Here is a 70,371-nt window from a genome sequence, read left to right as displayed (position 1 = left end):
GGCGGCGCGGGCGGCACGGGCGCGGGGCACGCGTGCAAACGCGCGTCGGGGCGACCGGGCGCGACAGGCGAGGCTGTCGCGGGCTGTTTGCGGTCGGCGGGCTGTCGGGACCGGCGGTGCAGCAGGCTCTTGCGGTGTCCTCGCCGGGTGCAAGCAGGCGGAGCGGCGCGGCAGGGTCGCGGACGCGTTCCGCGGGCGAGCAGGGGCGCTGGTCGAGCCTTCCGCGGCGGAGCGTCAAGGCGGACGGCGCGCAGGGCGTGGGCAAGCTGGGCGGCGGGCAGCACGGCGGCAGGTGGCAGGCTCGCGGGCGAGGGGCGCGAGCGGGGCGGGCATGCCTGTGGGCGCGCGGAGGCTGTCTGCAGTGATGCTCCGGCCTAGGTCAAAAACCGCCTAAATCCGCCTGGCTTTGCACGAGTGCCCGGATCAGGGAGGCACTCGGCAAAGATTTTGTTTTTTTGTTTTTAATTTCTTTGCCGAGTGCCCCAGATCTGGCACTCGGCAAGATTTAAATTTTTTTTTTACTTCTTTGCCGAGCGTCTCAGATCTGGCGCAAGGCAAAGAATTTTTTTTTTTATTTTTAAAATACTTTGCCGAGTGCCCCCTGGACGGCACTCGGCAAAGATTTAATTTTTTTTATTATTATTTCTTTGCCGAGTGCTCCTGTGGATGCACTCGGCAAAGAGGAAATTTTAAAAAAAATTAAAACATTCTTTGCCGAGTGCCTGATGGCTGGCACTCGGCAAAGACACCCTTTGCCGAGTGTCATGCCCCGGCACTCGGCAAAGTTTTTTTGTTTTTTTTGTTTTTGGCATTCAATTTTTTTGTGCAGCCTTTTTAAAGCACCAGGAACTCCTAGTTACAATTTGGGGATTTTTTGTGGCTTTTTGTTATATTTAGTTACTTTATTTCGTTTACTTGAATTTTTCCGGAAATTAGAAATTTGAACTGCACGTGGTACGAATAATGGAGTTTAATGATTCGAAAATTGGGGAAATTAGAAATCTGATATCACATGTGGAGATGTCCTGGTTCAAATTTCTAATTTCCGTTCGAATCATTAAACTCCATTATTCGTACCACGTGCAGTTGAAATTTCTAATTTTCGGAAAAATTCAAGTAAACGAAATAAAGTAACTAAATATAACAAAAAGCCACAAAAAATCCCCAAATTGTAACTAGGAGTTCCTGGTGCTTTAAAAAGGCTGCACAAAAAAATTGGAGGCCAAAAACAAAAAAAACAAAAAAACTTTGCCGAGTGCCGGGGCATGGCACTCGGCAAAGGGTGTCTTTGCCGAGTGCCAGCCATCAGGCACTCGGCAAAGAATGTTTTAATTTTTTTTTTTAAATTTCCTCTTTGCCGAGTGCATCCACAGGAGCACTCGGTAAAGAAATAATAAAAAAAATTAAATCTTTGCCGAGTGCCGTCCAGGGGCACTCGGTAAAGTATTTTAAAAATAAAAAAAATTTCTTTGCCGAGCGCCAGATCTGAGACGCTCAGCAAAGAATTAAAAAAAATAAATCTTTGCCGAGTGCCAGATCTGGGGCACTCGGCAAAGAAATTAAAAACAAAAAAAAATAAATCTTTGCCGAGTGCCTAACCGCAGGCGCTCGGCAAAGAAGGCCGTGGCAGGGCGCCGTTTCGCGGGCAGCCTATGCCGAGTGGAGAGATTTTGCCGAGAGTCTGGCACTCGGCAAAGAAGTCCTTTGCCGAGTGCCCGTGTTTGCCGAGTGCCCGACACTCGGCAAAGAAATCGTTGCCGAGTGCAATTCTTTGCCAAGTGTAGCACTCGGCAAAGAAGATCTTTGCCGAGTGTCCGATTTTTGACACTCGGCAAAAAAATTTACACTCGGCAAAGTCTCTGTTTCCGGTAGTGAGCATAGCCAATAGTCCCTCTAAATCCCATCGTCCTCGCCGACTGTTGGACAACTGAGCCTCCGTCAACAATAATCTTGGCGAGTCCAAAGTCGCCAACATGGGCAACCATATCAGCATCCAAGAGCACATTACTGGACTTAAGATCACAATGTATAACAGGTGTGGGCCCATCACAATGAAGGTAATTCAATGCGTAAGCCACATCTAGCAGTATGGTCACTCTTTCAGAGAGACCCAAACTCCTTTCCCTTGTTTGCTCATTTGTGTCAGCATGAATCCAACCATCTAAACTCCCAGTAGGCATAAAGTCATACACGATTGCTTTGAAGTCATCTCCTCTGGCATCGATGCTTGCACAGGCTGTAATTATCTTGACAAGATTCCGATGCCGCATGTTTCGCAGTGCTTCACATTCGGCAATAAAACTCTTAAGCGCCCGAGGATTTTGAAGCTTTAGTACCTTCACAGCAACAAGATCCTTACTTTCAGCATCTTGACCGTCCAACTCTCCTTTGTATACAGACCCAAATGATCCAGAGCCCAGCAAATTGGTAGGAGAGAAACCATCTGTTGCTTTCACCAACTGAAAGTACGAGATCAATGGGTGGCCTTGCGCAAGTGTTGTTGAAGGGGTTCTTGTTTTGGTTCTTTTTCGCCAAGTTAGAAGTATGTAGAGTAATGAAAGGATGACCAGGGTTGCGGCAAGAGAAACAACAATAGGTATCACCACAGGTTCGTGTTTTTTCTTTAGTGGATGTAACAAACAAGGTGGTAAATGTAGATCTGGTATGCCACCGCAAAGTTTGTCATTGCCTTGGATTGAAAGTTCAGAAGCATTTGCAAAAACACCGACATTCGGCACTTCTCCGATAAAGTTGTTGAACGAAAGGTTCAGAGAATGGAGCATTATAAGGTCCCCGAAGAACTTGGGTACCTGGCCGGTCAAATTGTTGTTTGCGAGGTCCAAAATTGATAAAGCTTTCAACTGACCCAAATGTGATGGAATGTTACCACTTAAGAAATTATTTTGCAGATAGAGATTCTGCAGAACTTGACATTGACCAAGAGCACTAGGAATTAGACCGGATAATTTGTTCGACTCTGCATGGAATTCTACGAGATTGATTAAGTTCCCAATTTCTTGTGGTATTGATCCCTCCAAGTTATTATATGACAGATCAAAAACCGTTGAGAGTGTCTGGATGTTGAATAATTCGGTGGGAATTGAGCCTGTAAAGTTATTTCCTGAAAGGGCTAATTGCAATAGTTTTGTCAGGTTTCCAATTGTGTCTGGTATCCTACCTTTGAAGGCATTTGCAAATAGGTACAAAACATTTAGTTCCGTAAGATTTCCAATAGCCATTGGGATGAGACCACCTAACTTATTGTCCCGCAAAGATAGCCCTTGTAAATTTGTAAGCCTACTAAAGGAAGAAGGAATGATTCCTGTCAAAGAGTTCTGGGACAAATCCAGAACTCGTAAGTTAAAGAGATTACCAATATCTCTAGGAAGGCTTCCTGAAATTGAGTTGTGCTCAAAGGTGAGATCCGTTAACGAAGTGGAAAGATTGGAGATTGAATCTGGAAGGACGCCTGCCAACCTGCAATCACCCAAACCTATAATTTGCAACTGGGAGCAATTCGTTAATGTGGTTAAAAATTCCCAATCCTTGGGTTCTTTAGCTTCAAAGAAAGCATTGCTGAGAATTAAGAATTTGAGCTTTGTTAACCTACCAATCTCTGGGGGCACAATGCCGCTTAACAAAGTAGCACCGAGCTGAACTGCCCAAAAATCGGATGCATTACCAATTGAGGTGGGAATATTGCCATGAAACTGGTTGTGGTCCATAGCTATGGCCTGTAGATGAGGAAGAGTACTGAATGCATTTGGAGGTATTGTTCCACTCAACATATTTTGCGAGACAGAAAACCTTGTTAGAGAGGAGATGTTCCAAACAGAAGGGGGGATCAACCCACTTAAATTGTTATATCCTAAGATGAGCTCAGATAACTGGGACAACAAGCCCAACGATGAAGGAATAGCTCCGGACAACATGTTGCCATTGAGGTCAAGAACCTGAAGATTGGTAAGGTTACCCAGATCTGGTGGTATCTCACCTGACAATCTGTTGTTTCTCAAAGACAAGTGTTTGATCGAAGATAAGTTTGTAAGAGAGTGAGGGATATCTCCTGACAAACCATTGATACGAAGGTTCAAAGTCACAAGATTCTTCAAGGCACCTATGCCAGTTGGGATCTCACCTTGCAGCAGGTTATTGCTCAGGTCAAGTGTAGTGAGGTTGGTGCAGCCTCCCATGGCCTCAGGAATGCTTCCATGGAGAGTGTTTGTGCTCAGGTTGAGCATCTGAAGCCTACTGAGTTGACCGAGCTCCGGAGGTATCTGCCCAACAAATTGGTTGCCATGAAGGTCCAGCTTCCGGAGAAATGACAGGTTGCCCAGGAATGGCGATAGGCGCCCTGAAAGGTTGAAGGAGCCCATGAGCAGAGAGACCACCCTCTCTGGTTGCCGACGGCTGCAGACAACTCCTGTCCAGCTGCAGTAGTGACTTGAAGTGTTCCATGATGCCAGCAAGCTCTTGGATGGGCTTGACAGCATGGACTTGAAGGCGAGTAGCGCAAGCTCTTCGGTCGTGGCGTTGCTGCTTCCTGCAGACACCAGAGCATGGGAGCAGAAGAACAGCAATGAGAAGCAGAAAATTGCCATCGCTTCCGCCATGAGAAGGTTACAGGGGCACACTTCCCTCAGGCGGAGGGGGGTAGGTTGCATATTGAGCCCCTTTGTATACGGGAATCTAATCTGAGCTAGGAAGCTGTTAGGACTTATAGCCTGTTTGGAATGGACATGTCATGCATGTGTGTGGAACCGATCGAGTGCACCCTTCTTGACCCCGGTCAACTCGTCAACGTCAAGACGATGCTTTTCTCGCACTATAGAAAGTAGTAGAAACATGACTGGGTACAGGAGTCGTACGTCTGTTTCCTTCCTGGTCATTTAGCTAGCTAGCAGTCCAGGTCCAGCCGTGTTTGGCCAGTTTGTAACCGTCTCGCATCTCGGCATCTGGACGGGGGGGCGGGACAAAAGCAACCCCACCCACCAACGAACTTGACAACACTTTACCGAAAAAAGGAAACACCTTCGTTCCTTTTCGCTTGATGATAATAAACCACGGACACCAAAAAAGGGTCGTAAGTTGGAATAGACATGTCATGCATGTGTGTGGAACCGATCGAGTGCACCCTTCTTCACCCCGGTCAACTCGTCAACGTCAAGACGATGCTTTTCTCTCACTATAGAAAGTAGTAGAAACATGACTGGTACAGGAGTCGTCGTCGGTTTCCTTCCTCGTCGTCTACCTTGCAAGCAATCCAGGTCCAGCCGTGTTTGAGGTCTCAAGGACCACCGTCTCGCATCTCGGCATCTAGCCTCTAGAATCGAATCTACTAGACGGCAAATACAAACCCACTAACGAACTTGACGACACTTTACCGAAAAAACGAAACAACCACTACTGGAGACGGCCTCTTTGCCGAGGACTTCTGGTTTTGCCGAGGGCTAGATCTCGGGCACTCGGCAAAGGGGGTCTTTGTCGAGGGCCAGCCCCAGGAGCTCTCGGCAAAGCTAGGCCCTCGATAAAGAAGCCTTTGCCGAGGGCAAAGAAACGGCCCTCGGCAAAATAAATCTTTGCCGAGGGCTATGGCCGGATGGGTCACGGCGGCCACTGGCGTCAGTCTTTGCCGAGTGCCCGCCGTCAGGCACTCGGCAAAGATTTTTTATTTTTTTTTTAATATTCTTTGCCGAGGGCCATTGGCCATGCCCTCGGCAAAGACCCCCTTTGCCGAGGGCCAGGCTAGGCCCTCGACAAAGATTTTTTATTTTTTTTAATATTCTTTGCCGAGGGCCATTAGTCAGGCCCTCGGCAAAGATTTTTTATTTTTTTTTAAATATTCTTTGCCGAGGGCCATTGGCTAGGCCCTCGGCAAAGACCTCCTTTGCCGAGGGCTAGATTAGACCCTCGGCAAAGATTTATTATTTTTATTTTTAAATATTCTTTTGCCGAGGGCTCAGATCCAGGACCCTCGGCAAAGATTTTTTATTTTTTTTTTTAATATTCTTTGCTGAGGGCCATTGGCCAGGCCCTCGGCAAAGACCCCCTTTGCCGAGGGTCAGGCTAGGCCCTCGGCAAAGATTTTTTTTGTTTTTTGAACCCAGTTTTTTTGTGGTGCTATAATACATTATTTAAAACTCAATTTTAAAATTTGGGCCAAATTTGACTTTTTTTATATATTTCCCTAATTTATTTCTTTTCGTTGATTTTTTCGAATATTTCAAATTTGAACTGCAGGTGGATGGAATAATGCAATTTAGTGATTCAAAAAATATTATTCATGGTATTTGGTGTATGTTGAGTCCCTATCCACGAACTCGTATCAAATTTCGGGCATCTTCTTCACGTAACATGACGAGAAACTTGTCGAAAAAGTGTTTTTAAATTATATAAAATCCATACGAAGTTCGAAAATCACGAAACTTGTCGAGGTGTCATATTATCGCATGTGTAGGCTGTGGTAAAAATTTGAGAAGGTTTCGAGCAAGTTGCGATATCGAATGCCTAAAACCCAGACATCTCCACATGTGATCGCCTGGACTCACTACAGACTTCGAGCACCTGGACTCAGGAATAAAGTCACCGACCAACCCCGACTGGACGTAGGGCACGTTGCCTGAACCAGTATAAATCCTGTGTCATTGAGTGCTAGGCCACCTCCGATCACAACGTATAGCAAAACTATAAATATTTACTAGTTGGTCACTTTCTGCACCGACAGTTGGCGCCATCCATGGGGAAGACGTACGTTCAACACCTTTTGGTCATCGGATGGCCCATTTTTCCGCCACTCCCGCCATGGCGGGCTCCGACGATACGATTCGTTTCGGCTCACTGGAGTTCCCCGCAGTCTCGCCCGCCGGGATGCGGGTTCCACCCATCTTCGAGCCATTCTAGGCCTTCCGCTTCGGGAGCCTAGACTTCGTCGCCGATCGGCTCGGCGTACTCCACCTCTGCGAGGAGGCTCGTGACCTGGCACCCATCGAAGGAGCGTCCTCCATCGACTCCGGGACGCGTGACTTCGACGGCGCGGCATCTGCGCTTCATTCCGAGAAAACTCTCTGCTCAAACCCCACTGTAGGTAATATGCGTGCTACTCACTCTTTATTTGCTATCTCTCACCAGTCACCCGGAGGAAATGTACCGCCCACGCCACAAACGCCATACGATTGGTTCCCCTACGGCCTTGTGTCCTCCGTGGACGCCTACGCTCGGGGGCTCCGAAGGATGCTGGCATCGTCCCCCCTCACGTCTGAGTTCGTGGGAGTAGTGGGCTTCGTTCCTGCCATTCCTCACAAACTTCTGGATGATGATGGCGAGAGCTATGGTTCAAGCATCGGTGACGTGGCACCCCGCCACTGTCCGTTCCGGGAGTGCGCTATGGCAGACGCTCTGTGACAACCGCCGGTGGTTGCGGAGTTTGTGCAAACTCACACCCCTCCGAACCCACATGCGGGAGCCCTCGTGTCTACGCAAGCACACGCTGAGGAATTACGACAACGACGGCAGAATCAGCCACCGTCTGCACCAGCGCCGTCGGTACAGCACGTTGCGCCCCACGCGCCTGGCCTGGCGGGTGGCGCCTGGGGTCGCGCTCGTCAGGTTCAGCACGACATCGTGAGCGAAGTGAATGATGTCCCACAATTCGCCAGGCCAGCCAGAATATCGCTGCTGCTGCGATGCTTCTCCGTGGTGTTCCCGAGCCTATCGACCCTCAGGAGCGGGCAGTCTACCGGAACCTCCGGGTTCTAGTAGAGGCCGCCACCGTCCAACAGGCGGAAAGCACCGCATCGCGACTCCGATCCTCGCCCTCTCTCCCCACCGGGGGGACAGGGACGCACCAACCGGATCAATCCGTTCGCTCGCCGCCGCAGCCGGCGGGCTTGGCTCGGGGAGTGGTAGTCACGCCACGGTCCAACCAGGCGCCTGCTCCACACCGACCGCACCAGGACGCTCGTAGCATCGATAGCAACCGTTGTCGAGCCCGACACGGTAACGACGTCTGCCATACGACAGCAGGCGACATAGACCCTGGCCGAATCATCGAGGGAAACGGAGAAATGCGCCCTAGGCGCGATTGCCAGCCAGATGACCAGAGCCCCAGCCCTGAGGGCCCGAGGCCACGGGGCTTCAGCCGGCGCATCTGGAGAGCGCCGTTTCCGCAGCATTTTTGGCCTCCCACCAACATCACCAAATACACCAGGGAGACAAACCCAGGCATTTGGCTTGAAGACTTTTGGCTCACCTGTCGAGTCGGAGGAGTGGATGATGACTTTTTCATCATCCAATATCTTCCCATTTGCATAGGGGAGCATGTTCGGGCATGGCTCGAATTCCTTCCACACGACAGTGTCCGCGACTGGACAGACCTCAAGAGGGTCTTCGTCGGGAATTTCCAGGGGACGTACGTAAGCCTAGGAAACTCCTGGGACCTCAAGAGCTGCCAGTAGGAGCCCAGCGAATCCCTGCGGGATTACATCCGCAGGTTTTCCCAACGTTGTAACTCCCTCCCTTGATGTCGTCGACGTAGACGTCATCAGCGCTTTCCTCTCTGGGACAAACTGCGAGTCCCTGATCCACAAGCTTGGCTACCTAAAACCCTGCACCACCCGCGATCTACTCGACGTTGCCACCAACCACGCCTCTGGCGAGGAGGCAGTCGGAGCAGTCTTCAGCGGAGGCCGGGACAAAGGCAAGCCCAAGCGTGCGGATCCAGACGAAGGCCCCTCCACTCAGAGGGGCAAAAAGAACAGGAAGGATCGGCGCCGGACGGACGACACCACGTTGATCGCCGCAGCTGATCACACACCCAGGCAGCCCCAACAAGGACTGCCTAACCACTTCAACAAACTCATGGATGGTCCGTGCCCCAATCACGCCTATCCCATCAAACACCTCTACAAGGAGTGCGAGCTTCTCAAATGTTTCCTCCGATAGGCCGGCGCGCCAAAGGAGGGGGATGGCAAGGAGCCAGCAGTCAGGAGGGGCGGTGTGGCAGGCAAGGACGGGGACAGTTTCCCTAAACCCGAGGAGTGCACCATGATCTTTGGTGGATCCGACGCCATCTGGTCCAAACGCCAGCACAAGGTACGCTACAGGGAGGCGTGCACCACCGAAATGGCCATCCCCTCTTTTCTTAGCTGGTTGGAATCCCCAATCACCTTTGATCAGAGGGACCATCCCTCCTACGTTGCGAGACCAGGACGCTACCCGCTCGTCGTTGACCCCATTGTCCGCAAGAAGCGTCTCACTAAGGTGCTAATGGATGGGGGCAGCGGTCTCAACATCCTATACGTCGACACCCTCGATGCCATGCGCATCCCCCGATCAGAGCTCTGCCCGGCGGGCTCCCCCTTCCATGGGGTAATCCCAGGAGCACAGGCATACTCGCACGGATAGATCGATCTGCCTGTCACGTTCGGCAGCCGAGCCAACTTCCGCTCGAAGGTCCTCACCTTCGAAGTGGTAGACTTTCCAGGGTCCTACCACGCCATTTTGGGGCGGCCATGCCACGCAAGATTCATGGCAATCCCCAACTACACCTACCTCAAGCTGAAGATGTCGGGACCAAACGGTATCATCACAGTGAGTAGCACCTTTTCACATGCCTTCGAGTGTGACCGCGAGCACTACGAGCTCGCCACCACAGTCGTCAACTCGTCCGAGCTCCTGTAGCTCAGGGAGTCGTCAACCCCTGCAGTCCCAGACTGCAACAAACCAACCTCCTCGATGACATTCCGCCCGCTTGAGGAAACTAAGACGGTGGGTATCGACCCCACCAACCCAGCCAAGATGGTGCGAATCGGGACACAGCTCCCAACCCAATAGGAATGCGAGCTCGTCGACTTCCTGCGCGACAATCACGATGTCTTCGCATGGCAGCCTTCTAATATGCCAGGGATACCACGCGAAGTCGCCGAGCACGCGCTACGCCTTATCCTAGGCTCAAGGCCCGCCAAGCAATGCCTGCATCATTTCAACGACGAGAGGTGCAGCGCCATAAGCGAAGAGATCGCCAAGATCCTGGCGGCCGGATTCATCAGGGAGGTTTTCCACTTCGACTGGCTCGCCAATCCCGTCCTAGTCAAAAAGAAGACTAGGAAGTGGAGAATGTGCGTCAATTACACCAGACTTAATAAAGCGTGTCCGAAGGACCACTTTCCTTTACCACGCATAGACCAGATAATTGACTCCACTTCGGGTTGCGAGATCCTCTCCTTTCTGGATGCCTACTCAGGCTATCACCAGATCATGATGAAAGACACCGATCAGCTCGCAACCTCATTCATCACTCCGTATGGTTTGTACTGCTACATAGCCATGCCTTTCGGTCTGAAGAACGCGGGCACCACCTACCAAAGGTGCATGCAGCGATGCTTCGCCGACCAAATCGACCTGCCTAATCAGCCTGACCAAGCTGAACGGTTGAAACCAACAATCGCCGTCTATGTTAATGACATAGTGGTCAAAACGGCTCGAGCTTGCGACCTGATCGCAAACTTGACCATAACGTTCGCAAACCTCTGAAGGTTCAGCATCAAGCTAAATCCCGAAAAATGTGTTTTCGGGGTTCTAAGGGGAAAGCTGCTTGGATACATCGTATCCGAGCGCGGCATCGAAGCCAACCCCGAAAAAATCACAGCCATCTCCAACATGGGTCCCATACGCAACGTGAAAGGCGTACAAAGGCTCACTGGCTGCCTGGCCGCCCTTAGTCGCTTCATCTCCTGGCTCGGCGAACGGGGGCTGCCACTTTACAAGCTCCTCAAAAAGACGGACACCTTCGTCTGGACCGAGGAAGCCCAGCAGGCTCTCGAAAGCCTCAAAACATCCCTGACGTCAACCACGATCCTCGTCGCTCCCGAATAGGGAGAACCCCTCCTCCTTTACGTCGCGGCAAGTAACCATGTGGTGAGTGCCGCCCTGGTCGTTGAAAGGGAGGAACCGGGACGCCAGCTCAAGGTACAGCGACCCATGTACTTCATCGGGGAAGTACTTATCGACCCCAAGGTCTGGTACCCCCAGGTGCAGAAACTCCTGTACGTCGTGCTAATGGCCACCAGGAAGCTCCTACACTACTTCACCGACCACGAAGTCACAGTCGTCACTTCATACCCACTCGGAGACATCATCCGCAATCGTGACGCCGCGGGATGAATCTCTAAGTGGGCCATGACATCAGGTATACCCCCCGCACCGCAATTAAGTCTCAGGCTCTTACGGACTTTGTCGCTGAATGGACAGAGGTCCAGCTACCAGCCCAAGACGTCTCCTACGAATACTGGACAATGTACTTCGATGGGTTCGTAATGGCGCCCCGCTCGGGGGCTAGAGTGGTTCTGATCTCCCCAGATGGGAGTAGGCTCCGCTACACCATCCGCGTCCACTTTTCAGCTTCAAACAACGCCATGGAATACGAGGCCCATATCAACAGACTACGCATCGCCATCGAGCTCGGCGCTACGCGACTCTACGTCCGCGGTGACTCAGAACTAGTCATTGATCAGGTCATGAAGGAATCCTCCTACAAAAGTCCCCTCATGATAGCATACTACCAAGAGGTGCGTAAGCTCGAGGACAAATTCCAGGGAATTGAACTGCATCACGTCCCTCAAAGGGACAATGACGCCGCCGATTTCCTCGCAAAACTGGCCACCAGGCGAGATCCGTCCCCGAGTGGAGTCTTCATCAATGACGCCCACGAGCTGTCCGCCCGCATCCTAGAAGGTCCAACCCAGATAGACCCCGATAGCTAGCCGGCGCTCAGGGGCTCTAACCCCAGTACCTCTATAACGACGTCACCCCGCGGACGTCGCTGTATTGGCACTCGATCAAACCAATTGGCGAGCACCGCTACTCGCCTACCTCCTCGAGGAGGTTCTCCCACCTGAAAGAACCGAAGCTCGACGAATCGCTCGATGCGCCAAGACCTTTGTCATGCTCGGTAACGAACTCTACAAACGGAGTCCGTCAGGAGTGCTCATGAAGTGCGTCCCCGCCAGCCGGGGAAATAGATCCTCCTCGAGGTCCATTCTGGGATCTGCGGGCATCATGTGGCCCCAAGATCCCTGGTCAGAAAAACCTTTCGCCAAGGTTTTTACTAGCCCACCGCACTACGAGATGCAGAGGAGGTCGTCCGCAGGTGCGAAGGATGCCAGTTCTACGCTCGGCAAACCCATTTGCCAGCACAAGAGCTCCAAACCATCCCAATCACCTGGCCATTCGCGGTCTGGGGCCTCGACATGGTAGGACCTCTCAAGAAAGGTCCAGGCGGTTTTACTCACCTACTCATAGCTGTCGACAAGTTTACCAAATGGATAGAGGCCAAGCCCATCACCAATCTCCGCTCGGAAGAAGCGGTCAAATTCTTCCTTGACATCATCTATCGATTCGGCATTCCTAACTGTATTATCACTGACCACGGGACTAACTTCACTGGGAAGAAGTTCCAAGACTTCAGCAATGGATACGGCATCAGAATCGATTGGGCTTCGGTCGGACATCCACGAACTAACGGTCAGGTCGAACGCGCCAACAGCATGGTCCTCCAAGGACTCAAAACACGCATCTTCGACCGACTCAACAAACACGCCGGGTGGTGGGTTGCAGAGGTCCCATCAATCCTCTGGAGCCTAAGAACAACCCCAAACCAATCCACGCGATTCACACCTTTCTTCCTGGCCTACGGAGCAGAAGCTATGTTGCCCTTCGACCTCGACCACGGCGCACCGAGAGTAAAAGCTTTCGACCACGACCGAGCCACGGCAGCTCAACAAGACGCAGTCGACCTGCTCGAAGAGGCATGTGAGACAACCGTCATCCGCTCCGCTCGCTATCAATAGACCCTCCGCAGGTACCACAAAAGGAAGATCAGAGGAAGGATTCTCAAAGTCGGTGATCTCGTGCTACGAAGGACCCAATCAACAAAGGAAAAACACAAGCTCTCTCCACCCTAGGAAGGACAACAAAGGTAACCGAAGTAATCCGACCAGGCATCTACCGACTGGAGGACAACAACGGCAATGTTCTCAACAACACTTGGAACATTGAACAGCTACGTCGTTTTTTCCCTTAGAAACCGGTCTAAACACCTTCGATTAAAGCACATGCTCCTGTAAGAGCGCCCCCGCCCGAACGCCTTCAACCCGGGTCACTCGGGGGCTCCATAAATATACAAATATTGAGTACTACCTCTCTATTTTGTTTACTGTTGTATGAAGAAACTCCTTCCTACCTGAACAAAAGGGTAGTTCATTCCTTTGTTTTACCTTACGTAACTTTGCTTTAGAACATTTCGACTGATCGCACCCCGTCTTTTCCTACGGCTACGACCGGCCGAGCCTCGCGGGCCATGCCTCGGGCTCGCAAAGTTGTGACCTACGGAACAAACGGGCAGGTACGAGATAGAAAGAAATTTAAAAAACAAAATTATGCTAAGGGAAAACTAAGGAACGAAAGGGAACAAGCTTCCCCGAACGGAGCAACTCCATCACAAGAACAAAAACCAATTATAGTCATTAAAACACACCATGAAACGTCTTACACGGGGGCTTCCCCACGAACTTAAAACTTCCTACATTTGCTAACTACTATTATATTTTTACATGCTACTGGGCCGACCCGACGACATCCGACGACGATGCAACCGACAATGCAACCGACGAAGGCTCGAGCTGCTCACTTCCCGACGACGCGGCATCCGGCTCGGCCAAGACCGGGGTGACATTCACCTCCAATCCGACATCATGCTCCAGGTTTGCAAAAGGATCCATAAGTCCTCCCCCTCGCTCACTCTTCCTCTCACTTAGGAACCGCCGCAGCGTACAGGCACTCTCGGTGAGAAAGAAGAAGGAAGGAAGAGCGAGGAATCTCCACCAGAAGAGACCACCAGACCTCCTTAAGTCGATCGAGTCACCCAGGAGAGATCAACCGGCCTCCTGAGTCGATCAATTCACTCAGGATAAGCACCTAAGATACAGGTAGGAAGCGAAGGGGCACCCCATGCGGGCCATGCCGACTCCGTCTCGAATGACGAACACGGGTCCCGGTCGGACATTTCTGACTGAAGCTCTCCAAACCCCGTCTCTCAGGTCATCAAGGTAAGCATGTGTTCATTAAATACAAAACTGTTCACACGAGAGCTAACCCACGATTAACAAAGCGCAAGTCTCGGACGGGCGTTTCCGACTAGAGCTCTTCAAACCCCGTCGCTCCAGTCTTCAAGGTAAAACACCATCAAAGCCCCTCTATTTCATTACAAATCATTCATACATCCATATGCGCATTCATCTCATACGCCTGAACCCCCCGAACGGTTAGGGCATGAACCGCCCGGGGGCTCAGGAACTAAGCATCGCACGTGCAGCGAAATGCACCAAAACACTCCATGTTGCACCACGAAGCGGTGGCTTGCCTCATTCGACATGAGCAACCAAACAGAGCCAGGAGAGAAAACCATAGATGAGCACCATGCGGCCTTCGCCCGGTCTAGCAAACCGGGTCATCTCAACCTTTTCGTTCGATCCTGAACCTCTCGCCAAGCCCACAGAATCTCCATCGAGGGGAGGCCGTCAGGCCACCCGGGTCAGACTATGGAATGACCTAGGCATCTGTCGGGCTACAGGTAAAGGAGTAGTGGAATGCCACAAGAGGGCTATGCCGACCCCATCACGAACGACGGACCCGGATTCCACTCGACCACACCCGTTAGCGAGCTCACCGAGCTAGTCTTCGAGCCCGAGCGATCAGGACAGGCGACGAAACTTAGCCCCTCTAGTTGTGAGGAACCAGATGGGGTAGCGCAAAAATGACTCACAACCCCCATGAAGGCTCGACAGGGCTCGGGAGTTTAAACGCCATGGGACCGCGACTCCAAATTCACGTCGACGGGATAGGCGACATCCGGCTACCCCTTGGGACTGTGACTCCTTAACTCATGTCGACGGGATAGGCGACATCTGGCTATGGCTTGGGACCATGACTCCTTAACTCGCGTCGACAGGATCGGCGACATCCGGCTACGGCTCTTGGGACCACGTAACGGCTTCACTAACTAAAACTAACTCTCTCGATCCACGGCGAGCACCGACGCCTGGGTCTACTCGCAACTCCACCTTACTCGATCCCATGGCGCGCACCGACGCCAAAGATCAAACTCTGTTACATCCAAAACAAGACTTCCTCGCCTGATCCCCGGCGCGCACCGATGCTGGGATCAATAAGTTCTGTCTCAATCCAATCCCCGCGCTTAAAAACACCTCGGCTGCACAACGACACCATGGTTAAACAAAATCACGTCTTAAAACTCAAAACACGCGCACCCACAGACACAACACAAAGAACCCCCCAGTCGGTTCCGCCTGAACCACCCGGGGGCTCGGGGGCTACACCCGCGGATGCGCTCGCGCGCACCCGCCAGCAAGACAAAAATCCCCCGAATGATTCGGCTCAAATCGCCTGGGGGCTCAGGGGCTCCTGTTGGGTTCATAAACCCGAGGTCCCTCGAGGACCGGCTTCCACGCTCGGGCTTGGCCCAGGAAAACAAACATATACTTCATGGGACGGCCCAAAAAACTAAAACACAGCAGGCCAGAAGGGCAGTCCGATCGTCGACCAGAAGGTCTACCCGTAAGAACAGGCACCCGCTCGTCAGCTTCTTCGGCCCACCTCTCCGACCGGAGCACTCGCTTTAAGCAACAGTCATCTCCAAGCAGTCTCTCCAATCGGAAAGCTTGGCCCAAAATGCTGCTTCCTACTCCGACCCTGCGACTCCGACCCCGTGACTCCGACCCCACGACCGGGGCTCATAGGAAGCCTGCTCACCGCTCTTCTCCGACCGGCGCACTAAGGGCCGACTAGAGCCATCCGACCGGGGGCTCCCCGTTCGGAAGGAACCAAAAGACATGCGGAGAAAGGCAAGGCATGGCTCACAAGTCAAAACCACTGTACCAGGGACCATACCCTACGCAAAATAGTGCTCTACAGCCACCCTAACACAAAGTATTGTAAGGGCTGCTAGAAACTCCCATACGGTAAGCCCCCCACGTGTCTCTGGACATCAATCGCAGTATGGGCTCTAGGATCTGCCATACCGAGTGAACATAGCGCGGCTCCTCACATGCCACCAGGCATCCAGAAGTATTTGCAGGTACCGATGTCCGTCCTTCCTGAAGAAGATATCTCGACCCCCCGTGCACATCTGACATCCTACAGCGACATCGACAGTATTGGGAGGCTTCAACCATTATCTAGTTTTCATCACCGTAGGCAGCAAGGCTTAGAAATATCTATACTCTCTCCCTCTCACCTGTAAAGAGACATCCCCTTCATCTATAAAAGGGGATGCGCTCCCTCCAACCAAGGGAGATCGACTTCTTCAAGCTCAGACTCACTAGATCGACACCAACCCCTTACAACCGCAGTACCACCAAGTTCCAACCGCAACCCTTCCGGTCGGTGCCTTTCGAACCTCTTGTATACCCTCTCCTTTCTCCTTCTCGTTTGTAACCCCACTACAGACTTCGAGCACCTGGGCTCAGGAATAAAGTCACCGACCGACCCCAACTGGACGTAGGGCATGTTGCCTAAACCAGTATAAATCCTATGTCATTGAGTGCTAGGCCACCTCCGATCACAACGTACAGTAAAACTATAAATATTTACTAGTTGGTCACTTTCTGCACCGACAAAACATGAGCTAATTATAAAACTAATCGTACAAGAGTGGACTAATTAGCAAGATAAATCTATTAAGCCTAACTAATCTATGATTAGCATATGTTTAATGTAGCACCACACTGTCAAATTATTATGGACTAATTAGGTTTAATAGATTCATCTCGTAAATTAATCTCAAACTATGTTATTAGTTTTGTAATTAGTCTATATTTAATACTCCAAATTAATATCAAAGATTTGATGTGATAGGACTAAACTTTTATCCAAATGAAAGAGCAAAATTCACCGCCGGTCCCTGAACTTGGCCGGCGGTGTCATCTAGGTCCCTCAACTTCTAAAGTGATATCTGTGGGTTCCTAAACTTGACAGACGATGTCGTCCAGGTCCCTAAACTTTTAAGGTGATCACCGCAGGTCTCCAAACTTGGATGGCGATGTCATCCCGGTTCCTGAACTTTCAAGGTGATCACCGTAGGTCCCTAAACTTGATAAGCGGTGTCATCCCTCTCCAAATATAATAATATTAAAAGTTACCTATAGTATTAAAAGTTTTCTCTATTAAATGTTACTTCTAATTTTAGTATTATTTTAAAAGTTCTAATAGTAATATTATAGAAGTAACTTGTCTCGGTTATTAATACTATAACATTATTATTAAACTTTTAATACTATAATACTATTATTAAAAGTTCTAATACTATAATACTACGATTAAAAGTAATAGTATTATAGTATTAACAACATAGAAAAGTTACTTTTATAATATATTATTAAAACTTTTAAAATAATACTAAAATTAGAAGTAACTTTTAATACTATAGGAATTTTAATATTATTTTAATACTATTAATGATACATAAATACTAAATTAATTTTAGTATTTTTCTATTTTAGTTTAAACCTAATATATTTGTTGTTGTAAATTATTTTAATACTTTAATTTATTTTTGGCTTATGTAAATTATTTTATATAATTTATATTTTCATGATAAATATTATATAAATAATGATTGATTAATTGGCATATGTTGGATCCACGTCTAACGTACAGTTAGCATGCCACGCCAACTCATAGAGTAGGTTAGACCACATTTGGACATGTATGATACCGCTTATCAAGTTTAGGGACCTACGGTGATCACATTGAAAATTCATAGACCGGGATGACACCGCCAGCCAAGTTTAGCTAGAAACCTGCGGTGATCATCCTAAAAGTTTATAGACCTAAGTGACACCGTCTACCAAGTTTACGGACCACAGATATCACTTTAGAAGTTTAGAGACCTGAATGACATGCCCGGCCAAATTCAGGGACCGACGATGAATTTTGCTCCAAAGAAACAAACAAACATGTTGCCGTGGAAGGAAAGCAATTCTACTCTAGTGGCCAGTACATGTTTGATTTTTTGTTTTTTGAGGAAAGCCAGTACATGTTTGATGACTTCTACTAATGGGGTTGGCCCATTTAGCTTTAGGGAAGCTGTGGACTGGGATTACGTTGACCCAGGTCAGAATAACCCGGCCTTATGCCTTGAAGCTACAAGCCTACAACCATTTAATCTTATCGAGGGAACATCGATCTTTCACATTTATCCAACAGAATAGATATATTTCTAGAAAAAATTTACTTAAGCTACAATTTTCAGAAGCTAGAAGTTTTTTACGTAGTAAGATGAAATATTTCCTCATAAGTCCTAAATTTGATTTAAAAAAACATTAAGATGAATATTTTTCTTGTCAAGATAGAAATTTTTCCCATTAGGCTAGAACATTTTTATTTATAGTAAATGCTACAACATTTTTTTAATCTCAAACATATTTTGTTTAGTACTGATGATTATGAATATATTTAGTTGGGATAGTTTATCATAAATTTGAAAACCACTTTCTGAAGTTATAACATGCATCTTTTTGGGGAAAATCATCATGAAAATATAGGCAAAACAAGAGACCAAAAAAGGCCCAAATTTGTTTTTCTAAAATTTGGTTGTGCCTTATGTTTTTCTTAAGTATGTTGCATTCATACTGGGTGTGTTTTATGTTTTTGGTTTTTTGGAACAAATGTTTTATGTTTTGTCATAAATTCAAAAAACACTTTCTTAATTATGTTGCATGTGTGTTGGTTGTGCTTTATGTTTTTTATTATTGAGAGTTTTCAAAACCCATTTAGAAATCAATTATAATGTTTTGGGGACTTCCTTAAACTTTTTTAACATTTTTCTTATTTTTCTAGAGCTAAATCTATTTTCTAAAGCCTCTAGAAATATTTTCATGAGCTCCAAATATTTTATTTGGATTTTTGTATCTCAATCTATATCTAGAACTTTTTATCAAACTTTTAGGATCATATAGACATTTTCCATGATTTTAAAACCTTATCAAGTACTTATTAGATTTTTTTAACTAAAAAGGACGAAACCACCTTCGAACTGGGACCGTGAGGTAACTTGAATATGGTTTTAGGAGTTTAAGGGGTGAGATATCTAGTTCAAGTTTAAGAAAGAAAACCAAACCACGTCACTAGTTAACAAAGGTAGAATAGACTTTTTCCTTCACTAGTTTTTCATCATGGGCCTGTCGTTGGGCCAACAAAATAAAAGCAATACATAACAAAGTCAGGAGGAAGTGGTGACACAATAAATTCCTGTCACCCATGCAGTTGGCAATAAATAGTCTCTCAAAAAAAAGTTGGCAATAAAAAATTAGCTCATTTTGTAAAAGTAGATTAAACATGGGCTAATTTTAGGCTAGGAAGAGCTAATGGACTCTAGCCACCAATTTATTATTCCAAAATTAGCCCACATTTAGCCTTTCTAATTGGTATCTAAAAACAAGGGCTCATTGTTAGCCCCCCTCCCCCCCTCCCTAGGGCACGTTTAGATGACATTTTCTGAAAACTATGGTACCACAAAACTAGAATCAGTCAGTCTGGCCGTGATTCTGCATTAGTGTTAGGGCATGTTTGGGTTCAAGGGGCTAACAATTAGCCCATATTTTTAATACCAAATAGAAAGGCTAAATGAGTGCTAATTCTAAGCTAATAAGAGCTAATGGTGGTTAATTGGTGGTTTGGAGTCCATTAGCCCATAATTAGCCCATGTTAATTCCATTTTGATGGGCTAATTTTTAGCCCCTTACTTTCGAGACCTCGTGGTTAGATGGAATCGTCAGAGAACGCTTCAAGGTTGCTGTCACAAATTCTACACAAAGTATTCAGGCACAGAGAACACCTTAGAGCAAGTACAATAATGGGCTTATAGCGAAGCTAATGCTGACGTGGAGGAGAGAAGAGAGATGAGAGCTTAGCTCTCATGCAAGCACCAAGCTAGACACGGAAGTATATGCATTAGTGGGTCCAAGTAGCAAGTGTTGTGAGGAGGAATAGGAAAGAGAATTTTTTTTAAAAGACAAATATGAGACACCTATTGTATAACTTAGCTCTTGTAACTTACTTATAGCCAAGCACTTGCCTCTATTATTGACCTTGCTCTTACAGCAGTGGTCTCCGCTGGGAACAAAGTATTCTTTGGAAACCGTTGTATTGAGTAATGTGCTCACCATTCCTGGCATCTCCCCTCACCTTCACCAGGAACCACGGGACCCAATGGCTTCAGAGTTGTCGCGTGCCCTTAAACCCTTCCGGAACAGTGTTTTTCTCTCATAAATTCCTCCAGCATTCCTCCAAACCATCCAAATTCCTCCAGAATTCCTCCAAGCGAACAGGCCCGCAACGGAGCCACCGCCGCGCTCGCAACACTCGAAATGTTGTTGATGTTGCAGGGTACACTGATGGTCAATTTTGCATTTTAAAGATCATTCTGGTATAAGTACTTAAAATGACCATTTCGGTATTAGAACAGGACCCAAATTGTGCTATTAGTATTGAGTATATGAAAGTAGCATATATGAACTTGTTTGGAGAATTGCAGTACCTACCAAACCAAACATTTGAAGTAGCCTTTCTAGCCAACTGTCTTAGTTACTACTAAAAAAACTGCAGGTTTACTTAATTTGCCTGACATCAACATCCAAACACATTGGCTTGGTACTGTAGAGACTTTTTTTTTCGAATCACCATAGAGACTACTGCCCACGACAAATACCACAAACTCACAATGTTGGCTGGAAAATTATGATGCACATCTCCGAGAGTTCACTGAATGTCACTGCAATTCCTTCTCTAACTGGAAGAAACTAATCTTACCCTGCGTGTCGATAGTAGTATCTGTACTTACATACCCGGAACCCAAATCAGGGCCCTCATGAAAAAAATTACATATTGTTTACAACAATACAACTTTACATTTATCAAGATATTATCTACGAGCTACGACAGCAAGAAGCAGCCTCCTGACTTGTCATCTGAACCCACATCGTGTAACCGATGAAGCGCTAAATTTCTATAATTTATTGTACACTAAAAAATCAGCAACTTAGCTTTGAACGAAGTCTTATGATGGGTCCCATCATCCAATGGTGGTAGGGGTTAAGCAGCAGAGCCATCTCTTGGTCTTCCTTGCTGTTTTTGACTCTTTGTTGTTGCCGGAACCATTCTGATGGAAGCCATTAGTGTCTAGGCTCTCTTCACCATGCACCCTTATTGCACTTCGCAATGTCATTGACATAGTCTTTGTTACCGTAGAAGCTGTCGAATTTTTCAGAGAATTTTTGTCGATGGCGTCTTCTGCACTATTGCTAATTTTCTCACTGGCCAATGAATGTGCTTGTCGGGTATCTCTGCATCAAGGAAAACATAGGTTGGATCACAAATGGTCCACTAACTGAAATGTAAATGTACCACAAAAGAAATCAATAATCTTTCATGCTGACCTGGAGTCTTGTGGCACTGTGGTAATAGGATGGCCGTTCAGAAGATTGTCTGCATTAAGAATGTTTGTTTGTGAAGTTCTCAAACCAGCAGTACTCTCTTCCAAAGTTGCATCATAACTGAGCAAATTTTGTAGCGTGGTAACATTTCCAGCCTTATTGCCTTTGAGAACTGCAATAGCAGTGTCCAATATGCACAATGCACGCTCTACCTCAGGACTGATATAAGGTTTATTTTCGACCTGTTGTGCTTGCTCAACTGGTTCATATGGATGGCTAGTAGGAAGATTATCCACATTGATGGATGTGTTCTGTTCAGTCTCCTCCTCAACAATCTCACTATTCGATATGGTATTTGTTAGTGACAAATGATTTTGTATAGTGGCATTAGCAGGGGGCACCTCAGTAGCATTTTCCTCTGCTGCGGTCACCTTTGCCTTGTCATCAGAATCCTGGTATTCACGGATCCTGACATAGAGTGGGCCTCTCAAAGCTTTCCTGTAGTCATCATCATGAGTGGCCACAGTACTGACTGCCTGCATGACATTCCAATAGAAGTGCTTCAGCAGGTTATTAGTGTTTATTTAGAATCTCATGCCGTCATGCTCATCAATTAGCATGCAATATTTCCCTATGCCCTGATTTACCACCCCACCACACACTGTGGTCCAGGGGAATCTATGTAGAGAACATAGCATGAAATGTGCAAAATATTACCAGCCACTAACCTTCTGATACAGCTTATGCCCACTGCCAATTAGTTGCCTTGATATGAAGTTGATCAACCATGGTGGAACAAAATCTAGCTTAATATCCATATTAGCTATTGCCCTGATAAAGGATTTAATTAAAGAAAAATGAACACAGTATATTTTTAAAGCTGAGAAATGAATAATGCTAGAATGAAAAAAGAAATACTTAAAAAATGCATTACCAGTATATTCCTAAAAGAAAATTTTAGTGAATAGTGTTCAAGCAGTAAGGTGAAATTAGATGGCTTATAAAAACAAATTGATAAACAAAATAATTGCATTTGATTACTATTACTTCACTTAAGCTAGTAAAATTATACTCAAGCTAAAGATGCATGGTTCCTTCCATAGCCAAGGGAGTGGTCTATAATATGCTTCACCTGAAAAAGCTTCTTTCTTTTGTAATCCTTTGCAATACAAAGCCTCCAAACACATCTATTCGAACCGTGTCACCAGCTTCAGGAATTCCATCCCTACTAAATCCATGAGTTCGTACATCTATGCCATCCAAGTCTGATAACTGCAAACAAGTCAATAAGCACTCAATAAACTAGGGCATATAGCAACAATTCATCAAGGTTGTAGGGAGAGTTTCCCAGAAAAGAACTTAAAAATGCAGAAGAAAATGTACGCACAGTTTTCATTATCACAATGACAACATCTTCTTTAAGATATTCCAATTCAAAATAGTGTAGAAGAGCCTCTCTCTCTGAAACTGGCCATGGAACCTTCACCCTTTCTTCCAAATACCGAATAAACATATTAGCTACAACCACCATAAATTGAAGTATAAGTAAAACTCTAAAAAGACTTGACCAACCGAGGAGGAATTTGGTGGCTTTTCATTAAGAATTAAGAAGAAGAAATGGGCACCCAAATTTGCCTCAATGACTTGAACTTAGGTGGTCTGGGAAAACATCTATGCCCTCCACCAACTAAGCTGGGCTTAGTTCCTAAGTATAAGTAAAACTGTAACAAGCAAGTAGTCTGCAACCAACCTGACCATACAAATCTCTTCACCAATTCGGACCTTTTTCAAGCAGCCTGACTGATCAATTCTAAAAGTTGGAAGGTTGTATTGTGGAAACCTGGAGAAAAACAACCTCATCAGTACATGAAAGACTATATTTTTGTGTTATTTTTCCCAGGTTGACTCAAAATACTTAATTACGACACAGGTGCATGTTGAATATCAGAAAAGGAATCAAGATGCCTAAACATATAAGGAAACGGTTGGAGACTGGAACTGTCATAACAATAGCATAGCTAATAAGCCCTAGCATGACCCCTCAATTTTTTCCCAAATTTAGTCAGTTGGGGATCAACCTCAGTCCATAATTATTGGCAACAGAGAACTTTAGGCTCTCTTTATCGAATACTATAAATAGATGCTGTACCAGTACACCTTCAGGTCCTAACTAGAAGTGGGTATGGACGTATGGTGGTGTGGACCATGTGGCTACAGTGAGGGGAAAAAGGTTAAGCCTGTGAGTTCACTTTGTGCTTAGAGAGTCTACTAAAAATGATAAATCTATGTCTGGAACTACAACATTTAGATGGTTTGTTTCCTAAATGCCATAATTAACAAAAAAACTATATGTTTTAATGTACAAACGTTAATTCTGCAACATAAAGTTGAACATAATTAGAGAATACCATGTGTAGTTTTCTGAGAATGTGAATTTTTTAACAAAACTTGAGGAAAACATTGTGCTCACCATTTTTTGTATAGAGCTGATTCCCACGACACACATGTACCTATGAAAAAAAAAAGTGTGCTTTAGTGCGAGTATGTGAACCTGTAGTATCTGACTGGCTGACGGTTAAAATTACTTACAAACGTCAATAGGTCCATCAGCAAAGCCTTCAGCAAGCAGGGTGTGAAACGGGGTCCCATCTGGACCCTCACGGTACATAACTCTTAATTGGTCTGTATCTTGCTTCACCTGCCAACAAAAAGTAGTTAAAGATCACTGCAGTCACTCATAAGCATTTACTTAGAAACCTAAAAGAGGAACTAATCAATCCCCAAAATTGGAGAGGAACAGGCTAGACAATTTTGAAGCAACATACCATCTAAGGCCGCGTTTAGTTCCGGTCGGATTCGGCGCCGGCTGATTTTGGTACACTGTAGCGCACTGTAGCGTTTTATTTTTATTTGGTAATAATTGTCCAATCGTTGACTAATTAGGCTCAAAACGTTCGTCTCGCAAAGTACAACCAAACTGTGTAGTTAGTTTTTTATTTCGTCAACATTTAGTACTCCATACATGTACCGCAAGTTTGATGTGACGGGGAATCTTCTTTTTGCATAGTGTCAAAATTGGGATTTTGGATGAACTAAACATGGCCTCAGGGATAGAAATCACAAACAGAAGTGAAATGTTGCATTATGGGAAACGGTGGGGCATACCTTCCACTCCTTCTGTGGCACCCCACGAACCTTTGAAGATCGCCCATCCCTCGAAGTATTCAGCATTTCAAGAAACTCTGAGACTTCTCTGGCCCGCGTTTCAGCAATGAGATCGATGTCGCCTAAAAGAGGACACACAAAAAGCACTAGTCAAGAAACAGCGAGCAGGCATTCATCCGTGTACATATAGGGCCAGCAAATATGCTACCACAATCAAAGCCTTCAGGTAGCAACCCCTTTTTAACACCTTCTCTAGTAGTAGTAGTACTAGGATGGACTCATGTTCACTCAGAAATAGATCAACCACGTGAGCAGAGCAGAGATGAAGTAAGCAGAGCAAAGCAAGCACCTTGATCGGAGCCGGACAGGGACGACGCCAGGATCTGCTTCTTGACCAGCGCCCTGAGCGAGGCCTCCTCCGCGAGGTCGGGCATCGCCAGCGTCCGGTCCAGCCGGTCCCGCAGCTCCAGGACCCGCTTCCTCTTCTCCATGGCCGGCGGGCGGGCGTGCGCTACCAGGAACCTCCACCTCCTCCTCCTCCGCCCACCCACCTAGCACGCCCACGAGGCCACGACTGTATGAAGACGAGGAACTTCTCGGAAGAACAAAGAAATTGAAATCGCCAGATCGATCGATCGAGCATGTGAGGCGCAGAAACTAATGCCCCGCCCTCCCCCCTTTGTTTTGTTCCCCGCCGAAAAAAAAAAGGTTCGGGATTTCGGGGTCCCGGATACGAAAGAAAACGCGAGCTTTATGCTGATGCTCGTGCGTGTACGCGTACGCGTATGATCCTCCGCCTCCGGGGAGGAAAGGCGGCCGTGGAGCCTGGAGAATCTTAGCCCGGAAGAATCTAACCACGTCTGACCGGACGCGCGCAGGCCGCGGCGGAAGAAAAAGAGAGAAGCAATCCGCTCGACCTTCAAAAAAAAAAAAGAAGCAATCCGCGCGGAAGGGAAGTAGAGGCAGGGCTCAGCTCAGATGCAGAACAGAGCAGGGGAGAAGAGAGCGGCGCTCAAGAACGGGGGTATTTCGGCCGGCCGGCCGGCCGAAAGATCTGCAGTGAGTTGGGCGAGGGCGGGAGTCGCTCACCGCAGGCGGGGATGCAGGAGGAAGCCGGCGCGAGAGACTGGCTGGCTGGCTGACCAACCGGAGACGAGCGACGGGGGAGGATTGACCGAGAGATGAGACAAGTAGTAGCAGTAGAATAAGACGGCGGGGGAGGGAGGGAGGACTAGTCTGTTGTTGATGCTGATCGGCTGCTCGCGTGGGGCCCGCGTGCCCCGTGGGGTGTACTCGGATCGGCTGGTGTTTTGATTTGTACGGCTAATGAATTAGAGGAGAAAAATATTGTATCATCACTCACCTTAAAATAGCAGGCGAACGGAGATGCCGCAACCGTCGCAGCCGCGGCAGAGAAGAAGAAGAAAAAAAAAGGACAGCCGTGCTCTCGTGTGTTCAGTTCACCGTGCCGGCCGACCACCGACGGGAATGGTGTCGAAATGGAGTATACTCGGCTACAGGACTACAGGAGTTTTTTTTTTTTGACAACACAGGACTACAGGAGTTGGCGATTTGCTGTGTGCTAGTAGCAGGACGCCTGGTTCGGTTTGTTTCAGTTCCGTGGTGTTCCTCTCCGTTCTTGGCGCAGACGTAACAACACAAGCCGACTGAGCCGGTGACGTCCGGGCTGTATTGAGATCTAGTAGTAATCAATGTCTCGTTCTTTAATAATCAATCAGCTGGCTCTTTGATGTACTAGTACCAAATAATGTCCAGTTGTCCACTCAAACAATATATATATATATATATATATATATGGCTACAAAATAACTTATTATGCAGCCACTTTGAGTTACGATAATTACTATGTTAATTTCTTGCTAAGTGGTTTACTATACGTTATGATAAATATCCCCATGTGTTATAGTAACCCAACTATCGTAAATATGTATTGACATTATCGTAAACTAGTATATAAAACTATCGTAAATGAAGGTGGCTATAAAATAACTTATTTTGTAGCTGGCTACTGAATATATATATATATATATATATATATATATATATATATATATATATATATATATATATATATATATATATATATATATATATATACTGCAGAATAACGTACTCTGTATCTGAGTCAGATCTCGAGCCCGAGCGTCACCCAGCTCCGTCCATTCACCCACGGCACTAGTAAAGACAATAAATACTAGTCCATTAATTAACCCAAAAATTACGCTTATTTCCATCTCTCCAGAGAAAAGTCTAGATTGGGTCCTGTTCAGATACGTCCGCACCATCGCAGATCGTGGCCCTCGCGGCCTGCCTCCTCTACTGCGCTGTGTCGTCAGCGACACTGGCCTCCGCCGGCGCCGGGCCGACGGACCTCGGGGCGCTGCGGGGCAGTGCGCTGTTGGTGCGACGGGACGCTGGGGCAGTGCGCCGTGGGAGCGACGAGGGCAGGAGGTGGGCGGCAGCGACGCGTTCCTGCGGCGGGCGCTGGCGCAGCGGCAGCCGACCAACCGGTACACCAGGCTCCGCCTCAAGCATGAGGAGCAGGGGAGGTGCGGTGGTTGCCGTCGAGCACGAACTGCTCTCCCTTGCCGGTGACACTTAGCCGGAGGCGCACCCTCGATCCGTGCGAACGACGCGCTCCGGCAGTCGCCGCACGACGCGCTCCGGCGGTGGTGGCGCATCCTCGATCCGCGTGCACGACGCGCCCCGGCGGTGGCACCGCACCCTCGACTCGCCGCGCATGGCACGCCCTGGTGGTGGTGGTTGCAGCGCACCCTCAACTCGCGCGCATGGCACGCCCTGGTGATGGCGCGGCACGTCCAGTGGAGATGGCGGCCCCCGGTGGTGCGGCCGGGAGGCGAGTGCGATGGCGTGCGCCAGGCACACCTCGGGATGTCGCCTGCAGTTCTGCACATCCAGCAGCAACCGATGGTGTACAACCTAGTGGCGGCGGTGGGTCCTCATCGGCGGCAGGTCTCGGCGGGGTGTACCCAACAGCCAGGCGCCTGTCCTTTTGTTCCGGCGGCGTTGCTTCGTTGACAAGCCCGTCTGCACCTTCACCGGTGACTCCCTGATGTCGGGCTCAAGCAGTAGCGCTCTGATGACTGATGTAGGCGGCGGCGGCCAGAGGTTCTATCTTCTATGGTGGCAAGATCCTGTGAGACGACGTCCTGTTTCTTTCTCGTGAAATTGAAGCACGCATCCAATCGCTCTCGAGTAGCAATTCTCGTAAATATTATTAGTGCAAATTCTTGTAAATAGTATTAGTATTGTTGTAAACATAATTTTTGTAAATATGCAGTATTATAGTAACTTGTCCATGAAATTATGGTAAATCTTTTCTTAATGCTAATTTTGTCCGAGACATTCAAATTATTTTAATCGGCTTATGACAAAATTGGTTTAGTCACTGTTCTCAAATTCTCGTAACACATGAACAATTACATTAGTTCAACTTGTATACTACTCTTCAGTTAGCCCATAGCATGCATGTAGAGTATTTTCGTAACCCATTCCTATTTACTAGAATATATTCTTTACTATTTTTCGCGGACAGTAGTATTCTCGTAACCTTACTATTTTAAGGTATGTTGTATTCTCGTAACAAGAATATTTTGCATACGGTATTCTGGTAACTACCTGAATATCTTATCTATTTACCATAGTCCATATACAATAGTTTATTGCACGGTGTGCATGCATACGCTAATTCACTTGTATGCTCTCGGTATGGTAATTCATGTATTCTCGTAACCATTCATTCCACTATATTTCTTGCATGCATGCACACGGCAGCTCGCCAGATCCAAAATCACGCCGGGCATCTACCCAGCAGTAACTCCCGATCCGGTAAATGCTCGCGCGCTTGCGCCGGTTGGCACGGATGGGTCTGTCTGGTGCGGTAAAACTTGGTCCGGCTACAAAATAAGCAATTCTATATATGTACACTCAGTTTTCGTAGAATATACATACGGAGGGAGCATTTGGTTTCACCGATGTGAGCAGTAGATAGTTACAACGTGGAGCCTGCGTACAAATTTAGAGTTTGATTTTTAGTAACAAGAAAACAAAATCGTTGGAAGGGGCCGGATCGATGACCAGTGGAAAACAGCACTTTGCCGGACAGCAGCAGCCGGCTGCCGCGGCGGCGGCACGCGGCATTCGTCAATCCCCACCGGACCCGACGGCACTTTACCAGGGTGTTCGGCTGCTGTTTATATCAACAGTGTTTTCAGATAGAATAATATTTTTTTCTAGTAACACTCAGTCGGAACAATATATATATATATATATATATATATATATATATATATATATATATATATATATATATATATTTATTGTGACTTTATACATGCATACTCTCTCCGGTTTTCTAAAGCAAGTCATTTTGGACATCGACACGGTCTTTAAGAAACGACTTTAACTACAACTTTTTGTTATAAAATATTTATAAAATATAGTCAATATATACTTTTATGAAACTACATTTCAAGACGAATCTACTTACATCACTTTCATATTTTCAAACACAACCCAAAAGAAGTTATTTGTAGTCAAAGTTTAAAATGTTTGACTTAAGACAACCTCAAAACGACATGCTTTAGAGAACCGGAGGGAGTACTTGAGAATATTAGATTATGTGATTCTAATTTAATTTTCTGGCTCTCTGTCCGTATTTCTCTGTTTTCTAATGTCCACGTACCGATTCCGTTTCAGATCCTGGCTATTCCGAATCCGATCCCGTTTCCGTCGATCAAAAAATATGAAAACAGAAATAGGAGAGGGGTTTTCTGTCCATTTTTATCCCTACACGTAACATTGTTGTCCCCGCCTAGCTTCCTGGCTAGTTTTGCTTCACTTTTTCGGCCTGTTCGCTGGTTGGTTTCTGAGCTGGTTTGGGTTGGCTGGTGCTGGTTTATTGTGAGAGAAAAATACTGTTGGCTGGCTGGTTTGGGCTGGCTGAAACCAACAAGCGAACATGCTATTTGTAAAAACCTAGGCCATATTTAGTTGCACTTCATTTTGCAAAATTTTTCAAGATTCCCCGTCACATTGAATCTTTGGACGTATGCATGAAGCATTAAATATAAATAAAAAATAAAAATAATTACACAGTTTAGACGAAATTCACGAGACGAATCTTTTAAGTCTAATTAGACTATGATTGGACACTAATTGCCAAATAACAACGAAAATGCTATAGTACCATTCCACCAAAAATTTCGCCAACTAAACACTACCCTAGAGCAAGGGCTAATAGTGCGGAGAGAATTTCTTTAGAAAGAAAACCAGAACTAGAAGTACCATGACAGAGAAAATCAACCGTACCAAATAAACAGCAATATATATAATAATAATACTTAGGTCCTATTTAGCTAAGCTTTGGCTTCTCCGTACACTGTAGCTATGTTTGTCTCAAATCAAAATCAATCGATAGATCCACTATTTTAACTTCACGAGCTTTTTCTCTGGCTCTCGCCCTGTTGCCTCGTCTTATAAGCCGTACTTTTTCAGCCAACGAACATTATTTTTCTCTCACAACAAATCAATCAACAGTACTTTCAGTCATGTCTTATCAGCCAAACGAACAGGGCATCTATCCAAGCCCGGCCCCTGGGGGGTTCGAGCTGTGCCCCTGCACTGGGCCCTCGAACCAAAGGGGCCAACTCCGTGCGTGAGAAGGGAAGCCTGAGAAGGGAAGCCTGAAGCCGTCCGCTACATCCAGTGTCCGTGAAGCCGCATCGTTGCGCCCTCGCCGTCGCCGCAACCTTGCCGCTCCATGCGGCCTCGTCGCGAGTCGCCACCTCGCTGACAGCTGACCTCGCTGACAGCCGGCCGCAGCCATGTGATTCCGGACGACGCGAGTGACGAGTCCATACGTGAGGTGTTTCAGACTTTCCATTCAGGTACGTATGTTTGCCCAATCGCTCCTAATCCTTTTGTTGATCTCAATTTCATATATTTAATCAATGTTTAATTTGCTTTTTCCTTCAATTTCTATTCTTTGGAACACAAGATTTGAGACGCTTGTGCACACGCTGCAGCTAGGGCAGTGTGTGACCTTACACTATTTAGTGAATAATTGTTATCTCAATTTCTCAGCTAGGCCTCATGTTTCTTGAAAGCAAACATTTGGCAGTGAGCGAAGAGAAATGAAGAAATGCATAGAAGAGTTGATACAATGGTAGAGACGGTCTATATTATAGCTATATTAGAGGGCCCATCTTTATAGCTCCGCTCCAGGTCACCGATTTGACTGGACCGGGCCTGCATCTATCTCCTCCGTTCCCATAGCAGAGACGACCTAATGAAGTCCTACGTACCAAACATGTTTTTCCTTTGGTTTGTTTTATTATGCTATATAAGTATATAATATATGCCAGTGCCACTAGTGTTGTCTACGTTTTTGTATGGCACCCCGGTTTCGTTGCTTGCTGATTGAGGTACAATTCACGCTGGGGGTTGGCTGGGTGGGAGGATGCTTTGCCTAGTCTCGCGAGCTCACGTCGAAATCAAAAGGATACGCTAGACGACTATCAAGAGAGATGACGGGGATTCCCGGTCCCACCAACTGATGATGGGTCAATTATTTTGAGGACTACCGATAGCGTTACATACGTCGTTGTATTGTATTCCTGTCAACAAGGCTCTCTTTGGCACAGTTCACATCACAGTAGGATCGACTTCTCTGAATATTGGCACGCACTGTTTATTTATGTATTGTAGCATCATTGCTCGTGGAAGCTATTGCTACAGTGCCACAAAATGAGAAGCTGAAGCCAACACAAGCTATAAAAAGAAGGCTCTAAGTAATCTTAACAAGCTATATGATCAGGGTTGTAGTAGTTCAACTTCATTAGCTGACTCCATCATCAATACTAGATGATGGTATGAGTTCGACTTCATTTTATTCTTTCTTTCCTTTTGAGTCTGTCTATTTGACACTGGGGTGTTTTACCCCAACTCCACACTTGAATTTTTCAGGCACTATTCATCTTCTACCTCCAGCAGCCCACGTGCATTGTTCATCTTCTACCTTCAGCCGGCACTGCACACTGTTCATCTTCTACCTTCAGCTGCCCGTCGCGCCGCCAGCGGCACTATTTATCTTTTTCGTTGGCACAGATAACATGAAACAATTTTTTTTTCTATGAAAGGACAAGGACACATCGCGGCTGTGTCGGCACAGATCACAAGCAACAAATCGCGGCAAAGCGGGCACAGCACGACCGTGCCGCGGGGGCGGCGGCGGAGGTCCGGCTTGGGGCGGCGGAGGCGGCAGCGGAGGTCCAGCCTGAGGGCGGCGGCGGAGGTCCGGTCCGGCCGGGGGCTGCGCGCGGCGCCGTCGCTTGGGCGCGAGGAGGCGCGGGCACCGGGAGGAGCTCGCCGGTCCCATCGCCGGTGAGAGAGAGAGAGAGAGAGCACGCAGAGGGGAGGACGGGAGCGCGGAGGGGAGGAGTCGGTCGGAGCCTCATGTCAGAGACGGAAAAAATCATGTGTTTATATGTGCTAAAACACCCGTGTGGTGTTCCTGTTTTTTTTCTCATCGCGAACTTAAGGCCCCATTCGGCTGGCTGAATTTTAGCTGAAACTGGCTGAAAAACATTGTTCTGGCTGAATTGTTATGAGAGAAAAACACTGTTCTGACTAAAAAAAAAGTCAAACAAGCCGAATATGGAGTAAGCCGAACGGGCCTAATTCCCGTCCAAATAAGCTACCATTTCCCTATTGCCTATTGGCAAGTGGCAACGCTACGAATTGGCATGTTTGGAGACCAAACAATATATCTCTCAGCCTTCCCACGTCAATAGTTGCCGCTAAGTATTTGATCAAAACATACAAAATTTTGATGTCTTGTTGTAAATAAAATACGCCTTAATTGTCCTTGAATGAAACACTATTAGCTGCATCCAATCCAGTTTATTATTTCGGGCGGTCGGGCCTGTTGTTTGTGAAGTCTGACTTTGAGCCCAGGTAAACGACCGCCTCCACGACGCAGAGGAGATTCATCCATCCATCCTTTGTTCTCAAGCTCTGCTTATTCAACTTGCAGCCAATTAGGCTCTATGATCTTTACTTGTGGCATCTCTAACTATTCGGTTAGAGTCTTTCACTTAATGAATCACGCGTTCTGCTCTTGCCAACCAATCTCGGCGTGCCGCGCCGGCTGACCTTTGCAACGCTGGAAGCCTCGAAGGAAGCAAATGGACCCAGCAAGCGAAAGTACCGCTGGCTAATTTATTATGAGAAAAAAATATTGTTTATTGGCTGAAAAGGTATGACTTATAAGCCAAACGAACACGGCGACGTTGCTGGTTGCCTAATTAACAACCACTTGGACCAGAACATCAGCCGGCCATCAATCCCATCCCAGCCGGCAGCCGCCATTACAGGTGGTAGGTTTCAGGCCTGGTTTAGTTCCACCCCAAAATCCAAAAAGTTGCTACAGTACCTGTCACATCGAATGTTTGCGGCCCGTGCATGGAGCATTAAATGTAGACGAAAAGAAAAACTAATTGCACAGTTTGGTGGGAAATTGCGAGACGAACGTTTTAAGCCTAATTAGTCAATATTTGGACACTATTTACCAAATAAAAACGAAGGTGCTACAGTAGTCCCAAAATCCAAATTTCGCGAACTAAACGAGGCCTCAGCTGGCGGGTCGGAGCTTCTTGACGCTTTGACTCTCCGTGCGGGCCAATTCCATCCGGCGGCAGCACGATCATCCGTCGACCTGTCAATCCTTGATTTTTTTTGAGGAAACAAGAACAAAAGCCCACCGAAAGGATTGACATTTTTTCTGTCACAAACAGATAAAAGAAATAGCAGAAACTTCTTCCTAAGTTCGGATCAAAGAAAATGACAGATCCTCATTTTCCTTGAATTCCAGGTCCCATGCATAGAGACTAGAGAACCTTGCACACAAATTTATTCAAGCTATAAAATTGTTCAGGCAAGCACGAAGATAGTCTGATATTTCTATATAGCCTCAAAAATTTCATAACTCTAACCAGGGAAGCATGAAGATGAATCGACTAGCAACCAACCACTAACCACTAGTGGTGGCAAACGCATCATCGTATGCCTCCATATATCTTGACCTATATGAATGAAGCATTAAAAATTGGTACATCTGAATCTTTCAGACAGTGAGGTTCAGCTGGTCATAACTTAATTCGCTAGCGCCTAACCACCTAAAGTCGCTGCAGCTGATTTAAGTTGGTCCACGTGTAGCCTGGAAGACTTCGTCACCGGCCCAAAGGCTACTTCTCCGACTCCGGTGAAGTCAGCTGCCTTAGGTTGAACTTTGAGAGCTCTTTGTACCTTTCCACGACTCCAATCATGCATATGGCCTGCTCGAGTGTCAAACAATGATAGCCCATCAGAACTTGCACTCAGCTTTATGAAAATTCATGCTAACATAATGATATGACAGGATGAAACACACAGAACAGAAAGCAGGAAAATACTAATAATGGGATAAAACATAAAAGCATGATGTACCAAGTGATCTTGGGACACTTAGGAACATACAAGTTAGTCAATCTGTATTAAAATTTGATCATTTGCTTGTAGTGATGCATCTATCATTTTTACTTGCCAGAGGCACACATGTCCAGCACCTACAAATGCGCTATATAAGTGACAGTGCAAATTGCTGCCTGCATAAACATCCAGGAGCAACATTTGGTCATTTCTAAATGACAAACTAAAGCATCCTGCGAGTCAACATTTCAAGTAAGAATGGGTACACATCACACTAATGTGGCAATTCTAAAGCAACCATGAGGAGAAAAGGAACATAAGGTAGAGGATGAGTTCCCCTATCTACTAGGCATTGTAAATACCACAGGAATGGTTGCCACATGCACAACAGATTGTGCTATCAATTAAATCAGATCAACGCGGGTGCATTAAATGGGATCTATGTGGGACCAAAATTAGTTGCCACTACAACTAAATAAGACGTGACATAGCAACTAATTCAAAAGTGTAATAGTGTTGGTCCCAAAGCTTTAACTGTCATGTAAATTTGGAGAAAAATGGTTGGAGCTTATCATGCCTTTGAACTCAAGTCTAAAAGGACAAAGTTCACTCACTAATTTCAAGGTTTCAAATAGCGGGCCATAGCACCACTATAGCGTTTCTAGAGGGTTGCCACTAGGATATGCAGTATATTGACGCTAATGCAGCTACTACTGATATTGCAGGCAATTGCGGCGCTAATCAGCTTAGCAGCAATGTTATTTTAGCAGCACTAATCTGGTCCTCCAGACACAGGCAAGCGCTGCCTCGTCGTTGGCTCTCTGCTCGACAAGCTCCTCACATGAACCTGCAGCCATGCACCAGCGCCAGCTCATGGAGCATGATGTGCCCAGTCACACACAGGCCCAGCAGTGCAAGGGCTCCGCACTGCCCGTGCAGTGCAAACTCAGCGATGCAGAACAGGACGTCGTGCCCAGCGGGTACCTCTAGGACATGGGCACGCATCGATGCTGGGGCACATGTGCATGATCGCTACCAGCAGTTTTGGACGGTTTTTGGAGGAGCACAATGCGAGTCTCAGCCTACATGGCTGCCAGAGCTTGCTGCACTGGAGAGTAATTGCAAGGCGATAGCAACTTTGCGGTGGGTATGGTCATGTGCGTGTGCAGCAGCCAGGAAGCAAGATGCTCTTTTCTTTTGTCTTTTAATAATCTGCTGAATGGAAAAGCTCATCACTAAACCCTTTAGCCTGCTATTATTGACTAATTTATATGAATAGAGTAGAAATGGCAAGTAGGATCTTAACTCTGAACACCATGCCACCAACATATAAAGATAAAACAAGGGCACCAGGAAAAATACCTTGGGAGTTTGTAAACCCCAAATAATATAATGGAATTAGTTATTTCAAGAGAATAATTTCAAAACTCAAATAAAACCTGAGCTGTAGAAACTGAGAGCGAATAGGTCTCGGGAATTGATTGATAGATTAGCAGCAGTACAGGGTACAATATATAGGCAAGGATCAATAGGGTTTATAGAAACACCCAATCAACGGTGATCCTTGCCTTATCAATGTAATCTATCTATCTTAACCCCTAAGGCAGCCAGCCTAACAGGCTAGGCGCCAGGCCCAAGGCCAGCCCATTAGGGCGCCTATTCTAACACGCCCCCGCAGTCGAATCGTCAGCCACTCTGCACGTTTAGACTGGACCTAAACTCCGTGAAGACTGAAGTAGGCAGCCCTTTGGTGAAGATATCTGCATATTGCGAAGAGGTGGGAACATGCAGAACACGTAGATCACCAACGGCGACTCGCTCCCGGACGAAGTGAAGATCGATCTCAATATGCTTGGTGCGCTGATGCTGAACCGGGTTGGTCATGTAGACGGCACTGATGTTGTCACAATACACCAGTGTGGCGCGTCATAGAGGGGCATGCAGCTCCAGAAGTAGCTGGCGGAGCCAAGTAGCCTCTGCAAGCAGATGGTAGCCCCTTAGTGCCGAAGTAGCCGAGGTCGAGGTGGACGTGATCGAAGCCGTGGAGGAGGGCGCGGGTCCGAAGCGTCAGCGAAGGCGCCCGAATACACAAAATCAGCAGCTTCTTGCCGACAGGGTCAGCAGGACGATAGGGCGACTGCGATGGTAGATGGTGCAGCTAAAGAGCGCAACTGCATCTTCCTTCAACAATATCGGCGGCGGTGTCCGCGAGCGTGCGGCAATAGGCGCAAACTTGGACCGAGGGCCAGCGTGACGAGGACCAGCAGCATGGGTGGCGCCACCGCCTGAAAAGGCGGCGTCGCCGGTGAGGATGGCTGGATCACGAGCGTTGCCGCAGCAGCCTGAAGGGCACAACGACAACCTCATCTTCGGCGATGACGAACGGCAGGGCGACGCAACCCGATCTCTGATCGGGAAAAAGAAAAAAAACAGCAGCAGCAAGACGAACCTTGGGGTACAATCTCGGATGCCCCTAGCAGTGCCCCATCGCCCTTATCTCTTCCCAGTTCAACACGGACAAAGGGGAATAGAAATCAGGGACAGGAGGAACCGGCCGTCCAGCGGCCGAGCAGCAGGGGGGTAGTGAGATGGGGGAGGTAGGTCCTTCTGTTGTTGGTTGACCACGACGGCGCGGCGGATCAGAAGGATCGGTCGCGCATCCTACGAGGGCGCTGCCCCCGGTGGAGATCGATCTCCCCGGGGGCAGCGCGAGGGCAGCGGAAGCCGGAAGCCTAGGGTTAGAACCTTGCTCCGATACCATGTAAGAATATAATTGATGGAGATTGTGTTCTATTGCATTGGGCCTCATGGGCTGATTACATAGAGTACATAGGACTAACACCTCACGTAGTTAGACAATGTGGTACTATTCCTAGTTACTAGAGGGTGTTAGAGTAACTAGGAATAGTAACTAGGAATAGCGGGGATGTTAGAGTAACTAGGTACAGCGAATAGGTCTCGGAAATTGATTGATAGATTAGCAGCAGTACAGGGTACAGTATATAGGCAAGGATCAATAGTGTTTATAGAAACACCCAATCAACGGTGATCCTTGCCTTATTAATGTAATCTATCTATCTTAACCCCTAAGGCAACCAACCTAACAGGCTAGGCGCCAGGCCCAAGGCCAGCCCATTAGGGCGCCTATTCTAACAGAAACTATGCTATACAAGGATATGAAGGCAATATTTGAAATTCAAAAATTAATTAGGAAACATGAAGTAAAATAAGTAACTGCAGAGTTTGACATGTTCTCTCTTTATTTAATAAATGTTCAGTCATTATTCCCTCTATTACCACATGCACATCACCACAGCAGGTATAACTAGAAAAAAGGCACAATGTATCAGTCCACAAGCATATTACAAATAAAAGCATTTACCTTTGCAATCTGGACAACAATAGTCTTGTCTGGGTTGCTCAGGTCAACTTTATGAGGTTGTGGTACAGATTTTGCTACTGCATTTATGATTTTCATTCTATCAATTCCTGTGTTTGACCTTGCTTCATATAACACTGCAAACTGTATGATTAAAGTTCCGAGTTAGAAACCATGTCCAATTCCAGGTAATGAACAAAGAGAACAAAATACTTGTTCAGAATATATGTATGGACGTTATAGTTTGTCTGGTTATGTTTCACACACTTCCTTGGATGAGAAAACACAGGAGTATAATTGCCGGGTGATTCATATTAAGGAGCATGACACTTATAAACTGATTCACTGACCTAAATCAAACTTATCTAAGAGTAGCACTGTCATCGCAAAATCAAAACTGTACCTAATCCATTCATAACACGAACATATATGATCTAACACACAACCTCCACAAAAATTAATAGTCAGTACCAAGAAAAGTAAAATAGTCTTTTTTGCAAACTTCAGACCTGGCTACCATGGGATAAACTATATATCATTCAAAGTCCAAATCCATCTTAGCCTACCCGAAAAAACCCTACGATCTTTTTAATACAATGAACAGAACATTTAATGGTAGGACATGAAACAAAAATATTAGACATCATTTTCAAGTAGAGAGACAAAAACTTCTGACTAAAACGATAATGGCATTTGAAATAATGCTCCTATTCCTATATTAATTCTAGGACTTCAACAAAGTAATAAAGACACTGACTGTGAGGCGCTGTAGGAAAAACTCAGTCAGCAAATGTTTCAGCTGTCACCAGACCATTCGTCCCTAACAAAAGGATTACAAGAAAAATGATGAAGCGATGAGGTAGGCAACTTGCCTTATGGCCTGAAGGGCATTCTTTTGGGAAGTATTTTTCAACAAGGGGACTAATTGCCTTTGTTATTTCCTCTTCGGATGCATAGCATGCCACCTCAGCAGGCAAAACTCGCAGAATAAATCTAGTATGCATTCAGATGGGGAGTTTATAAGTGCAAAAGCATCTCAATAATCTGTATCAGCAAAGAAAAACTGCATCTTTAAAAATGAGAATTAACGATGACAAGGGAAGATGGGCTGCAATAGCACCAAATCTGAACCTTGACATATGTTTGCGAGTCGAAGCAGCAGATGACATCATGTTTTGTACAATCTCAACTGGACCAGGGTCTCCTGCTCTTTTATGCATTTGAATGAATATGCATCCATTGCAGCCAGACTCAAGGCTTGCAAAGAGCCTCTGTTCATAATACAAAAAGTCGTATAAGTTAGAGTATAATGCCATAAACCATAGTGGATTTTTTTTAAGAAAACAGATACATAGCTTAGTCAATATGTGTTGTTTTTGCATATAATATAAAGCGGTTGCCAGAAAATTTTCCAATAGAACTGAACAAATGAAATGCACAAGCAGATAAGACCTGGGATGATGCCTCAGCTCAGGGTTCAAACAAACAGTTGCTAAAAAGGTGCATATAATACCAATTTTCACCACTTCATTAGTCAAGATTTCCTACATGATCTTCATGGGACTTCATCCCACAACAAATTGTTTAAGCGTAAGTGTACTGAACTACTTAACATGAACACCCAGCGATGTTGCAACAAGATTAAATCCAGTATCAACTATCAAGTGATTAGTTATATATAACAATAATCCACCTCCAAAGTTAGTTCATGCCTGAAAAAAATTATCCTGTACAACCTAAATTAAAATTTTGAATCTGAGCCAGAAAAGATTATTAAGCAGGAGAATATATGATTGCAGTATTCTAAGGGTCACTATGGGAGTTCGATCTACAGTATAAATTTGTATGATAACAGTAAAAGGATGTGGACAAGTCTACACTAATTTAAGAGCATGCCTAGGTTCCTATGCTAAAGCCCCTGCATAATAAGAACAAAATTTAGAGAAGATAAATGGCACTGATCAATCCTCAACTATGGAGTATTTCTTGTCTTCTTCCTACAGAAAATGCTAGAAACTTCAGTTTATTATTTGGTATAAATTATATGCACTATACCATAACAGAGAGGAGCACTGTAGCAGATATCTTGCTGTATAACTACACCAGAAAGCAAACATACCTTTTTCCTGTCCCCTATTTCTTTCAGGTCTTCGTCAATCAAATCGTCAATATTTTTTTCACTGGACTCTTTTGGTTTATTAGTGGACTCCTTTGGTTCATCAGCAGTCTCTTTTTGTACAGTCTGCTCAGAAACTGGAGGGTCTTCGACACGTTGCTTCTTTTCTCTTGGTTCATCAGCAGTGACTGCTTGTTCCTCATTATCCTTGCTCGTGGTATCAGTGGTATCAATCACCTCCTGTTGCTTCTCAGACGGAGCGGTATTGTCCTTGCTCGCAGTATCAGAGGCATCAAGCACCCTCTGTTGCTTCTCGGATGGAGTGGTTTCACCTTTCTCCACGTCATTCCCATTCCCATTGTCAGCTTCCTCGCCAGAGTGGTCTTCATCTTCATCATCTGAGGAATCAGAGTCCTCAAACTTTATCTTTTTGTTCAGTGTCTTGTCTGGAATGTTTTTAGGCTTCTCATCCGATCCTTTCCCATCCACTAGGTCTTCGTAGAACTTCAGAAACAAGAACGCAGTACACATCATAATGAGCCAAAAGCATATTAGCAAGATTGATCGTACAAAGTAAAGCAACAAGCAAAATAACATCATTTCCCTGGACAGAAAGCATGGTAAGTAAACTTGCAATAACAAGGCATAATGGCCAGCGGTTCCATCACATTGCACAACTTACAACTGTTGTATAAACCAGGTATAATCGTCTTTGTGGACTTGTGCACATAAAACCCTACTAATGCCACGACCAGGTATCCAATTGCAACCAACACACAATCTAAAATTCAGGGAGCTAAGAGTACCAATCTACAATATTAGCTGCTTTCCACATTTTAGGCTTTTGGCCAGTTAATCGAAAAGGTGCACAACAAAACATGCAATATGTGCAGCCACAGGAACACCAAGCACAGCACAGCGATTACGCCCACACACACCTGATGACAAGCAATGGGATTAAGCGACAGCGCGAACTCATCAGCAGGAAAATCACCAGCTAAACTTGCGACGAGTCCGCTGTGATTCACACCGGCACACCGCCCTCAACCAGACCAGGCAGGCGCGGGGAATTTAACGAACACCTAGCGAGCGAGCGTCGCAACGAAAGGCCGCACTAGTACACTCTACACGCGGGCCAATGACACGCACGGAGAAGACAGAAGAGGACTAGTGAGGAGCAGCTTACGGAGTCAAGGAGGGAGAGCGTCTCGCGGGTGGCCTGGCGCTCGCGGCCGCCGTCGCAGGTGATGAAGAAGCCCTGCACGCCGGGGCGCAGCGGGTAGGCCCCCTTCCGCACCGGCTTGCCGTGGGGAAGGAACTTGCGCTTCCTCCCACCACCCTTGGCGCCACCGCTGCCGCCGCCCGTGTTTGGCTTACCCTCGCCACCGGGGGCCATCTCGTGGTCTGGGGTTTCGTTGGGGAATGGCTAGGAGACCGTAGGGTTTTGGGGCCCGTGGGGATTGCGGCGGCGCCGCGGGGAAGGGCAGCTGGTGAACAGGTGAAGTGAGGCCGTTGTGGCAGGGGCCGAGGTTGGCCGAGCTAAATCGCCACCGTCGGATCATAGGTCAGGGGGAAATTGCTCCTGCTGCTAAACAAATTACAAGAATTTTTGGGCCAGTTTCAAATTTGAAAACAGAGTAGATTTAAATCAGTTTTTGATGATTCCAGGGTGATAAGTTCAAGCGAACAGGGCCGTCTCAAGTAACAACAAGCTGGTATACCATTGAAACAGCTCAATTATCAGTAATATTTCAGCATCAGTTGAAATGAAGTCAAACAGATTACTAATCCACAATTATCTTGAGAAGATAATAAAAGGAGTCCCGGACAGAACTTGTGATCCTGGGAAATTTGCGATGAGTCATCAACAAACAGAAATACTTGGATTACCACAGCACCCGAAGAACAGATAAAGAAACAAACCATGACTCAACTTGCCAAACTATTTCAGTTCACATTCACATTGGTCCTCATCTTTTACACAAAATTGCTGGTTCTACAGAAGCATGTCGCCCCAAAACACACACATCTAGCAAAGAGCAGCCTGGGCACCATAAAGCAGTAGTACCATGCAGGTCACTCTAATTAAGTTTTACTGTCAGGCAGGACCAACAAGGACTCCCTGCGCAGTGCCTTCCTTCTTGCCGCCTTCGTCCTCGGCGTCATTGTCAGCCTTCCGGATCCTGATCTTGTACTTGAGCTCGAACTCGGTGATCTCCTTCTTCTTCCTCTCCAGTGCCTCGTGCATGCGAGCAATCACCTCTTCGAGGCCTTCCTTGTTGCGCTTCACAGCAGGCAGGACCTCCTTGATGGTCCTTTCGACCAGGACGCCGCCAATCATCCTGTAGCAGCGCCTCGAGGGGTCCAGTGGCTCGATCGCGCCGATCACAAGGGAGTGCTCGCTGACCTCCATCTCCAGCTCTGTGATCTTGGTGTAGAGCTGGTTCATTTCGGTACGCATGTTGGCATAAGTGTTGGCAATTACTTGCTCGTTTATGGCTTCTTTGCCATCACCACCTGCTTTGCTTGCCATTTCCCGTGCAATGCAGATAACTGTTGTATGAAATCACGAATAACAAGAACCTGCTCAGAGAAAAGACATCTTTTAACCACAGGGCACCAGCCCAGAGTTCATCACAGCATCTGAGACACACAATAAACGAGCTCCTATAGCATTAAAGAGTATGAAGAGAACTAAATAAAGAAAAGACGAAGATATAATGTTACATTGCAAAGGTAAACATATCGACACAGAGAAACACATTTCTGTGAGACTAAATACACATTACCCAGCAATCAATATGGTCAAACAAGCAGTAAACAAAAGCAAAAATGAGCCCCAGGGGGGGGTGTCTATAGCTTTTGTGCGCTATGCTGCCCGAATTAATGTGTGCGACACCAGGTTCCAAGGCAAATTAACTCATGAACTACTGAGTAATCTTTCTTACGTACATCTCATAATATCACGATTTGCCTGATTTCTCGTAAGCTATATTTGGCCATGCGAATTAAATATAGTCTTGCCTATTCACTGAGTAAGTAGACAGCTTTATTTAAGACTCTAAGGAGGAATATGGTATTAGTTAGCGATGCACATCCAAGCTGTCATCCTTTTTATGACTATAACGGTATATGAATTATTGCAAACGCAGACTTCATGCTCCTTACTCTCATGGAAATGATGAAAAGAATAACATACCGGAAAGGAAAGTTCACTAACATCAACATTTAATGAGTTCAGCAGATCCCAGAAATAGAATAACATATTTCAAGTTAAGTGAGCAAATAAATAGATAATGAAAATAGTAAGGAAAATACTATAACCAACTGGCAAAGAGAGAAAGAACTTGCATAGCAGAGCCATTCAATAGCCTACCATCTACTAGCATCATTCTGCGTTACTTGTGATGCAACACACGATGATTTGGATAAAAAGATGTTTCCTCCCAAACACAAGAATTAGTGTCACCTCAATACGGGATTCTAGATGCAAGTGGGACATGTCAATAGTTAATTTGGGCACGCAGATTTCTCAGCATGGTTGTTCAGTAAGAAAGAAATATAGGGGCCCCCAAAGAATGGTTTCAGACTTACAGCAAGAAACAAGTGTATAGACCCCTGATTTTTTTTTTTCAGAATGGTTTCAGTAAGAAGGAAACATGGGATTCAATACGTTAACCTTTGCCTCTTGCTGATGGTAAGATCACACCGAAAAAAAGAAGAGCACAATTTACCCTTATAATTCACCTTCAGTAGTTCCCTTCATGCTAGTTGGACAAGGCATAGGACATAAGATATGAGGATTCGGCTGGTGGCAAAATTGCTACACTATTGAAGCGCTGAAAAAATTAGCAACAGTTGAAAGAAGAAAATCTAACTGTAGCCGCCGAATATACCCAACCTAAGTCGGGGACGGGGTCAGTTGAGCCGCCGAAAAAAATTTGAAAATAAACTGCTACACTAATACGGCCGCAGCACACAAATCCGTAACAAGCTAGATCATGGATGGACAGCTCAGGAAAAAAAAAGATCACAGTTTGGGTGCTCGGGGTAGCGAAATAGATCCTATAGAACGGAACTCGCTCACTGTCAAGGCAATCGATCCAACCAACGGCTTGCTTACCAGGGAAAGAAGCAGCGATCCAAGCTCGGGGATGGAGAGGGAAGCCCTGAGGCAGAGTCGGAGGAGAAGAACTCCTTCAAGTGGCGGGACACGCCTAGGCGGCGCGGAACGGCGGAAGGACTCGGGCGGTCGTCGGCGGCCGTCGCGGGTGGGATGGGGAAGTGCGGAAGAGGTCGAACCGTCGAAGGTGGCTTCGTGTTGGGCCACTTGAGGTAGACTGGGCTGTTAAGAAGGTTAGCTCTGAGCCTTTGATTCATAGCTGACGGCCCAACAAACAAAAATAAGCCCAGCAGTTAATAACAGCAGGCCTATGTCAATTGCCAAACATCCATATACGAGAAAAAATATTAACCTCCGTTGATTATGGTTGTGGTCCAATTTACCTCCGCAGACCAGGAAAGTCATTGTTTTGACTCTTAATAACTATTGAAACTAGTTGTTTTTTCCTCCTTAAATGGTTTTCAAGGCGGCGTAAACTAAATATGGCATGATGTCAGAAGTTTTACGAGCACTAAACCGTAAAAAGTCGGTTACTTATCATTTAGCCATTATTTGAACAAAACGGATGATGAAACGAGCAGAGCCATTTAAATTGACAAATTGACCAATTAAATGAAAACAGTGTATCACAATATAGCATCAAAACGGTGTGTAAACATGCTAAATAATTGTTTAGGAGAACAATACCTATAAGGCGGCTCGTCAGCCAAGAGGGAGATGAAACAAACTACATTGATAGTCGGATCAAATAGACTTTACCAAAAAAAATATGGAAATAAATTTCCAAGAAAACTACCTAATTTTCTTTAAAAAATATGAAGCTAAAATCCAAAATATGGTTTAATCATAGAAAAATTGTAGAAAATTTATTTTAGATCATAAAAATATAAAACCAGCTTAAATTTATTTTTAGTTGGGCTGATTGTGGCACTAGTAGTAAAAGAGGCACTAGCGCTTGGACATCCGACGCTAGCAACGCGTCCGAACGTAGCTCAGCCAACCGAACCACGGGCTGCCGTCACGGCCCACCAATAGGACAGTACCATCTCAGCATCCCGCGTAATAGAAAAACTAAAGGGACCGAAGCGCTACCTGTCCGTGTAACAAAAGTTGCCCGTGTAATAGAAGGGGAGAGCATGCGCTCGCGTCCACGCTGCCATCCCTCGATGCGCCCCCTCCATCAGGCCCTGCCGCTGTCTAAGAAGGATGCAAGGTAGCAGAAGGCGAAAAGGAGACACCAAGGCAAGGCAGCAGAAGGCGAGGAGGAAGATGCAATACCAGATCTACTTTTGAAACATTTAGACACAACACTTGTAACATAGGTCTGAAGACAGATGAAATACTTGAAATATGTGTCTCAAACACTTGCAAAAAACAAATGAAATACTTGAAAACCATTGCAACACATAAGCAACATCTAGATAAAACACTTGCAACATATGTGTAAAACATATGCAACATCCAGGTAAACACACTTGCAACATACGCCTGAAAAACAGATGAAATGCAACATCCATGCACAACCATTGCAGCATGTGCAACATCATATTCTACTTTTGCAACATCCATATGAAATATTTGCAACATACCTCTGAAACACCTAAAACACTTGAAACGTACACTTGCAATATTTTTTCCGCGCAATGTCACCTTTCTGCTTGGACGAATGGAGCTTGTTGTTGTGGAGCTCGACGTTAGGGCGGGGCTCGATGCCACATAGTGCATGGAGGTCATCGGTGTGGAGCATGTCGGTGCCACGGTGAAAGTTCTAGTTTGGTTTTGGTGAATTAATAAAACCCTAAGTGCTAACCTAGTTTATCAAAGTGATTATGAGATAGGTGGTACTACTCCAAGTGATGAAGCAAATGAAGATCATTACATGATGACGATGGCATGGTGATGATCAAATGCTTGGACTTGGAAAAGAAGAAAGAAAAACAAAAAACTCAAGGCAAATGTGAAATTGATAGGAGCTTTTTGTTTTAAGTGATCGAGACACTTAGCGAGTGTGATCACATTTAGGATCGATAGTCATACTATTAAGAGGGGTGAAACTCGTATCAAAATGCGATTACCAAAGTACCACTAGATGCTCTAACTCATTGTATATGCATTTAGGATCTAGTGGAGTGCTAACACCCTTGAAAACATTTATGAAAATATGCTAACACATGTGGATGATGAAACGATCAGAGCCATTTAAATTGACAAATTGACCAATTAAATGAAAACAGTGTATCACAATATAGCATCAAAACGGTGTGTAAACATGCTAAATAATTGTTTAGGAGAACAATACCTATAAGGCGGCTCGTCAGCCAAGAGGGAGATGAAACAAACTACGTTGATAGTCGGATCAAATAGACTTTACCAAAAAAATATGGAAATAAATTTCCAAGAAAACTACCTAATTTTCTTTAAAAAATATGAAGCTAAAATCCAAAATATGGTCTAATCTTAGAAAAATTGTAGAAAATTTATTTTAGATCATAAAAATATAAAACCAGCTTAAATTTATTTTTAGTTGGGCTGATTGTGGCACTAGTAGTAAAAGAGGCACTAGCGCTTGGACATCCGGCGCCAGCAACGCGTCCAAACGTAGCTCAGCCAACCGAACCACGGGCTACCGTCACGGCCCACCAATAGGACAGTACCATCTCAGCATCTCGCGTAATAGAAAAACTAAAGGGACCGAAGCGCTACCTGTCCGCATAACAAAAGTTGCTCGTGTAATAGAAGGGGAGAGCATGCGCTCGCGTCCACGCTACCATCCCTCGATGCGCCCCCTCCATCAGGCCCTGCCGCTGTCTAAGAAGGATGCAAGGTAGTAGAAGGCGAAAAGGAGACACCAAGGCAAGGCAGCAGAAGGTGAGGAGGAAAATGCAATACCAGATCTACTTTTGAAATATTCAGACACAACACTTGTAACATAGGTCTGAAGACAGATGAAATACTTAAAATATGTGTCTCAAACACTTGCAAAAAATATATGAAATACTTAAAAACCATTGCAACACATAAGCAACATCTAGATAAAACACTTGCAACATATGTGTAAAACATATGCAACATCCAGATAAACACACTTGCAACATACACCTGAAAAACAGATGAAATGCAACATCCATGCACAACCATCGCAGCATGTGCAACATCATATTCTACTTTTGCAACATCCATATAAAACATTTGCAACATACCTCTGAAACACCTAAAACACTTAAAATGTACGCTTGCAATATTTTTTTCCGCGCAATGTCACCTTTCTGCTTGGATGAATAGAGCTTGTTGTTGTGGAGCTCGACGCTGGGGCGGGGCTCGATGCCACGTAGTGCATGGAGGTCGTCGGTGTGGATCACGTCGGCGCCACGGTGAAAGTTCTAGTGCTAACATAGTTTATCAAAGTGATTTTGAGATAGGTGGCACTACTCCAAGTAATGAAGCAAATAAAGATCATGACATGATGATGATGGCATGGTGATGATCAAATACTTGGACTTAGAAAAGAAGAAAGCAAAACAAAAAATTCAAGGCAAAGGTGAAATTGATAGGAGCTTTTCGGTTTAAGTTATCGAGACACTTAGCGAGTGTGATCATATTTAGGATCGATAGTCGTACTATTAAGAGGGGTAAAACTCGTATCGAAATACAGTTATCAAAGTGCCACTAGATGCTCTAACTCATTGCATATGCATTTAGGATCTAGTGTTGTGCTAACACCCTTGAAAACATTTATGAAAATATGCTAATACATGTGCATAAAGTGATACATTTGGTGGTTAACACGTTTGACCAAGAGTGGTGAAGTTTAGGGTCAAAAGGAGCTATTTCATATTGACATGACTCTATCTTGGGCAGTGACCGGACTCTGACCCTGCGTCCGGCCAGAGGTGCACAGTGAAGGCCACCCTCGGTCCTTTGATCGGACGCTGAGAAGAATGAGGGACCAAACGCACAGTGGGTGCGTCCGGTCACCTAGTGACGTATGCTGATATCTTGGTGCGAGGAGCAGCAGTGACACATGGTAGGCGGTGAAGGATCAGACTCAGGTGTTGCGTCCGATCGTGACCAACCTGACGCGTCCAGTTGCAAAATAAAGGCTCGGGGAGCTCTCTGTAAACGACCGGACTCTAGCTGGTCTACGTCCGGTCGTAAAACAGAGGCTTGGGGAGCTCTTTGGAAATGACTGGACTCAGGCGTAGCAGTGTACGGTCATCCTCATTGTACTACGTCCGGTCATCACTTGCCCATTGGCGCACGATAATCGACCGTTGAAATCAAGCGCCTGAGTTTTAACGGAGGCGATGAGTGGCGTGCATCCGTTGATCGAACGCTGGACCGGGTGCGTTCGGTTGCCTCGACTTTTCAAGGAACAGAGAGCCAACGACTGTATTCATGGGGACTCTCTATTTAAGGCCCATGGCCGGCTCAAGCTCACTCTCTTGACTATTTGCATTGACATAGTAACCTTATGAGTTTAGCCAAAGCCCTCCCACTCATCTTCATCATTGATTCATCATCTTTGTGAGATTAGGAGTGAATCTAAATGCATTGCTTGAGTGATTGCATCTAGAGGCACTTGGTGTTCATGTTTCGCTGCGGGATTCCCTTATTACTCTTGGTGGTTGCCGCCACCTAGACGCCCTGGAGTAGTGAGGATCGTCGAGCGGAGGTTGGTGATTGTCTTCGGCTCCGATTGTGATAATTGTGAGGGGTTCTTGACCTTTCCCCGATGGAGAGCCAAAATGTACTCTAGTAAATTGCTGGTGGCTTGTGTGATTCTCATTTCGTGTTGGTTGTGCGGCACCCTATTGAGGGCTTGGCGTGTGATGCTAATTAGCGCGTGAACCTATAAGTGAGTGAATCGTCACAACGAGAACTAGCTTGACGGTAAGCAAGTGAACCTCGGTAAAAAAATCATTGTGTCATCATTTGATTTCGAGGAGATTGGTCTTCATTGGTATTTATTCTTATGATTGATTGGTTCATTCCTCGACTCGATGGATATAACTATCTTGCTCTCTCTCTTTATATTTACCGCAAACTAGTTGTCAAGCTCTTTAGTGTAGCTAGTCGTGAGAGCTTGTTAGTTTGGTTAGTGTGTCTCTTTAGTTAGCCTTTGAGAGCACACAAACTTAGTGTAGTGACATAACCATTGTATGGATAGAGACTATAGAACTAGAATTATGGTAGGTGTCTTACTTTTTAGTAGGCTAGCGCAACACTCGTTTCGTCTCATATTTGTCTAACCGGTTTGTTAAGTGTTGTGGTAGAAATTTTTAACAGGCTATTCACCTCCTCTAGCCATTAGGACCTTCCACACGGACCTCGGCGGTGGCCGCAGCATGCGGATGGAGCGTGGCCGCGACAGGAAGCGCAAGTCCGAGCAGGGGTGGCGTCGGCGGATTCTGTCCCGCGAGCAGGGGCGCACAACGCAGAGCGGGCCTAGGTCCGCTGATGGGTGGATGAGGATGAACCACGTCCGAAGGGAAAGTAAAAAACCAGAATATAGAACTAGACTTTGAAATTGAGTGATGGTCTCTCGACCCTCACTCGAGGCCTCTATAGATTCGCCCCTCAGTAGGAGCAAACAAATATGCAACGCGAAAACTCGATTTGATACATAGAAATTAGAGTGTACGAGAATAGGGAGTACCTACGTGCACACAGTACATAAAATGAACTAAATCGCCCTATTCTACAGTACCAGCAGTACTTTTCAGTGAACGAACAATATTTTTCTTCTCTTATAACAAATCAGTATAAACATAAGCATAAGCCAGATTTGAGCAAAACGAGCAGGACCAATATATGATTATCCATCTCAGCACTTTGTAACGATGATGTGACATTGCAATTGCAATTCCATCGAACATCCCCCAAGTTCCCAAAATCCCAACCACGATTCGAGGCCACCAACACAAACGGAAACGTTGAAGAAGCAATCTTCTCATTCGAAATCGAAATTCAAACGTTCGAATTCAACGGCTCTCTTTGCCCGTCCATAAGTCAGGCCTCGTTTAGATTGCAAGCTTTTTCACTCTCTCCATTACCTCAAATCTTTGGACACATGCATGGAGTATTAAATGTAGATAAAAAAATAACTAATTACACAGTTTGATTGTAAATTACGAGACGAATCTTTTGAGCCTAGTTAAACCATAATTGGACAATAATTGTCAAATACAAACAAAAATGCTACAGTGCCAAATACTAATTCCTAACCCCAACCTAAACTGGGCCTTCGCTTTCGATTTCACGGGATTTATGGCCGTCACAATCCAATCGACGATTTCAAAAAAAAAAAAAAGACATGCCGCAGCCTACTGCTCCTACTCAGCTGCAGCCAGCTAGCCCAGCTAGGCCACTCCCTCTCTTCTCTGTAGGCTGTAGCCCGTTGGGCCGTGGCGTGACGAACAGCAGGTCTGGTACTCTCGAGCGCCGAGCGCGCGCTCTCTGTCCCCAGTTCCCGCCTCGCACGACCACCACCCTTCCTACAGCCACTCCGCGCCGACCCCACCAGTCATTGACCTACCCAGAACCCAGGCACGCTCCTGTCAGTGACGGAAGAATTGCGCGGGAAACCCGCTGGTCGATCCCGCGCTCCCGTCCCGTCACAGCGCGCGCCCCGACGCCCCCGTACCCGCCGCCACGTGCACCCCGACGCGGTCACGAGCGTCCTACTCCCTTCCACCGACAAGTGGCCCCGGCGGACGTCGGTGCCCCTGGTCCCACGAGTCAGCCGCACGGGATGAAGCGCGGCGGTCGACTCGCCGCAGCCCGCCCATAAACCCACCACGCCCCCCGCACGGCCGCCCCCCATGTGACCGTTGTGCTTGCCGGTTCCCCTCCCCTCCGCCTCCTTCCTATTAGGCGCGCCGGCGCGGTTCCCTTCCCTATAAACCCCGCCGCACGGCCCGCACCGGAGAAATCCCCCAATCCCAATCCCCGTTCCTCGCCTCCCGCCGTTCCCGGAGAGCCATGGCCGCCGCCGTTTCCGGCCCCGCGGACCTGTCGCCGGCGATGGCCCCGAGACGGCGGGGCCGGCCGCCGAAGAACCCGGCCCCCGCCGACCCGGCGTCCCCGCTGGCCGCGCCGGCCGAGCCGGAGGAGGTGATGGGGGACTACGAGCGCGAGAGGGCCGCGAGGATCCGGGAGAACATGGAGCGGATGCAGAAGCTCGGCATCCTCGACCTCGCGCACACCCTCAGCCAGTCTGCCGCCGCCTCGGGCAATGGGCGGCGGCGCCGGAAGCCCGTCGAGCCAGGGTCCGTTGACGCGGCCAGGGTGAAGCCCGCGCCGCCGCCGCCCTCGCGGAGGTCGCTCAGGTACGGACCGAATCGTCTTCTTTGCGGTGGTGGATGCGTGTCCTGATTATTAATTTCTTGGGATGCCTGCGGGTTCTTGCCTCCGGAACGGCTGGGGTCGCGAGTCTGTGGAATGTGCAAACATCTGTTCTTTTTATTCAGCGCGTCCTGTGTCTTCATGAATCTAGTATAGCGATGATTGACAGTCGTTTATTTTTCGTCATCTGAACGGATCTACCTGCAGTCCCTGTTTATGGAATGTTTTACTATTCTTTCCACCCCTTTACACCTTAGCTCAACACGTTTCAGTATAAGTATCGCTGTCTATTTCATCTCGTGCTTGTATTGTAGTTTCAGTGTGTATGGATCTGAATGGATGTGGCTGTCCTTTCTTTTTTCCCATAAAGATACTGTCATGTCAATAACATGTGCGCAATCTTGTCCTAATGGCGTTAACTCCTAATGCCTTTCCACGAGGCAGTACAAAATTATCAGTTATGTTTTCTGCTCCAAATTTGTTTGCCACATGTTAAATAAATAAAATAGGTTTAATAAACACTGGATGTAGATGTCCTGCAATCGTATCTCATTGGATCTTAGCAGTAATCTTCTTAAAACCTTTTTTTTTGTTTTTTAAGGTTGAAGGACGTGGAACCAGTAATCTATTGTGAAACTGAGCCAAAGAAAGAGAAACACTCTGCAGATGGCAAAACAGCAGTAATAGAGATAGGAGCCAAGGAAGAAATATATACTGAAGAGCACGACAAGCTCTTGGGTACATGCAGCACTCCTTGGACTCTCTTTGTCGATGGCTATGGCAAGGATGGAAAGCGCATCTATGATCAAGTGAGGGGTCAAACCTGTCATCAGTGCCGGTAAGTCTCTACTGGAATAACTATTTGGGAATTCTCTATGTTTGAATCAGTTGCCTTTGCCATATGTTCTAATGAACAAAACATTTACAACTTTAATAACAGTAACAATAATGCAGTTCCCATATTTTGACATGGGAGAGAGGGTGGTGGTGGTGGTCTTAATACAATGACAATCTTCTGCTAGTGCACTGTTAAATATTTTTTTACTACCTCTTTTCTAATATGATGTTGTTTGTGAATGTTATATAAACATCAATGTGCACACTGAAGTGTAGAAGCGAATTTTAATATATGCTCAAGTTCGTTTTTCTATGTTGGTATAAATGGCAAGTTAATTTCCTTGTTCAGAGGTTTTTATGGTTAATGATCTGGAGGATGCCTGATGTGTATAATCTTGTAGCATATTTTCTGTATTAATTTTCTTCACCTTTGGTATAATGGCATAATGCTTCCATGTTACAGACAGAAAACTCTTGGTCATCATACAAGCTGCTGTAAATGCCAGATTGTCCAAGGGCAGTTTTGTGGAGATTGTTTGTACATGAGGTGAGCATTTCTTTATAGTAATAGTAATTTCTCATTATTATGGTTAAATGTTGACCTGCTCTGCTGCTAGACAAAATTAAGCATAGAATTATCAATTGTACATTCATGAGCTGTGTCATCTCTGTCATTTTCTTATTAAGGATGTGTTAGACACAATTTGTGACTTGCAATGAATTCCCTGTTCTGCATATGGCATAGACACCTGAAAACAAAAGGATAATTTTTGCTATAGAAGTTTAGCAGTATACTTCTTTCGCTTACAAATTTAAATCTATCTAGGTTTATCTTAAGTCAAACCCTTTTTACTTGGACAATTGATATCTAATGTTTTATATAGATTGCCCACACAAGACTGACGTTATTTAGACTTACAATAAAAACTACATATCTTAACTCTTTTCATTTGAGAAGCTATATGTTAATAGACATTGTTAGTAAGTTATTTTTTTTTTCTGATTTAGGACAAACCTAGATGGACTTATTTGTGCTTACAAAAATATAACAGAGACTTTCCAATTTACGGTTCACAAATTAAAACAAATTTACTAATGCTGAAGCTGTACGTTTTTTCTTTGATTTTTTTTTACACACCTCTCTAGGATTTGGGTTGCAATATATATAGAAAGTACTTAACTGACTTAATTTTGCGAGAAATTTTCAGCTGCAGTTCTGTGCTAATTAAAAGCAATCCATGTGTTCCCTACACTTAGTTGAAAAATGTTGAAACACTACATGCATCTGAATGCAAATTGCGCTTTGTTTTCTTTTCTCCATGCAAGGATAGTTAGTTTGTTTCTGGTTGACACTTTGTTGCTGATGCAGGTATGGTGAGAATGTGCTAGAAGTTAAAAAGAATCCTAACTGGATATGTCCAGTTTGCCGTGGCATCTGTAATTGCAGTATATGCAGAACTAAGAAAGGATGGTTCCCTACTGGTGCTGCGTATAGGAAGGTATATTTAATAGCAATATTCCCTATTACCTTTGAAATGCACAAACTGCTAACTGAAGCGGAAACAACTTAAAATAATATCTCCTTTGTTTCTGGATCATGTGTCTCTTGTTAGGTTCTGTGTGTAGTCTATGTCTAACCTACTTGGTTGTGGCTAGAGACTTTGTTGTTATTGTAGTTAATTTATGTTAGGAAAAAGCTAGGTAATGGACTGGATCCAATGTAGTTTGTATGCATATTTGGATCTAATGTTGGTAGTATGCATATACCAATCTGTCAATGATTCAATAATTCTGACAATCCTGCATCTTCCTTCATGCAGGTGGTGGGACTTGGGTACAAATCTGTGGCACACTTTTTAATTGCAACACATCGAGCCTCATCAGTTAACTCAGAGGATTCAAGCTCAGCTGACAAAAAGGAGTTGCTGTCTGCTAAATCTGAAACCTCATGCATTTCTGATCATGATGGCCTGGATGCCAATGAGATCCCAGAGGATGGAGAAACGAGCAGCAGAGCTAAGCTGAACAAAGCAACTCGCCGCCAAGTGAAGAAGAGTTCTCATGGTGACAAAGATGATAGCAGAAGTGAGTCCGTGGTGACATCTGATTGCCAGGATGATCAAGCCAACAAGGATGCTGGGTGTGTCACTCCATCTTCTAAGCCAATGTCAAGGAAGAGGAAGTACGCTGAACGAAGAAGCCCTGACTGCATCGCAAGCAGGCTGCGGTCTCGGCTCAACATGCCATGATCCCACGAACAGTGATCAGGATCATGGATCTCTTTTGGTGCCCTACTGTAGGCTCAGCCCCTTTTGTGACGAAGTTCTGGCTCTTTTCACTGAAGATGTTCAGATTTGGCAGGTGATCAGTCTTTTGCAGGGCTATGTTAGAGCCTAAGAACTATGTCTGCAGCCATGTGTAATGAAATGGGACCCCTAATGAAATCGGCTGTATTTGTGGCATTAGTGCCAATAGTTGATTGTGGATTTGTTGTGCTAGTCTCTCTGTGAGGTGTTGCGGTAGCCTGCAGTTTAATGTACAATTCATGTTATTGGAGTGAAGATGTTCATTTTCAGCTGATTTTTTTCTGGTTTAAACCTAGAAATACCTGGTGCCCTACTGTAGGCTCAGCCCCTTTTGTGACGAAGTTCTGGCTCTTTTCACTGAAGATGTTCAGATTCGGCAGGAGTCTTTTGCAGGGCTATGTTAGAGCCTAAGAACTGTCTGCAGCCATGTGTAATGAAATGGGACCCCTAATGAAATCGGCTGTATTTGTGGCATTAGTGCCAATAGTTGATTGTGGATTTGTTGTGCTAGTCTCTCTGATGTGAGGTGTTGCGGTAGCCTGCAGTTTAATGTACAATTCATGTTATTGGAGTGAAGATGTTCATTTTCAGCTGATTTTTATGCTAAACCCTTAACTTTCTCATAGCATAACTGCCATTGGAGCAGATCAGAGTTGTCCGAGCTGCTGAGGTGAGCCAATATCTTGTATTACAGACTAGTTGAAATAGGTCACATTGCAAAATCATTATTTTATACATCGTGAGGAAGTAGCCAATTGCTCATCATATTAAATAAGAGCCCCTACTAAATATGGTCACATTGACAGACTAGTTGAAATTAAACCTGGTCATATTGACAGCAATCATTTCCTTTGCATGGCCAGTACACACATACATAACAGGAATTGGAAAACATTCAAGATACTTCAAAGAAACAATATACAACCAAACACAAGACTGGACACCTTTATTTGTAGTCTATATGTGGTCGCTTTGCCCAATCTTACCAATTAGCTTAATGTGTAGTTGATCACCATGCTTTGGTTCTCTGTTGTCGTAGGTGCAATTCTTGTGAAGAGGATATCCACAAAGACCAACGTTGCCATCATATATAAGAGGATTCTGTGCGTAAAGGGTGTCAAGCTGCGCCCCTGATGGGATTCTTCCCGTGAGATTGTTGTGCAACAAGTCCATGGAGCTTAAATATGCTATATTTGACAGACTTTGTGGGATTTCTCCATAAAGATTGTTTCTTGAGAGGTCGAGCGATTGTAGTGATTGCATAACCCCAATCCTTTCTGGAATTTTTCCAGTCAAATTATTCCTTAATAGATTCAAATTTACAACTGCATATAGAGAGGCTATTTGTTCTGGAATTCCACCGGTCAATTGATTTGATGACAAGTCAATGAACGCCGTGTCATAAAATGCTGAACTATAGTAGTAACGTTCTTGCCCCTTCATGGTCATAGACATGTTAATAACTGTTGCATAGTTATCGTCAGGTGTAGGATACCCTGTTTTCATCCCCCTTAAATTTGACAAATCATGGGGTAAGGTACCTGATATACTATTGCCTGCCAAATTAAGATGAATTAAGCCTCCAAGACTGGTAATAGTGGCTGGAATGTTTCCTGTGAAATTGTTCCATTGTAGATCAAGGACCTGCAGTTCTGTGTATGTTTCTAAAATCAGTTGTAGCTTTCCAGATAGCATATTGTTACCTAATATTAGTGTGCTGGCTCTCCTTTGCTGATTACACACCATCAATTTTCCCTCCAAATGATTGTTGGCTAAATTCAATTCGTCTACATTCAGATCGCAAATGTTTGATGGTAGTTGCCCTGACAAATGGTTCATGGAGATATCCAATACTTTGAGATCTATAGGCAACAGAGGTATTGGACCTGTTAGCTTGTTTGAATCCAACTTGAGATACCGTAATGATATTATATTTTCCAAATTTGTTGGCAATGTGCCATTGATTCCATTGTTCGAAAAGTACAATGATGTTGCCTTTGAAAAGGTTGTAGCAAACTAGTCAGGAAGCCTGCCAAATATAGATGTGTTGGACATGTCTAGCTCAAGAATATTAACCTGAGACTGTAACCAGGTTGGGAATAGAGGACCCATCTGGCAAGATGCAAAATATGCACTATCGAGTCTGAAGGGAGGTAGCCACTCAGGGCCCACTGCGATTTTCAACGAGTTAAGTGACAAGTCAATATGCTTCAATTTTTTTAGGCCAGCAAAATGTTGTTGGGTGATTACACCATCGAGATTATTGTCGCTGAGGTCCAGGGACTCCAAATTATTGAGTGCACCGAGCTCAGAAGGCACAGGTCCACTGAGATTGTTACCAGAGAGATCAAGAATGCGTAAGGTGGTCCATCTCCCTATCCAATTTGGTAGTACTCCACTGAAATTGTTGAACCCTAGATACAGTTCCTTCAGCTTGCTTGGGTAACATTGTGGCAACCTTTGGAAGAAATCTCTTATGTTGCCGTAACAAAAATTGTACGTCACGTCTATGCTTTCCAGTTTGCATAGATTTGTCATGTTTGCTGTCACGACATCTATGTTTCCTTCGTTATAACTAAAATCAAGGGCTTGAGCTGTTAAGTAATCTATCGTTCCCTTGTGTGAACGAGCAACAGGGGAAGGCGCCAAAAAGGCTCCCTGCGGTGACACTGTAGCACTGTAGGGGCAGACGTCGAACGGCTCTCCTGGCGCACTGTAGCCACAGCAGAGGCATGCGCCAAAGTCAGTCCTTCTGTCATATTTAGTCACTGTAGCAGCATGGCAGCTGTACTAGGATTAGATGGGTAGAGTTGTATATATAGTTCGCCACTGCAACTCAGTAAAGGGCGAGTTCAGTTTTACCATCTACTCTGTAAAGCTCCGGCCAACATTGGTGCTTGTGCTGGGTGTGTGTGCTCTGTTCTCCCTCTACCTCTAACCATAGTGTGTGGTAGCCAACGACAGTTTGTGGTCGGCATCGCTAGTGTGTGCTCGGCAACACTAGTGAGTGGTCGGATATCTCCGTGCTGGAGATCAAGGGGCTAACAAGTGGTATCAAAGCCGTACAAGCGCCGTCGCCGGACTAACCGCCGGTGATGACGCACGGTTTGGAGATGTGCGACAGCAGCGGTGCTACTGTGGCTGCTCAGCCACGATAGGAGGTCGTTGTGCGCACGGTGCGGGAGGTCAGCGGCACCAGTTGGCCGATGCTAACTCGCACCAACTATGGCAAGTGGTCGGTGACCATGAAGGTCAAGCTCAGAGCCCGACGGCTCTAGAATGATGTTGACAAGGACATCAACAACGAAGAAGACGATATGTCAGCGTTGGAGGCTATCCTCGCAGCTGTACCGGCAGAGTACAGGGAGCCGCTAGGGGCGAAGAGCTCTGCTAAAGAGGCGTGGGAGGCCATTGCGGTGATGCGCGTCGGTTCCGACCACGCAAAGAAGGCGATGGTATAGCTTTTGAAGCAGGAGTACGCCAACCTCAAGTTCAAGGATGGTGAATCTGTGGAGGACTTCTCCCTCCGCCTACAGACGCTCATGAGCAGGCTGAAGAGCCATGGCGTCACCATCGATGAAGAAGAGGCGGTCTCCAAGTACCTCCACTCCATGCCGATGAAGTACATCCAGATCGCTCTTTCTATAGAGATGATGCTGAACTTGTCCACCCTCACCGTTGAGGATGTGACAGGCCGTCTGCGGGCGGTGGACGAGCACATGGAGCAAGCCACAACAACGAAGGACAACGGGAAACTGCTGCTGATAGAGGAGGAGTGGGCTGCCCGGAGGAACTCTGGGGAAGCCTCCTCCAGCCGGTGTGGCGATGGCAACCGCCGTGGCAAGGCTTCTTTGAAAAAGAAGAAGGTTGACCCCAACGCCTGCCGACGCTGCAGAAAAACGGGCCATTGGGCAAAGGAGTGCCCAAATCGCAAGTAGGAGAAGAAGGCTAAGGCTAATCTGGCGCAGGCTGATGATGAGGATGAGGCCACTCTCCTGATGGCAATGTTATGTGCACTGCACGACGTTGAGGCCAAGGAGAAGGGAGAGGTGACGGTGGTGGAAGGGCCCGACAAGGCTCTGAAGGTTGCCCACCTCGACGAACCACACACCCAAGTCCACCTCAGACGTGTGGGCAGCGGATAGGAGCAGCGTTGGTACCTGGACTCCGGCGCCAGCAACCACATGATGGGCTCCAAGGAAGCCTTCTCTGAGCTCGACGATAACGTGACCGGCACGGTGAAGTTCGGTGATGGCTCAAGGGTGGCAATTTGAGGGCGCGGCACCATCATCTTCAGGTGCCAGAACGGCGAGCACCATGCGCTAACGGATGTATATTACATCCCATAGCTATGTTCAAACATCATCAGCATTGGCCAGCTGGATGAGCGCTGTAGCGAGGTACTAATTAAGGACGGTGTCCTCAGGATCAGGGACTGGGAGCATCGCCTTCTTGCCAAGGTGAAGAGATCCTAGAACCGGCTGTACCTGCTTGACTTGAAGGTGGAGCAGCCGATGTGCCTGACAGCACGACACACTGAGGAGCCGTGGCTGTGGCATGCCCAGTTCGGACATCTCAGCTTCGACGCGCTAGGTCGGCTGGAGAAGATGGTCCGAGGGTTACCTCACATCAAGCATGCAGGCGAGTTATGTGACAGCTACCTAGCAAGGAAGCAGAGGACGCTGCCGTTCCCAAAGGCAGCCAAGTATCGCATGACGAACGCTCTCAAGGTTGTCCACGACGACCTCTATGGGCCAATCACACCAGCCACAAATGGTGGTTGGCGGTACTTCCTCCTGCTCGTGGATGATTGCAGTCGCTATATGTGGCTGCAACTCCTGACGAGCAAGGACGAGGCAGTGGCAGCAATCAAGAAGTTCAAGGCGCGCGCAGAGGCGGAGAGCGGCAAGAAGTTGCGCGTGCTGAGGACTGATCGCGGCGGCGAATTCACTTCGGTGGAGTTCGCTACGTACTGCGTGGATCAGGGTGTGGTGCGACACCACACCGCACCATACTCACCACAACAGAATAGCGTGGTGGAGCGATGGTACCAGACGGTGGTCGGCATGGCTTGATCCATGATGAAGGTAAAGGGCATGTCGGCAAGGTTCTAGGGTGAGGCGATGACCACGGCGGTGTTTATCCTCAACCGCGCGCCCACCAAGGCCCTAAAGGGCAAGACGCCATTCGAAGCTTGGTATGGGTGCAAGCCGAGCATGTCCTTCCTCCGCACATTCGGCTGCATCAGCCATGTTAAGAAGACGAAGTCGGTCCCCACCAAGCTGGAGGACAGGAGCACACCGATGGTGCTTCTGGGCTACGTGAAAGGTACCAAGGCGTACTGGCTCTATGACCCACGTAGAGGCATGGTGCTTGTCTCGCGTGATGTCGTGTTCAACGAGAAGGTGGCCTAGGACTGGAATAGTCCGGGCATGGGGGAAGCTGTTGGCTTCACCAACATCTTCGTCGTTGAGCACTTGGTCATCCACGGTGGTGGAGATGCTGGAGAAGAGGTGCCGACCACTCCAGCAATAGAGCCGAGCACTTCTGGGGCAGTTGAAAGGTCCTTGTTTGGTTTTGGTAATTGAGTGACAACTTAGGTGGACTAATTGTGTTTATGTGAGATACACAGGTGATTAGTCCACAGGTACATGTGTGTGAGCAACATATGCCATGAAGGTGAAAATGGCTTGGAGATGTTACAAAGCTCACACATGTGATGATGAAGGAGCTTATTGAACATGAGACATGACATTGAGTCATGTGATCAAGGTGGTGAAGATCAAGACAAGACTTGGCTTGATGGACCGGTTGCAAGCGTGAAGGGCAAGTCGAAGGCTTTGGAGTGATGGACCGCGTGGCGGTGAAGCTTGAGCAAGACTTGGCGCCGATGGACGATGGCAACGGTGAAGAGCAAGTAAAGTCAAGATCGATGAACCAATATGATCACATGATGATATGAAGTGGATCATATCATTGTTGATCGTGTTGGTGCATATGTTGCATCGATGTTGAAGGAGATGGAATGGAAATGCGCAAGGCAAAGGTATAACCTAGGGCATTTCATTTCACCGGTCATAGGTGTGCAGAGAAGTTTATGACCGGATTTAGGATAGATGGCCATACTATCAAGAGGGGTAAACTTGTTTGCATATCGGTCATCTAGTGCCACTCGAGTGATCTAACTTTTCATCGTCGCTAGGATCAAGTGGCGTGGCAAGTTGAGTGGCTAACATCCTTTGGGAAATGATTGTGAAAAGCTAACACACATACATATGGTGGTGTACACTTGGTGGTGTTGGCACATTTACAAAGGAGGTGGTGTTTCCAGGGTTGAGATGGGTTTGGGTCGCTTTCGGGAAAATGGAATGCCTATTCTCTATTGCGCCGGATGCAAATTCTTGTGGTTGGCACATTGGAGCAAGGGTGAAGAAGTTAGAAGTGAAAACGAGTTGATCGTGAAGACGCTAGCGTCGGTCAACTGACCGAACGCTGGGTCTGAAAGCACCAGACGCTGGCAGGGTGCGTCAGGTCAGGCTGACGTATGGTGACGCAGAAGCTGGAGTGTGACCGGACGCTGGGCTGCGTCCGATCACGTGCGCCCGGACGCGTCCGGTCGAAGAAATACGCCTCGGGTACCTTACTAGAAACGACCGGACGCTGGGGTCCAGCGTTCGGTCAGTTGAAGCTGCTGTGTCTGGTCAGGTCAAGTGACTGTTGGAATCGGGACACATGGCCGTCTGTGGGCGACCGGACGCTGAGGTCCAGCGTCCGGTCAACACGACCGGAGCGTCCGGTCGGCCCGATTTTTGCCCAGTGAAGGGGTAACGGCTAGTTTAGCCCTTGGGGCTATAAATAGAAGTGGCCTTCGGCCATGGCTGGTGCTGAGCACCTTGGGGGACTTTGTGTTCATGCTTGAGAGTGCTTAGGAGCCCTCCATCTCACACATACTTAATAGTGATCATCCGATTGTGTGAGTGAGCGATTCTAGTGCGATTGCATCGTGAGGTTGCATTGAGTGGCACTAGGTGATCGAGTTGCAAGCCGGCGGTGCTTGTTACTCTTGGAGGTTGCCACCTCCTAGATGGCTTGGTGGTGGTCTCCGTCGAAGCCCGTAAGAAGCTTGTGCGGCGCTCCAGAGAAGAGCTTATGAGGGGCATTGTGCTCGCCCCGCGGGAGCCACGAAGAGCAACTCTAGTAAAGCGTGTCATTGAGCTACCCTCACTCAAGGGGTAGGTTCTTGTGGCGCCCGACGTGCGGGCTTAGCGGGTGATGCTAATTAGCCGCCGAACCACCAAGTGAGCGGTCGACACAACGGGGACTAGCGTGTTGGCAAGCACATGAACCTCGGGAGAAAAATCATTGTGTCAACCTTGTTGTTCCTGTTGGTTTGCATCCCCGTTACACAAACTTGCGATTATTTTCATATACATTAAGCTTGTGTTGTTGCTCTTGTAATTAGTTAGCTTGTGTAGCTTACTAGTTACCTTCTTGCTTGTGTAGTATAGAAGTAGCTCCCTTGCGTGGCTAATTTGGTTTGTGTAACCTTGTTAGTCACATTGCTTAGTTTGTGTAGCTAAGTAATTGCGCTCTCTAATTTGGCATTGGTTGCCTTGTTATTGAGTATTGCTAGTGAGCTTAGTTGGCTTTGTGTTTTTGCTCACTAGCATGTGTAGGAGCTCCCTTGTCGCTTAAAGTACTAGTGGCATAGGTTTGTGTGACCTTGCTTCTAGAATTGGTTAGGAGAGCTCTAGCTAGCCCGCCACCTTTGTTGATTAATTAGTATCTTTGGAAGGTGCTAGTGAACATAGATAAAGGGGTGTAGTCTTGGCTAGACCGATAGTCTTAATTCCGCACTTGTTTCAGTTAGCCGACGCGATTAATTTTAGAAAAGACTATTCACCCCCCCTCTAGTCGCCATCTCGACCCTTTCAGCAATGTCGAGCACTCCAGGAGGTCACTGAGCACTCTAGGACGGGTGCCAAACACTCCCGTAGCAGAGCTGAGAAGTCTTGCAGTGGTGCCGACCACTCCAAGACTAGGGCTGAGCACTCCTACAGTAGTGCCGATCACTCCAGGAGTGGTGATGAGCGGTCCAGGAGTAGTGCCGAGCACTACAGCCAGGGTGCCGAGCACTCTAGGTGCCATGCAGAGCACTCTGGTAGAATAAGGAACTCCATCGACGCCGATTGAGTTCGCCTCACCTCGAAGCGACATCACTGAGTTTGTGGATGCCTTCCACGACGGTGAGGTGCGGTTCCACAAGCTGGACGACATCGTCGGTGGCACAGGGCCCTCAGGCCTAGCGGGTCGGCTGCTCAATGTCCTAGAGCTGCTTCTCATTAGTGCAGAGGAACCACCCACGTTCACATTGGCCAAGCGCGATACAAACTGGCGACGGGCGATGCTAGAGGAGATGAAGGCGATCGAGAAAAACAAGACTTGGGAGCTCGTCGATCCACCTCCAGGATGCCGTTCGATCGCCCTGAAGTGGGTATACAAGGTCAAGCGGGACGAGCACGATGCCATTGTCAAGCACAAGGCACGCCTCGTCGCTCAAGGCTTTGTCCAGTGCGAGGGCATCGACTTCCAGGAAGTCTTTACGCCAGTAGCGCGCATGGAGTCTGTCCGACTGCTTCTGGCTTTGGCAGCATCAAAGGACTGGTGCGTCCATCACCTGGACATAAAATCAGCCTTCCTCAATGGTGAGCTGGCGGAGACGGTCTTCGTCAGGCAACCTCTAGGTTTCACCGTCAAGAGAGCGGAGCGTAGGGTGCTCCAACTGCGCAAGGCGCTCTATGGGCTGTGGCAGGCTCCGCGAGCGTGGAACGCCAAGCTTGACGCCACGTTGGGCGAGCTTGGGTTCAAGCGGTGCTCAACCAAGCACGCGCTCTACACGCGGTGATGGGGGAAGGAGGAGGTCGTCGTCGGTGTGTATGTAGATGACTTGATCGTCACCGGCGCGCGTGCAGAGGACATCGACAGCTTCAAGCATGAGATGGCAGCTCGTTTTCGAATGAGCGATCTCGGTGCGCTCTCCTACTACCTCGGCATTGAGGTGAGACAGGGGAAGGAGGCGCTCACACTCGGTCAGAGCATGTATGCCTCGAAGCTATTGGAGCGGAGCGACATGGCTAAGTGCAAGTCGTGCGTGACTCCGATGGAGGAGCGGCTAAAGCTGACGAAGGCCAGTACTGCGGCGAAGGTAGATACAACACTCTACCGGAGCATCGTCGGCGGTCTGCGCTACCTAGTCCACATGAGGCCGGACATTGCGTTCGTCGTGGGCTACGTCAGCCGCTTCTTGGAGGATCCCAGAGAGGATCACTGGGTTGTGGTGAAGCGGCTGCTACACTACGTCAAGGGGACGGTGGATCAGGGGATCGTCTTCCCCAAGACCGGAGGGAGTAGGCTGTAGCTCACTATGTTCAGCGATGTAGACATGGCGGGGGACATCAACGGACGGCAGAGCACCTCTAACGTGCTCGTCTTCCTTGGGTCGGCTCCAATCTCATGGCTATCACTAAAATAGAAGGTGGTAGCGCTATCCACGTGTGAAGTAGAGTACGTGGCGGTGGCCATAGCGGCATGCCAAGCTATATGACTGTGTCGGCTGATGGGTGAGCTGACCATTGTGGAAGCTCATCCACTAGCACTGATGGTGGACAACCAACCCACCATCGCCCTTGCGAAGAATCCGGTTCTCCATGACCGGAGCAAGCACATCGACGTCAAGTTCCACTTCCTCAGGGACTATGTCGATGGAGGGTAGATCATCATCGAGTTCGTCGAAACCGGTCGGCAACTCGCGGATGTCCTCACCAAGCCGCTCGGCCACCTTCAACTCATGGAGCTAAAGAAGATGATCGGCATGGAGGGAGTTCTAGGGTTAGCAGCAGGATTAGGGGAAGAATTGTTAAGTAATCTGTTGCTCCCTTGTGTGAACACGCAGCAGGGGAAGGCGTCATCGAAAAGGCTCCCTGCGGTGACACTATAGCACTACCAAGGCAGGCGCCGAACGGCTCTCCTTCCGCACTGTAGCCACAACAGGGGCAGACGCCAAAGTCAACCCTGCTGTCACATCTAGTCACTATAGCAGCATGTCAGCTGTACTAGGATTAGATGGATATAGTTGTATATATAGTTCACCACTGCAACTCAGTCCGGCCAATGCTGGTGCTTGTGCTGGGTGTGTGTGCTCTGTTCTCCGTCCTGTCTTCTACCTCTAACCATAGTGTGTGGTAGCCAACGACAGTTCATGGTCGGCATCGCTAGTGTGTGCTCGGCAACACTAGTGAGTGGTCGGATATCTCTGTGCCGAAGATCAAGGGGCTAACAGGAGCGATGTCATATCACCCAATGCATCATGAATTTGATAGTATAAAGAAGTTGTTGCAAGCTCAAGATGCTTGAGGCTTGCCAAATTCTAGAGCCAACATGATGCAACTGGGTGATCAAAATGGTTTGCAGAGAGACTGAGCTCCATAAGGTCTGTAAGATTAAGAAGCAAGAGAGATTGGTTTGCACTTGTAAGTGAACAATCAGAAAGACTAAGCACCTTCAAAGATGGAATCGTGTTGACCACGTGAGCCGAATCAGCTATCCTGCTGAGATTTATAGCGCCCATGTTGAGGTATATCAGAGGCAAATTTGATAACCAAGAGATATCCATGGAGTACAATTCTGGAATACCCCATGGGAAGACATAATAAGTATTAGTTGAGAGGTCAAGGTAGTGTAAGTTTGAGAGATTGCCGAGCTGTGGTGGCACCCTCCCAGCCAAGGGCATGCCAGAGAGGTTCAGATATCTCAAGTTGTTAAAAAGGCCAAGAACTCCGACAGACGTCCGGCTGGCCCAGAAAAGTTGTTTCCACTGAGATCAAGGCTCTGAAGATGATGCAAGGAGAGCAAGGAGGGACTTATCTGGCCCGACAAAACCATGCGGTTGGGATGTGTTAGACCTAAAGTAGGATCTCTAGGCATAGAACTAGCATATCTACTTGCTTTTGAATAAAATTGTGAGTCCTAGAACATCTACTAGTGTAGTAGTAGTAGATAGAACGAGAGAAAGAGAGAGGTGAAGGGTGCAAACCTTCGGCCGCCTGGGATGAAGATGGGATCGCCATCGTAGTGCTTAGCGATAACCCAGTGGCGGTGTCGAGTTGAAGGATGGCGGTGCAGTAGCGGTTGCAGGGCAGCCCGACAACGTAGCAACCCCTCGGTGTAGATGCAGAGGCGGTGGCGGCGCGGCTGGTGGTTTCCCATCATTGGCTGCGCCCCTCTAGATCAGATTAGGGATTTTGGTGGTGAACTGTAGCTCGACGAACCTTGTGTCCAGAGCCGTCGGCCCCCACCACTATTTATTACACAGTGTGACAGAGGCCCCCTAGCCATAGTGGGTTGGGCGCCCCCGATCAGGGCGTGGATCAAAAGGCCCAACTAGGCCATTGGGCCTAGTTTGGGATTAGAGATCAATCTAACAATCCCCCTTGATCTCCTTTCATCTTTTAATTTCATATCATTTACTTTTGTTCATTCCATTACAGATTAGCGCATAGAGTATGTTTCATCATCACTGTCAATTGTCGATAGATTTAACAACTACAACACACCAGTCTGTTCTAAAATAGATACTTAACTTTGGGCCTTATTTTGTCTAGAAATTATAGGCTTTCCCTTAAACCTATGCCAGCTACATATTCTCTGAACACGTTGGGTGGTAAGCCTTTTGTAAGCGGATCCGTGAGCATCTTTTCAGTACTTATATACTCAAGACTTATGACATGATCCTAGACTTTATCTTTCACAACATAATACTTTATGTCAATGTGTTTGGCAGCACTACTTGACTTATTGTTGTGAGCATACTATACTGCCGGATTATTATCGTAGTATAACTTAAGTGATCTATAGATGTCGTCAACCACCTTCAAACCGGGTATGAACTTCTTTAGCCAGTTTACCTGCCCCGTTGCCTCATAACATGCTACAAACTCGGCATACATTGTGGACGATATAGTGATGGTTTGCTTTGAGCTTTTCCATGAAATAGCTCCCCCCGCAAGAGTGAATACATATCCAGACGTGGATTTTCTATCATCTCCCGCATAATCAGAATCTGAATATCCCACTATATGGAGTGAATCTTAGTTTCTATACGTCATCATGAGGCTTTTTGTTCCTTGCAAATAACGTAAGACTTTCTTTACTAATTTCTAGTGTTCTATTTTAGGATTGCTCTAGAATCTGCCAAGTAACCCGGTAACAAATGCCAAGTCAAGGCGCGTACATACTTGAGCATATTGCAAGCTTTCGACAGCTGAAGCATATGGAACCATTTTCATTTGATCGATCTCATACTGGTTCCTGGGGCATTGAAAATCCCCATATCTTTCACCCTTGACTATAGGAGCAGGTAAGGGACAACATTTGTGCATACTGAATTTCTTTGAGATCTTTTCTATATATGCCTTTTGTGACAGTCCTATTACCCCTTTATTTCTATCTCGGTGAATCTCGATCCCTAGAATGAACAAAGCTTCACCAAGATCTTTCATATCAAATTTTGAGGACAAAAACTTCTGTCTCCAGTAGTAGACTGACATCACTACTAGTAAGTAAGATATCATCCACATACAGGACAAGGAAGATAAACTTCCTATTCTTAAACTTTGCAGACACAATTGTCCTCTACATTCTCTTTAAACCCAAAATTCCTTATTGTCTGATCAAACTTCAAGTACCACTGTCTTGAAGCTTGTTTTAATCCATAAATGAATTTCTTTAGGCAGCATCCCATTCATTCTTTTCTTTCCATGACAAAATCTTTCGGTTGTGCCATGTAAACATTTTCCTCCAAGTCCCATTTGAGAAATGTCGTCTTTATATCCATTTGATGTAATTCTAAATCGCAATGTGCCACTAATGCCATTATGATTCTGAAGGAATCCTTACATGAGACTGGAGAAAAGGTCTCATTGTAATCAATCCCTTCTCTTTGCGTAAAGCCTTTTGCCACAAGTCGCGCTTTATATATCTCTATATTCCCTTGAGAGTCAAGTTTTGTTTTGTAGACCCATTTACAACCTACTGTTTTGTAGACCCATTTACAACCTACTGTTTTGTAGACCCATTTTAGGAATTATTTCCATGTCCTAAACTTTATTGGCATTCATAGATTTCATTTCATCTTCCATGGCCTCAAGCCACTTTGATGAATGATCACTTCTCATAGCTTTTTCAAATGAGGTGGGATCATCCTCCATTTGAAATTCCTCTGTGTTGTATACTTCATAGTCAACAGGAATAGTTGATTTTCTAACTCTTTGAGACCTTCTAGGGGCGTCCACATTTGGCATATCTTCTGTTTGAGGCTGTTGTTGCTCCCCCTCATGTGTGGAAATAGGTTCTACGGGATCCTGAAGAACAGGTTCCTCATCATCATTCATTGTTGCCACAGGCGGAATAACAACAGGTGCTGGCACCACAGTATCTTGCGCTATCGGTGCAGCGACAGCAGGTAGTGAGAAAAATGGCTCATGAATCATCGGAGTGGGCGCATACACCCGCTTCTCTTCAAGGTCAATTTCTCGAGCTACCATGCCCCCCTCATCATTTCATCCTCTAGGAAGACAGCGTGTCTCGTTTCCATAAACTTTGTATGTCTATCTGGACAGTAGAAACGAAAACCTTTTGACTTTTCTAGGTAGCCAATGAAATGGCAACTCATAGTTTTGGGATCTAGCTTCCCAATGTTTGGGTTAAATACTTTAGCCTCAGCAGGACTCCCCCACACACGTAAGTAGTTTAGTGAGGGTACTCTTCCTGTCCACAACTCATACGGTGTTTTGGGCATCGACTTACTTGGTACTCTATTGAGAATATGAATGGCGGTTTTTAACGCCTCCATCCACAGGCTCAACGGTAAGGTGGAGTAACTTATCATACTACGCATCATATCCATCAGGGTACGATTGCGTCTTTCAGCTACTCCATTCTGCTGAGGTTTGCCTGGTGTAGAATACTAGGCTACTATGCTATTCTCCTGTAAGAACCTTGCAAAAGGTCCAGGAACTTGGCCATATGGGGTATGCCGACCGTAGTACTCCCCCCACGATCGGACCTGGCTATCTTAATCTTTAAATTGTGTTGATTTTCAACTTCTACCTTAAATATCTTAAATTTATCCAATGCTTCTGTTCTTTCTTTGATTGGATAAATGTAGCCATAATGGGAGTAATCATCTATGAATGTTATGAATAAATCATAACCATCCACACTTTTTACAGGAAAAGGACCACAGATGTCTGTGTGAATAATCTGTAAAATTCCTACGCTTCGTTTGACATCTTTCTTAATTTTCTTTACATACTTTCCTTTTATGCATTCTCTGCATTGTTCTAAATCTGAGAGCTCTAATGGAGGAAGAATATCATTCTTAACTAGTCTTTCTATTCTCTCCCTCGAAATATGGCCTAAACGACAGTGCCATAATTTCGACGATGCATCGTGAGCTCTCTTTCGTTTTCTGTTTACATCCACAGACGAGGATACATTCTCATTGTGGCACGCAATGTTCTCATCATCGCATACAACATTCACATCATTACGTAGTGATAACAAATAAAGCTCATTTTGTAAGATAGCATGACCAACACATGCATTATTAAATGTTATCTTACATTTGTCATTTCCAAAATGGCAATCATATCCATCATTGTCCAAGCATGAAACACTAATCAAGTTTCTCTGTAAAGAGGGAACATAAAGTACATCTCTAAGTAAAAGTGTGAAACCATCAGCAAGCTCTAGAGAAAGATCGCCAACGGCTTCAACATCTGCTCGGACTCCATTTGCAACTTTAACGTGTCTTTCACTTCTTTGCGTAGTCCTCATCGAACGGAATCCCTGTAAAGAATTAGCAACATGAACAGTTGCACCTGAGTCAATCCACCAAGTAGATTTCGAATACTGTACATACAGAGATTCATTTATGAACGTAATAATGTTCTCACCTTTCTTTGCCATGATCATCTTTAAGTAATCGGGACAATCTTTCTTATAATGTCCCGTCTTCTTGCAATAGAGACACTAGTCTTTCTCTACTGTGAACTTGTTCTGCTGAGGCTAATGCAGTATGGAACCCTTTCCCTTTGACTTTGAGGAGTTAGCATTATTATTCTTTTTCTTGTTGTCTTTCACATAATTGATAGTGCCACCATTGGCAGCTTTTATTCTCTCCTCCCCTTGCACACACATAGCCATGAGCCTCTCTAAGTCCCACTTCTCGGGCTGTATGTTGTAATTGACAACAAAAGTGTCAAATTCCTTTGGCAAGGAAGAAAAAATCAGATGGATAAGGAACTCTTTCTTGAGAGCCAGATCCATTGGTTTTAGCTTGGATGCCAAATTGCTCATCCTTAGTATGTGCTCTCTTGTGCCACCATTTCCAGAGTACTTCTCTGTCACCAGCTGCTTTATCAGCTGGGTAGCATATGTCTTTTAAGAGCCAGCGAACTAACTCTTTATTCTATCGAGGTACTCGGTGGTCGTGTCACACTCTAGGATTGAGCCCACAATTACAGTCTCAATCGTGTTTTTTATCACAGCCAAACATTTCTTGTTGGCAGTGACCCACTTCTTATGCTCAAGGTCATATGACATCTTTTGGGATGCAAAATCCCTCTCTCTAGTTGCCAAGCGGCATCGACCTCATTTGTCTCCCTCACCGGTGCCACAGGCTCAGTGGGACACGGTGAGGTGACTACCCAGTTCACCTCAGCCAAGATGAAGGTCAGGTCAATATTTTTCTTCCACTCCATGTAGTTGTCACCTTTGAGAGTGAAGATCTTTTTGATATAACCCATCAAGTTGTATCTGTCTAAAAACACAATTCATATAGAGTGAGAACATAAATAATAACAACAATTGCATGCCTTGATTCTAATGTTGGTCAAAATCAAAACATACAACTGTTCTTATACACTAATTCTACATCACCGTTGGGCAGAAATAGAATTAATGCATGGAAAACTTATAATTAAACCTTACAATATTGCTACTATCAACGTTGATCAGAAAAATAA

General features: G+C 46.3%; 5 protein-coding genes across 8 annotated transcripts; 1 reads left to right on the top strand and 4 right to left on the bottom strand.

The window, feature by feature from the left end:
• Window positions 1–2,798: 2,798 nt before the first annotated feature.
• Window positions 2,799–20,292, bottom strand: LOC136485250 (receptor kinase-like protein Xa21). 2 transcript variants are annotated; one of them, XR_010766379.1, is made up of 4 exons: window positions 20,132–20,292; window positions 3,611–4,543; window positions 3,374–3,477; window positions 2,799–2,861 (listed from the first exon to the last, which is right to left on the bottom strand). XR_010766379.1 is itself a non-coding variant. In XM_066482169.1 (3 exons), the coding sequence occupies exons 1-3, from the start codon at window positions 20,247–20,249 to the stop codon at window positions 3,428–3,430; spliced, it is 1,101 nt and encodes a 366-aa protein (XP_066338266.1). In that variant the 5' UTR covers window positions 20,250–20,292; the 3' UTR covers window positions 3,358–3,427. The 2 variants fall into 2 exon arrangements, 1 of the variants encoding a protein (XP_066338266.1); XM_066482169.1 differs by lacking the exon at window positions 2,799–2,861 and having other exon boundaries at window positions 3,358–3,477.
• Window positions 20,293–20,786: 494 nt separating this feature from the next.
• On the bottom strand, window positions 20,787–25,862 carry LOC136486926 (uncharacterized). 2 transcript variants are annotated; one of them, XM_066484010.1, is made up of 11 exons: window positions 25,761–25,862; window positions 25,021–25,222; window positions 24,672–24,793; window positions 24,096–24,204; window positions 23,977–24,016; window positions 23,257–23,346; window positions 22,894–22,993; window positions 22,639–22,778; window positions 22,235–22,337; window positions 21,510–22,042; window positions 20,787–21,416 (listed from the first exon to the last, which is right to left on the bottom strand). In XM_066484010.1, exons 2-11 carry the CDS (start codon window positions 25,160–25,162, stop codon window positions 21,146–21,148), a joined length of 1,650 nt encoding a protein of 549 aa, XP_066340107.1. In that variant the 5' UTR covers window positions 25,163–25,222; window positions 25,761–25,862; the 3' UTR covers window positions 20,787–21,145. The 2 variants fall into 2 exon arrangements, with proteins under 2 accessions (XP_066340107.1, XP_066340108.1); XM_066484011.1 differs by lacking the exons at window positions 24,672–24,793; window positions 25,021–25,222; window positions 25,761–25,862 and adding an exon at window positions 24,332–24,653.
• A 7,733-nt stretch (window positions 25,863–33,595) lies between these two features.
• LOC136485248 (uncharacterized) lies at window positions 33,596–41,188 on the bottom strand. Its single transcript, XM_066482168.1, has 6 exons — window positions 40,863–41,188; window positions 39,680–40,180; window positions 38,692–38,831; window positions 38,433–38,553; window positions 37,564–37,704; window positions 33,596–34,048 (listed from the first exon to the last, which is right to left on the bottom strand). Exons 1-6 carry the CDS (start codon window positions 41,070–41,072, stop codon window positions 33,959–33,961), a joined length of 1,203 nt encoding a protein of 400 aa, XP_066338265.1. The 5' UTR covers window positions 41,073–41,188; the 3' UTR covers window positions 33,596–33,958.
• A 345-nt stretch (window positions 41,189–41,533) lies between these two features.
• Window positions 41,534–44,004, bottom strand: LOC136485247 (prefoldin subunit 2-like). 2 transcript variants are annotated; one of them, XM_066482167.1, is made up of 2 exons: window positions 43,800–44,004; window positions 41,534–42,229 (listed from the first exon to the last, which is right to left on the bottom strand). In XM_066482167.1, exon 2 carries the CDS (start codon window positions 42,207–42,209, stop codon window positions 41,775–41,777), a length of 435 nt encoding a protein of 144 aa, XP_066338264.1. In that variant the 5' UTR covers window positions 42,210–42,229; window positions 43,800–44,004; the 3' UTR covers window positions 41,534–41,774. The 2 variants fall into 2 exon arrangements, with proteins under 2 accessions (XP_066338264.1, XP_066338263.1); XM_066482166.1 differs by having other exon boundaries at window positions 41,534–42,259; window positions 43,800–44,003.
• Window positions 44,005–50,637: 6,633 nt separating this feature from the next.
• LOC136485246 (uncharacterized) lies at window positions 50,638–54,826 on the top strand. Its single transcript, XM_066482165.1, has 5 exons — window positions 50,638–51,127; window positions 51,745–51,981; window positions 52,444–52,527; window positions 53,350–53,479; window positions 53,801–54,826. The coding sequence occupies exons 1-5, from the start codon at window positions 50,781–50,783 to the stop codon at window positions 54,227–54,229; spliced, it is 1,227 nt and encodes a 408-aa protein (XP_066338262.1). The 5' UTR covers window positions 50,638–50,780; the 3' UTR covers window positions 54,230–54,826.
• The last annotated feature ends 15,545 nt before the right edge of the window (window positions 54,827–70,371 follow it).

Source organism: Miscanthus floridulus, chromosome 10 (genome assembly GCF_019320115.1).
Source record: "Miscanthus floridulus cultivar M001 chromosome 10, ASM1932011v1, whole genome shotgun sequence".
NCBI lineage: Eukaryota > Viridiplantae > Streptophyta > Magnoliopsida > Poales > Poaceae > Miscanthus > Miscanthus floridulus.
Note: the sequence above shows the minus strand (reverse complement) of the source record. Positions and strands in the feature narration are given on the sequence as shown.

Bases quoted from the DNA above. Each gene is read 5' to 3' on its own strand.
- LOC136485250 (XM_066482169.1), bottom strand. From the start codon at position 20,249: ATGCCAGGAATGGTGAGCACATTACTCAATACAACGGTTTCCAAAGAA. The intron at 4,544-20,131 runs GTAAGTTACAAG...TGGTGTCTGCAG, and splicing joins AGGCAAGTGCTTGGCTATAA to GAAGCAGCAACGCCACGACC. The intron at 3,478-3,610 runs GTAGGTTAACAA...GGGTGATTGCAG, and splicing joins CATTGTGCCCCCAGAGATTG to GTTGGCAGGCGTCCTTCCAG.
- LOC136486926 (XM_066484010.1), bottom strand. From the start codon at position 25,162: ATGGAGAAGAGGAAGCGGGTCCTGGAGCTGCGGGACCGGCTGGACCGG. The intron at 24,205-24,671 runs GTATGCCCCACC...TTTTGTTGGCAG, and splicing joins TGCCACAGAAGGAGTGGAAG to GTGAAGCAAGATACAGACCA. The intron at 22,338-22,638 runs GTGAAGCATATT...ATCCTTTATCAG, and splicing joins AAAGAAAGAAGCTTTTTCAG to GGCAATAGCTAATATGGATA.
- LOC136485248 (XM_066482168.1), bottom strand. From the start codon at position 41,072: ATGGCCCCCGGTGGCGAGGGTAAGCCAAACACGGGCGGCGGCAGCGGT. The intron at 38,554-38,691 runs GTTCAGATTTGG...AATGCATACTAG, and splicing joins ACTCGCAAACATATGTCAAG to ATTTATTCTGCGAGTTTTGC. The intron at 34,049-37,563 runs GTAAATGCTTTT...ACACTCGAGCAG, and splicing joins TTGTTGTCCAGATTGCAAAG to GCCATATGCATGATTGGAGT.
- LOC136485247 (XM_066482167.1), bottom strand. From the start codon at position 42,209: ATGGCAAGCAAAGCAGGTGGTGATGGCAAAGAAGCCATAAACGAGCAA.
- LOC136485246 (XM_066482165.1), top strand. From the start codon at position 50,781: ATGGCCGCCGCCGTTTCCGGCCCCGCGGACCTGTCGCCGGCGATGGCC. The intron at 51,982-52,443 runs GTAAGTCTCTAC...TCCATGTTACAG, and splicing joins CAAACCTGTCATCAGTGCCG to ACAGAAAACTCTTGGTCATC. The intron at 53,480-53,800 runs GTATATTTAATA...TCCTTCATGCAG, and splicing joins CTGGTGCTGCGTATAGGAAG to GTGGTGGGACTTGGGTACAA.